Genomic DNA, 72089 nt, shown 5'->3' with positions numbered 1-72089 from the left:
TGGTTGATTTTGAACCAACCATTTTATATTTCTTTTTTTCAAAATATTGAGTTTTTTAAAAATAATAAAGATGGTTTTTGAATATAGGGTCAAATTATTCTACAAAAGGGGACAAAAATGAAAAGTATGAGAATGATTTATAGCCACACAAAAAAAAACCAAAAAAAATTAAAAATAAATAAATAAAAAATCATAACTCAAAATTTAATAAAAAAACAAAAAAAGTAAAAACACAAAAATATTTCCACCGTCTTTCTTGTTCTTAAAAAAACTCGAAAAAGATACAATGTTGAGTAAAAAAGACTTTTATGTTTTTTTGTTTATCATTGTGTTTTGTGTTTATTTTCATCATTGGTTGTATCTTTTTTCCTTGACATTGTTTTTTTTTCTTGGTATTGTGTTATATTACTCAAGATTGTGTTATATTTTGTTGGACATTGTGTTAGATTTTGTGATTTATTGTGTCTTTTTTTTTGTTATAATTGTGTCTTTTGTCTCTGCAATGTGTCTTTTCGGAGGGTTTTTTTTTTGAACGAGAATGACGAGGGAAACATTTTTTGTTTTTAAACTTTTCCGTTTTTATTTATATTTTGAGTTATGATTTTTTTATTAATTTTTTGGAATTTTTTTTTTTGAGGGTTTTTTTGTGTGACTACAAATCTTTCTCACACTTCTCATTTTTGTCTCCCTTTGTATTTTAACTTTTCCCTTAAATATAATACATATACACTGTCACGGATTTACAATTTGAAACTTGAACCAGCTATGTAAACAACATTTGTTATTAATGTTTTATACATTTTAAACTAATTAGCTTGTTTTGGTTTATATGATAAGGGCCAAATTCAATAGGTTTATCAACATCTGTTTAAAAATGATTTCCTAGTGATGAATTATTGGTTATGGAAGATTACATCTGATTAAAAAAACCTAATCTTTTTTTTTAAAAAGATTGGGTTTTGCGATTCAAAAAAGGGTAGCGGCGCAGCTTGTTGTCCGCTTGCCTTCTGTTTCGATGTAATCCAAATAACCATATTAAAATAAAAAAAAAATTCCATTTATCATTTTCGCACCCAAACTTGTAATGATTCCAAACATGCACTTTTGACTGAAATAATATTGAAAGAGTAAAATAAACACTTTTTACAAGATGATTCAATGATTGATTTGTTTAAAATAATTTTCCATTTTTGAATTTAAAGTGATTCTTTTTTCGTTTCAGAATAGTTTATAAACAATATTTTTTAAAACAATTGATAACCAAACAGGCAGCAGGCCATCAATTCAACTGTTGGCAAGTATTCTAAAACAGCTAAAGGATCCACAGTGTAGAGAAATACATGTCGGGTATCATGCCTATTTATAGGTTACTAATTAAAAGTGCTTTTTCATTCAAAATTCCATGTTTCATTATAATTCTTTAATGAAATTCTAACATCATAATCACTTATGACTTATGTACAATCTTACCAGTCAGATCAACAAGTCTGACTCGTTGGACTAACAACCGGCAGTCAAGTCGGTTTGGTTCTACAGTGTGGGTCACTAATGGATGAACCAAACGGTTTATTATGTACTCAGTTGTGCAGGGCAAATATGTTCGCGGTTGATCAAGGTCTTTTTGGGTATCTGGGTCCGACCAAGAAAGAACAACGAGTGTGAACATAGAGGGTGTGCCATAGGGTGTTTAAATTTTGAGAGGAATATGGAAGACTCGTTGAGAATGGAGATCTTGCATGTCCAATACTACCAATGAGTATGGAGGAAGTTGTAGAAGGGAGGAAAGTTGTTTAGGTTAGTGAAGAGAAAAATGGTTTCATCACAAATTACATGTCGAGACAAGATGATTTGGCGAGTTGACAAGTTGTGACATTTGTACCACGGGTGATCGGAGAGATAATCATGAAATAAAATGGGCTGGATCATTTTTCAAGTTTATGAATGGTGGTGGCAGGAAGGACAGGACGATAAAGGCATATGAAAACATGAAGACGAATTGAATCGAATTTCAAACGAATCGAATCGAACTCCAAAAAGAATCGAATCGAATTCCAAAACGAATCAAATCGAATCCCAAACGAATCGAATTTCAAAACGAATCGAATAGAATTTCAAAATGAATCGAATCAAGTATTTCAAAACGAATCGAATCGAATTCTTATAAATTCGATTTAAATCTGGTTTTCATGCCTTTCAGCTATAATCGTTCTCGTTCATTTCTCCTAGGCCCGTTTTACCCTGTTTAATGAGTTACGGCCTTGACAACTGTGACATTCGTTAATTTCGGGTTCTTTTATACTTGTATTCTTAATGTAAACCCGACCCGTTTTGTATCCCGAACCTTTCGATATTATCAAAATGATGAATTGTATGTTAAATATTTGTTTTATAGTTGTTGGATAAAAAAAACACCCTTTTCGGTTCTTAAAATTCCCCGAAAATGCTCAAAACGAACTTCATGGACTAAAACTATCAAAATGGAGACTTGAATGACCCATTTGTAGTTTGTGCTTTCTTGGGTCTATAACCAACCCATTTCATGAAACACCCTTTATGAAAGACCCATTCAACTTACCCTATATATACACACCCATCTTCTTCATTTGTGCTTGCTCATTTCTTCATTTCTCTCTCAAATTCTTGAATTCTAAGGTTGTTCTTCATAAGCTAATCTTTCATTTTAACTAACTTCTCAATACTTAAAGCTTGATGTTACAACATATATATAATACACACTCCTTGTTTACCTTCGGTCTTTCATTTCTCCGGTCTCAGCCGGTTGAAAGGTCGGGCTAGTAAGGCAAGGTTACATTGAGGACTTTGTAGTCCTTGTTTATATATTTAACAAATCTAACCATATAACTTGTTATACTTGCTTAAATTCTACATATTTTAGTTTATTGTTCATATTTTTCAAGTTCCATGGTATTGGGTATGTGGTGACTAGCCTCGGTTTCATCCCGAGTTGAGAACCGAACCAAAAACCGAACTTTTGTTTAAAAGCATTATTGTTAACTTTTTGAATGTAAAACTTGAGTATTATTATTTATAAGTTATTTTACAAGTTCCATGGTAATTGGGTATGTGGTAACCATCATCGGTCTTATTCCGAGTCAAGAACCGAACCAAAAACCGAACTAAATCGAGTTCACTCGCTTAAGACACACAAGTGTGTTTTTAGCCACCAAAACTCATATTTTTCTTCAAGATTATATTTTAAATCAATTTTAGTTAATTTCTAAACATACTTGGCATGTCGGTAACCAACTTGATCTTATAACAAGTTCGAACCGATAAGGTCGTATACTCGCTTAACGAACGTTAAGGTTCTTCACAATAGAACTACATACTTGGTTAAGTCTATTTTGATTTTATTGAGTTATCTCATAACATTTATTATTTTGGGAAGTTAACTGTGAGCTTGGTCAATTATCAAGTCTCGAACCGACAAACCCGAACATTCGTTTAAACCTCGTTTTGGTATTCTTATAACCAAGGGTTTTGCAATATCGCATTTTAACCCACATTATTACTTAACATAGGTTGAGTAAAAAAAACAAAAAAACTAATGAATAGAATACCGAGACCCAGTTTCGAGTAAACTTATTTTACAAAACTTGTTTCTTTAATTTCTCAAATATTTACATTTTAAATCCTAAACTTTATTTATTTACTTTATTTGTCATGTATTTTATTTTAAACCCTTCCAAGACTACCTACTAACACAAGACCCGTTTAATATAGGTCTTGCTCGTTAAACCGATCTCTCCGATTATTCACGACACTATCTTTCAAGTTACTTGTTAATGTGAGTACTTTTTCATCCCCTGTTTTCCATCTTTCGTTTTGGGGGTGGCATTGCATACTTATTCAAATTCAAATGATTTATACTTGAGTCTTAAACCACAACACGTATTGTATATGTTTACTTAAATAAATGCTCGATTTGGTGTTATATGCTTTACATGATTATGTGCAAATTCTTGAATGCTAAGACGGGTAGCCTCTTGAATGCTAAGGCGGGTAGCCTCATCAAAGTATGATCATACGTTAATTCCGAGTATATATGGTATCCCCATATAGAAAGGTGTCGTCAATGTATTCTTATTGACGATTTCATTATTGTCGTCAATGTATTCTTATTGACGATTCGTCAATGTATTCTTATTGACGGTTTTATTATCTAAATTGTTGCTATTATTTGTTGTTTTCATATACTAGTTGTGGATTTCATACTATATACTTATTGTCCAAAACTATGAAAATTGTTCACCAACCTTCGTGTTGACAAACTCTATTTTATGCAATGTTACAGGTTTGATGTTAGCTTGATTGGATTACTTGAAGAAACTTATTATCTTGGCTTTAGGATATTAGAAAATAAAAGAACAAGTTATTTGTTTATCTATCTATTTGGCATTTTGTATGAACAATTGTTGTGTTATTTATGATGATATGGATTTAAATGAGTTGTTTAAATATTGTAACTTTATAGTGTCATTGTGCAATGAGCAATCATGTCGCGCCTCGACGTTTCCGCCTTCATTGGTTGGGGTGTGACAACAACCTTATCTACTTGTTCCATACACGGTCCGAACGTCATTCATTCATCCCGAATCATTTCCAACAGCTTGTTTAAGATCAAGTTTATGTTTTTCCTACACTCTAAGGTTCGATTCACTATCCTTCCAAGTTTCATAGCTATCTAACCTCAAAAACTTAACCTTTGAACTAAAAACGTAGCTTTCTTGGATCCGGTTTGGTTCGAATATGAATCAACACGTGAATCGTGCTAGGTTCCTTGTTGATGATGCGTGGACACTAAATCTGCCCTCCTTTAGCTAGGATTTAGATCTGGATTTGAAGGAGAGTGTTTGTGTGTGTTTTTTAGTGTGTAGGGAGGCAGGGATGATGGAAAATGAGGGTTTTAGGGTTTTGGGGAGGTTTAAGGGTGTTTAAATACCCCTAAGCCCATAGACCTTAAGGCCCATAACCACCCCCAGTCCATCTTTTATTTTCCAAACTCACACTCAACTTATTATTATTATTTCAACCTAATTAAATAATAACACACCATCAAATAAACAAAATTCTTTCATTTATTATTATCAAAAGTAGAATGTTACATTTGGCCAAACCAAGTCAAAAATAGGGTCCACCACAAATCTCACACATATTTACAAGACTCAAAAGATACACGGACAATTAGACTACTAAGACTTAAAGATAAAATAACACGTATGTAGACTCTACTAAAAGACTCCTAAATAAACCAAAAATAAACTAAAAGAAAATAAAACGAAGCTGACTCCTACGACTCAAAAACAAAGACAAAATAGCACGTATATACCATGTAAGTCTAATCAAAGCTAATAACGCAATCGCCAAGAGTCCCCGGCAACGACGCCAAAAACTTGATGTGCTAAAAGTAGTTATAAAATTATTAACTAAAATTACGTTAATCAAGACACTAAGTAATAATTCTAGACTCTTATCTTACCTAAAACTACTAACCGGCAAATGAACCGGTCGACTCTAATACAGCTAAGTAAGTCCGAATATTGAACCCATGAGACTCTTTTAATTACGTAAACTAGCTAATTTAGACTTAACTACAAACACAACTATTTGTTTATTTATTTTTGGGGGTTTTATTTAAAATACTAAATTTAAACAACAATTAAAACTAATTAAGAAAAGACAAGTAAATTAAACGGAAGACAATTTGGTTGATTTTTAATCAAATGATAGTGAAAAACTACCCAGGCTAGAATCCTCTAAATTTCAATTATCAATTAACCGGGAAAATATTTAATTATGGAACTGGAATCGTAAAATAGACGCTTAAAAGAAAACCCGAACAGGACCTCTGACTCCTTCTCGAGAAGACACCTGTGGGTTTATAATAAGTTTTAATGCAAACCAGTTTTAAGAATCAAGTTCCCTTACGGTCACCTAATTAGTTATGAACAAGTTCCTTTAAACGAAATCCTACCTTACAATAAGGAAATCAAAGACGGTCTAATATATTCAATTGACTTGATAGACAAAATTAACCAACCAAACCTAGACGGACTCCATACAAAGAACTAAATCTAGCAAGTTTGATCAACAAAGATCTATCAATAACCTAGCACCTTACAGCTATTTAGGTTAGCAGCACACTTAGGTTTATTTGATTGATAATTATTGTTCCTATGGTTTTAATGCATATCAACCACAAATTAGTTAAAAACACAAAGTAGATGACCTAATAGCAACCTATCGTATGACAAACAATAACCAAGGCAACTATGAAATAATAACAACCATTCAAACAACCCTGAGCACACATATGCATCAATCTAATATAATCAAACCTTTTACTTAATTCATAAAACCATAACGTAAAATAAATCCCGAATCAATTTCAAACATTAACAAAGGTTCATCACGTGCCTAAGTAGTCTATAAAGTTTAGCCAATCATGATAAAATCAAATAAAACAATCATAAAGGAATTCATGGTGAAAAACAATAAAAACGAAAGATTAAAGGCGATAAAACCCGTGGTCTTTGTTGTTGATTGATTAGAACGTCGCCGTATGATTCCGAGCCTTCAAACTCGTCAAAACTCCTCACTTGAGCTCCAATTTTCACCCCAAATAGCTGGTGATCGCAGGTTATGCTTAGGGTTAAGTTTAGGGGTGTTTATATAGGTTTTCTGGGCCCAAAACTAATCAAAAACGTGGAACAATCTGGAAACTGGGTGTCCTCGTGTCGCGTGGCCACAAAGGGGGTTTGTGGCCGCGCAGCGTGGCGTCAAAAATAGGGGGCCGGTCCGGTTCAATCTTGGTTCGGTCTGGTTCGATTCTGATCCTTCCGGTTCTTTGTTTTAGCTCATTTTAGCTCGTTTTTCGCTCTTTTTAGCCACGATCAAATCCCAGGACCTACATTATACAAATATGTTAGTAGTATACAAATTCTAATAAAAACCAAAGAAAAACTAATAAAATATTATATAAACTATATAAGAGAATTCTATATATTTAGCATTATATCCGACTGCTATTTGTCAACTATCGTATGAAATTTCTCAGACGCAATGGATGAATACCTAGAAATGTCTGAAAAGCTTTTGCGAGACTCACTTCCTTTTTTTGTGTCAAGGTATACATATATACATATATGTTTCGATTAGTTATATTTTATATATTGTCTGGGGGTTACTTGACAATGTTTATGGATAAAGATCATATCCATTTACTCACAATATATTTGCGCAAACCAACTTTGTTTGATATCAATGCATATACGAAGTGCACGGTGAAAAACATGGTTTCCTCGGAATGCTCGGTAGGATCGATTGTACGCATGTTGGATGGGATATGTGTCCTACGGCATGGCGAGGTTAGTTCCACCGGGGTGATCACCGGCCCCAGTATTATACTTGAGGCGACGGCCTCCCATGATCTTTGGTTCTGGCTTGCGTTTTTGGTGTTTCCGGGTCAAATAACGACATACATGTTATCGAACAGTCACCGATATTCGATGGCATTATTGACGGGGTTGAGCCAACTCAATCGTTTTATGCGAATGGGGTTCAATTCAAGCATGGCTACTACCTGGTTGATTTACAACGAATGGTCGACGCTTGTTCAAGCTTATGCATCTCTAGTTGAAGACAAATGGAAGTACTTTAAGAAGAAGCAAGAATCGGCACGTAAAGATATTGAAAGGCCGTTTGGAGTTATAAAGAAAAAAAATTATTTGATTTCGAGGCCACTACGATTTTTGTCAAGGAGAAAATAATGGATGTCGTCTATACCTGCATAAATCTATACAGCATGGTTCTTGAAGACCAATGTATGGCTATTTGTCAAAACTACCAAGGTGACGTCTTACGACCGGAATCGACAATCACCGATGATAAAAAACTCCAAAACGTCTTATATCTCAAGAACTGCGAGGTCCACGGAAACCTTCGTCATGAGTTGGTTAAATATTTGTGGGCTAAACGTCCCGATGATCTTATATTAGACTAATATTATTTGTTAATATTTTTATTTTAATGTAATCGTAGTTTAAATAAATAAATCAGATAATTCGCTGAAGCCACCGTTCGCCTGGACCATAAAAGGCTCAGACGACTTCAACAGTGGCTTCGACGAACATCTAATCAGCACTGCATAACACAATTCATTGGATGAGTTCGAAATCTGACTTCAACAATATATAGTCTAATAAAAACTTCTGAGCCTTCGTCTGCAATTCTAATAATTGCATGGCATAATTATTACCTTTGACGAAAATTAAATGGCCTTTCTAAACATTTCAACATAACTATTTATATAAATAAATTTCTCTGGATTCTCAAAACAAAAGTCCCCACTATCTCGGACTGTTGTTGCTCCCATTATCTTGGGTTTGAGTGGTCTCCATCTCGGACTGTTGTTGCTCCCATTATCTTGGGTTTGAGTGGTCTCCATGTCAAGTCCACGTGTTATTTCTTTAAATTTTAACAAAATTGTTTCCAAACTCTTATTTATATTTTAAGGAAATTTATATGTTTTGCATGGTAAACTGAAAAAATAAATAAATAAAAACGTTAAACCACGCATACGTGTTAACTTGTAAAACATAAATTAAATAAACTTATAAAGTATATATACATGAAAATCATTAAAACGAATCCCGATGTTGGTACCGATAATACCGACACTTGTATCTATGTTAAAAAAAGATATCGACACGTGCTTCAAAGCGAAAATCATAAAAACGATAATGGTACACGTTGCGATAAAAACTTTGAATAACGCACGCGCATTAATTCGCAGAAACTGCACAGCACGTTGAATCACGCACAAGGTTAATTCACATTAATTCGCAAAAACGTTGAGTTACGCACACGATTAAGAATGTAAAACATAGAAAAAGTAATAAGTTGAAAGGGTAACATGGCATACAACAACAACAGCAATAATGATAATAGCTATTAGTAGCTAAATAAATTTATAAAGCATGGGGTTTATACAAATTAAAAGTATAAAATATAAATTAAAATTAAACTAAACATAAGGATTACATTGTATTTTACTAATAGTTTAAGTGAAGAAAAATAAAATTTTAGTAAAGTCTAAGGGTAGAAATGTAAAACACAAAATGTAATACAAATGACCATTGTAAGCACAATTGTAAAAATGAAATAAAAAGATAACATGCGAGGCAAGTTTTATATGGTAAATAATGTATGGAGAATATATTTTTACTAACAGTTTTAAGGGAAGAAGGAAGAAAAGTAGAAGTTTAGTAAGAGAAGAAAAGTGAAATATAAAAATGTGATATAAATGAGCTTTACAGCCATGGTTAACACTTCACAGCAACACATTTGAACATTTAAAAGAAACAGTAGTATATGAGACAGGCTATATTTGGTAAATAATATATAAAAAAAATTGTAAATTTTAGAGTTTGGTAAAGTATGTGGATATATATATGTTTAAATTCAACATAACAACCAACCTATGTAAGAAAGGTGATAGAAAATAATAAAGTAGGTTTTAAGATAATAAAAAATGATTTAGAAAGGAAAAAATAAGGAGTTTTATGAAAGTATAACAGCTATCATTGCTACAATGGATTATAAAAGATGCCATTAACCAGCACAAAGACAAAAGTTTATTTCTATTTCTCCTTGGCGTTTATTGAGTTTAGTTTGACCAATCTAAACGATAATAATGAGAAAATGGTCCCTTTCATGCTTTTATAAATGTTCTGTTTTTCAAACATTACTATTATCACTTCGAAATCAAATTTTTAATTTGGTATGTTTCATATAGGTCAAAAATGTCATTTCACATTTATATATATGAGACCTTCTCAATGATGAGTAATGGGAATAAGGTCGATTGCAGATCAATTAGGGTCTCCATCATATCTAAAATGGAAAGAAAAACTTGTTAAGATATGAAATTTATAAGACGCTAGCCTTTTTTTCTTTTTTTAAATTGTGAACTTTTATAAACACAGGCTGAACGCCGCTGAAGCCAATGACCTCCTCTACAGCCCCTATGGAAACCAAGAACAAAGCTACTGCATCAAAATGAATTTAATCAAATTGGACCAAACTAACGATTTACACTTAGACTTAATTTTTTATTTTGAACCATAAAAAGCCCAAAGACTTTATATCACTAATTATATCTTGAATCTCCACCTCTTTGGAACACTTCATTCTTTTGAACCCCTAACCCCACATTCATATATAACTCTAAAATTCTCTAACCGTGAAAGCATAAAGAGGAGGACACTGGACAACCTGTAAAAAATATGATCAAATGACTCGATGTCAACGTTACAAAGCACACATAGACGGTCCGGGATTGGAAGTTTCTAAAAATAATGAAAGAAGTCGGGATTGAAATACCGCATATGGAGTTGATGATAAGTTATTCTAGAAGATAAGGAAGGACTTATTAACGAACTAAAGGTGTTATTGCAGACCAAGGGCGTCGCCGTCGTTAGGTGGCATTGTGATATATTGTACATAGGAGAATAAAAAAGATAATGTATGGCATCGAACTGATCACATTCTAGCATTCGCCATTGTTATAGAGTGATTGTGGACTAACCATTGTTGGTATACATCTTGTGTTTATTTTTATATTTTGAATGTCTCTTAATTTGATGTTTGAATTTTCTGATCGCGCGTGGTCTCACAAAAATAAATATAATACCATTAAAAACTACGTAGAAAATACATCGTCGGTGTTTAATGCATAATAAAATTTGCATTTCAAAAGTTGTCTCTTTGGTTTTAATCCATTAGATTTTCGATTGAAACATTCTTAAATATTAAATGACTCTTTTCTGTGTGTTTACTACTACACGTCTACACCTAACCTTTGAAGGTTAAATAAGTAAATGGATATACAGTTATACAAGTTTAACCGAAGGAAAAATAAAATGTGGTCGAATGGGTTAAAGGTTTAACAAGAAGTGGGCTTCTAACATGTGAATAACAAAAGCCAGTTATTCAAATGGTCTCACCAGTTATTAATATAAAGATAAAATAGTTAATATCAAATTTAAAGATCATGTTTACAAAGACAGTATTTTAGTTAAGGTTTTGTGTACAAAATGCATGTGTCTACATGACGGATCGATGGACGACGGGCCGCATATTCATATGGATATATAGCCATACTAGTGGTCATATTCTAGAACTCTTATTCCACTAAGAGTAAATACTAGGTGAGGTAACTCCTCTCGTTTACTTTAAACTAGTAAATTACACGCGCGTTGCGCGGCGAAAACGGTCGGTAATACCTGAGTGTGGTAGCGGAGAGTTAACACGGATTCGATGAATATTCGCTATGTTTGTTACGGTATCAAAACTAAACCTAAAAAAAGTTTGTTAAATTAACATGCTTAAGATAAATAAAAACCAAAAAAAAGTAGTTGCGCTCGTATAACGTATTATAGAAAAAGTTAACATATTTATTCGGTCGGCAAAACCCAGCTGTTAGTAAAACCCGAGCATTACGACGGCGAGTCAACGTAAATTAGCTCAGTGTCGGTTATGTTCGTACAACCCGAGCGTTGTCGTTCCCTGTCATTGATGCGGTGGGTCTACCGGAATTCAACAGGTTAACTTCACGTTCATTTACGGTACCGGAACAAAAAAAAACTCGTTCGGTTACATTCATCACGACACCAGAACTAAAGCAAAAAATATATACAAATTGAGGTGGAACAACGGGGTTGCGTCGATTAGTAAAACCCAGGCGTGTCAACCCGAGCGTTGTCAGTCTGGGATTTTGAGGCGGTGAGTCTACACGAATTCGAAATGTTAAATAAAAAATAATTATATAAATAGATAAATAAAATTGCCGTTCAGTCAGTTACGTTCGTTACGTTACCAAACTTCAATTTTACTTATATTAGATAAAGATTATTTTATTATAATACTAGGTTATTGACCAGTGTACGACACGGGAGAAAATATAGAAGTTGTCAAGTACACACATATAATTTCAAACGACAAGATATTTTTTAATATGTTTTTTGAGATGTCACAATGATATAAAACTGCAATTGATATTTATATAGAAATAAAGTACTGCAAAACATGAGCTCACAAAAAATGAAGTTACATAGTAGAATGTTTACAAAAAAAATTTAAAACTTTATAACATAAACTTTATAAACCACCAAATATTTTCTTATAGGCAATGTTGATGCATCCATGTCTTGCTTGACCTAAAACAGATAGTTGATGCATCAATTTAGTAGTACCTTAGGATGACATAGCCTTAAAATGAAAAGCGATGCTCTTACAAAATTTATTCAACTGTAAAATAATAGATTTGATTAATAAATAATATATATATATATATAGAGACGGGGGGGGGGGGAGAATCATAAATTAAAATGTTTTTTTTATCATGAAATATCATATATAGTTATATTTGTACGTCTTTAATTGTTATATCATTCTTTCCTTTACAAAAATATTTCACAATCACAACAGAGCATAGTAAAATCAACACCACAAGAAACGCTAGAATATCATATTCGTTTAAAGAATAGGTTCGGCTGACCCGCTAACCTTAATTTGACTTTTGGCCATTCTTCATAATAACAAGTGTGTTAGGTTGATAATGAATAAATGGTATTCAGATCATGCTATTAACAACTTATAGTGAGGGTAACTTAAAAAGTAATAAAACATGAAATTACAAACCTTGATGTAAAAAGGATAAAGACTTGGAATACATAGATACTTTGGGATGGACGGAATGGTGAGAAAAATATAAAATATATGAAAACATACATTATTGTTAAGACTATGTTAAAATCAAATAAACGCAAACACTCAAAAATAGAATAAAAAATTATTACATATTTGATCGATAATAGGTTAATATGAAATGTGTTGGATATGGCATAATGTTATCCATTTTGATTTCGATACCTTTCATTGTTTGATAATATCTAGATTTGCAAAATTGGCCAGAATATGAATTTTGAAAGTGAATCAAATTGACCTGTGGCCGTCACGAGTGGAAATATAAAAATCATCCAATAAACATATAAAGTTTAAAACAACAAAGGTACAAGTATGACCATCTCTTGAAAATAATTATGATTACACAACATATTTTAATGTACTCAATGTAGGTGTAAAAACATGACTAAAAATGCATTAAATTTAGTGTTAAATATTTATTTTATTATTGAATTATTTTATTGATAAGAAAAATCTATAATGACTTGTTATTTATGGAAATAGAAAAATGAACCAATAGGAAGAGAATAGAATGTATTTTTTTAATATATATATAGATTTTATTATTGAATTATTTTATTGATAAGAAAAATCTATAATGGCTTGTTATTTATGGAAATAGAAAAATGAACTAATAGGAAGAGGCTAGAATGTATTTTTTTAATATATATATAGATGATAATACAAATGAGTTACGTATAAATGCAACGTGTTTCATTATTTATCAACAAACTTATAAAGAATAATAAATATTGTCATTTCAGGTATATTTACGTGTCCGTATTAATGTGAGTCGGTTTTTCTTTTCTTTTCTACTTACTACAACCATAAAAGTCATAACATAATTTCACTTATGCATTTTATTTAGGAATATTGGCCTCATATAATCCCAACTATGGCCCATTGGCAAATATAATGACCAACTATCAAAATGACAAAATATAATCTCAACTACGCATGTGGGTGGAAAATTAACGGGAAGTTAACCTTCCGTTAGTTTTTGTGATGTGGCGGCTGACGTGTCTCTTAACCTGCTGACGGGGCTGCTGACAAAGACGCTGACGGGGTTATTAGTTATTAAAAAAAATATAAAATCACAAACTCTCTCTCTCTCTCTCTCTCTCAAACACTCCTGTTCTTTAACACATCACCATCCCCTATCAAACCACCCTTTAATCCTCACCAACAATCCACAACAGCTCCTCCATCTTCCTGTTATCAACGTAGGAACCCCACCTCCCCGTCATCACAAATATATAAATCTGTGAATCACACATATGCAACTCCTTAACCCCTCTTTCTTTCGATTGGGATGGTGTTAGTTTCAGACGATGGTGAATATCCGATCTAAAACCCAAATTAAAGGCGGTGGTGGGTGTCCGATCTAAAACCCTAATTCCAGCTCCGGACCCATATGTAAACGCACATCAGTCATAACTTCGAACGCATATCAAAACCCTAGAACTTGAATTGTCGTTGATCTGGTGGTGGCGTGGTTAAAGCCAGCGGTGATGGTGGTGGTCACAGGGTGGCCGGATTTAGTGTTTTACCGGAAATGGGGCTTGTTTTGGCCGGATTTAGAGTTTTAACGAAGATGGGTTTTTTTGGTCGTCGGATTTTTTGTGGTGGCAGTGGTGACAGTAGTATACGGTGGTGGTGATAGGCGGTGGTTATGTGTTGGTGGTGGTAGTTGAACGAAATTAGGGCATAATATATTACAAAGGCCATGTCATCATCCCCGTGGATTTTATAATTTATTTTCTTTTAATCAAAGCCCCGTCAGCATCCTTGTCAGCAGCCCCGTCAGCAGATTAAGAGATATGTCAGCCGCCATGTCACAAAAACTAACGGAAGGTTAACTTCCCGTTAATTTTCCACTCACATGCGTAGTTGGGATTATATTTTGCCATTTCAATAGTTGGTCCTTATATTTGCCAATGGGCCATAGTTAGGATTATATGAGGCCAATATTCCTTTTATTTATTGTGTTTTATAATATTTGACCCCCTTTTTACTTTTATCGAAGATTCACTTCAGTTATTTATACAATGATGCAGTATAAACTCCCAAAATCTCTCTATAGATTTTTAATAATGTTTGGAACCATCCCCAGTATTTGAGTGAACGTTTCTGAGACGGGTTGTCAACCGTCCATACTGATCTTGACGTTTTAGGCCTGATTTATCCAAGAACACAATCAAAGAGAACACTCACCACTGTGGAAAATCCGCTTAAGCCATATTTCGATTATTTAATCCTTAAGTTTCAAAATATTCCGAACCAATTTAAAATTACAAAATATATTCATGAAATAGGCTAAAGAGGATATTAATGTTTTTCTCTCCACTTGCTTTGTACTTTCAATTTCTTTTAAATATAACTGCATATATTAAAAATTCCGACTCCACTTATTATCCTCTATTTCTTTCTTGTCGTACAAAAAATCTGATGAAACTCGATTTGAAAATTCAGTGATCCGACCCAAAAAAAATTACAAGAATGACCTGATTATAACACTTTTAAATCTTTACTCCCGTACATTTTATTGGAAAAAATATTCGACAAACAACCTAAAATATGTTATAAATATATTAATATTATGGTTATCAATACTTAATATAGAGTAGCTTCCTCCCCAAGTTTTCCTATCCTATATATACATCTCATTATACCTCATTGTAATATATACATTATTAATGAAATCTTTATTTTTCTCCCTAATCTCTTTCTCACATGTTTGGCTATTAGGCTTGTTTCACAACACGTTATCAGCACGAGTTGCTTTTGAAGTTGGATCGCATCATCATAAGCTGACATCGTTTGAAGAAACTACATAGCAGCAGATGTCTCAGTTTCGCATGCCCACTATTTTCGATCGAGTTTGCTATATTCGTTTATCGAGGTAATTAATCTAACCATCTCCTGGCGTTTATATTCACCATACGTACGTCATACATACATATGCATTATAGATATTATTATATATGGTTAGGGGTGAGCTGTAACAACTCGGGTTTTTTTTTTACATACAAATTTAAATCTATTATCCGACCCGTTTTAGGTTCGAGAAATTTTAACATTTAAAATTATCATGTTTATTGAGGAATTTTTATATAATTTATACTTATTTATTTTATCTTAATATATAATTTAACTTTGAAAGATATACACTTTTCACCCAAAACTAAACTTTAATTCCTAAATGTTTCCATCTTCAATCTAGGAGGACTCAATAGCAAATTCGGTATAATCTTTTATAACCCATTTACCCAACCTGTTAACTCGTATCCATATACCCAGATCCGTGACCCGTTTAGTTACTTGAAGCACAATTATCGTTCTAAATCAGGAATTGAATCATGGCTGTGATTCTTCTAACTATTTTCGGCATAACTATAATCAGTAATTAAGAAACAAGATCGTTTATAATACGAATTTGATTATTATATAAACCGACTTAACCTAATATCAATTATATAACCTAGGTTTGATCTTAATTCAATTAATCTCGTCTGCAACACATATATAACCCGACAAAGCAAAGCCCTAAACCTAATTGCATTTATATTGGCCGATGTCTTCTGTTTGATTCCCTTCTTGCCGCCGGCGATGAGGTTACCATTCTCCCTGTTCCCGTCATCGTTTGAGGTAATTAAAACATGCTTAGTACTCGTCCAACATCACTTTAACCCTAACATTAATTGAGTAAACAATGAACGAATTGATCGATTGATAGTTTTAGGGTTCATAATCAAAACTGGTTAGTTTACTGTTTGAATATGTAAATCCGTTTCAAATCTTTAACCAGCTGACACCCTAGCCCAGTTGGCTAGGGTGTGTGTGCTAACCTTCTAGTCCGGCTGAGGTCACGGGTTCGAGTCCGGCCAGCAAGTTTTTGGTATTTTCTTTTTATTTAATGGTTTTAACTAGTTTTAATGATATAAAAAAATATATTATAATTAATATTAATTATTAAATAAACAATATTTTTCTTAACTGACATCATAAAGTAAACGTTTGTGTCGATAAACTTCATTACAAATTTTCGTGTTTATATATATGTATATGTGTGTGTGTATATATACATATATATATATAAATATATTTTATTTATAATAAATCGTTATTATTTTATTAGAAACCGACACCAATATTGATGTTTATCGTTGTTAAAGCGTCCTTATAAGTTTGCTCATATTTACTATATATATATTATATTTATATATAAACATATTATTTTTTTAAAACAAAACCATAATAAACATATTAAACATATTAAAAGTATAATTATATCTTTACCGTTGGTTTCGTCAAGGATTCTAAAATATAGATTTTATGATGATTATAAACGTGTATTATTGTAATAGATTTCAACTTATATTTATTTAAATTAATTATTCGTAGATTCAATTATATAATAAACAATGATTCTTATAATTAAATAATAACAATAATAATTCATAGAGATCAATCGTTCAATCCATAACATACCAATCATAATTGTAACTCAAAGCACATCGAAATCTTAAATTTGCTATACATATTATATCATTATAATTCACTCGTAATATCATTTAATTAGGATCCTTGTCGGCAATTCTCGAAGAGCGTGATTATCGTTATTGTCGTAAACATTCCCGTTTGGCTTATTCGATCAGGTGAGTTTTATCATTCCCCTATTTTACTCAATTTTCACAAACATTTTGGGGACAAATACGTATATCATATTATACATACATATCTATATATACATACATATCAAAAATAGCAAATATGTAATTGTGTGTGATTAGTCAAATCTACTTGTTATGTGCTTATGTGTTATTGTATTCAATCGTTTGACATATCCCCTTGGAGAGGGTTCTCATTCTATTGACCACCGCCCGATTCGCTTGGCAACGGTCTTATTCTATTTATTTGCTCATGGTTGATTTACCGGCGCCCGATTCGCTTGGCAATGGTTTAATCGAAAACTTACTTGCTTATGGTTTGATTTCATTACCGCGTTTATTACGTTTTGCTTATTTATTATATTAACATTATTTTTGGTGTTAAAATTGATGATAGACTCACTCAGCATGTTTGTTGACAAAACTCCATTTTCTACGTATATGCAGGTTGCTTGAGTTGAAGGATAGACACTTAGAAAGACCTTAGGATTATAATGAAGACATACATGGATTTAGACTTGCTGTATTTATTTATTTGAATTGTTTGGTTATATTTGATTATTGTGTGTATTATTTGAACAAAATAATTAATTAGATATTGTCATTTATATTTATGATAGTATCTTCGAGCTGTGAGCAATCGGATCGCGCCCCGGTATTTCCGCCTTAGGTTGGGGTGTGACATGAGCAATTCGCGGTTCTGAACCGCTAGAACCGGGGAACCGGAACCGAACCACTAGATCCGAACCGTATTATTGTATTTCGGGTCCGGTTCCGGTTCTTAAATTTGGCTGAAAACGGTTCCCGGTTCGGTTCCGGTTAGAACCCACGGTTCAAGTTTTAGTACAGCTAGAACCATGTTAGGTTTAAACTTTAAAGATTATATTTAAAATCATATTTATTTAGTAGGCTTTTATACTTCCATGTACGAGCGACCATCCACGTTCTCACTTTCCCGGTTACATTAAATCCCTTACAATATCATAAACAATAATCATCTTCCACGACCCTAAATCTGTTTTAAAAAATAATTGTTTTCTAAAATATTTTGAGCTATTCTAATCTATTTTCAATCCCCTTCATTAAAATATAATATGTTGATATGATAATGTTTTATTTTATGAGTTGTCACTTGTTTCTTGCACCTTCTAATATTTCATATTTAGAATTTAAATTGAAAACTGGTTCTGGCAATAACCGTTTACACAAGAACCGTTTAACTCGGTTCTGAACCGAACCAGAACCGTTAAAATATGGTTCGGTTCTGGTTCTTATATTTAGCATTTAACGGTTCCGGATTGGTTCTCGCGGTTCTGAATTGTTGCACAGCCCTATATATGGTTTTGCCACTTATCGCTTAGTCTTACACAAAAGTTGTTTTACTTACATCAAAAAAGTTTTTTTTTATCATCTGTTCATCATGTAGACAAATTCTTGATTGAAATTGGATGGTTTAGAATATTTGAAAAAAAATAAAAACTTAAACTTTTCAAGATTTTTACTTTATGTTCGTTGAGTAATTGTTTCCTTTTGTGATCATAAGTTTGTTATAATTTGTTTTATTGTCAGTTATCGGTTGTTCATTAAAAGAAAAAAAAGGCTACTTGTCTATCTATAACAAACAAACTATTAATGATTCTTATATATTGTTGTGCTAACAATAGTTTAATAAAAAAATCTTTTGAAGGAAAAAACATACACCTAAAAGGTAGTACGCCATAGGATTATTTATCAAAAAGAAAAAAAAAATAATTATCATATAGTTTGAGTATTGAAAGGTGACAATTAATTAGAAATTGTAGTTCATATTTATTAAAGTGAGGGCGTGTCTCTTTATGTTTGTAAAGTTTTATAAAAGTTTAAATTATTATTTTGGAAATAAATAAAAGAAAGTTTTTTTGTATATCTTCTTGGTATAATTTTGTGTTTTGATATATATGAATTTCTGTTATTACAACATTATGAGAAAATCCAGATTTGTCTATTATTATTCTTTCTCTAATTAAAGATTATAAACATTATTATAGGATATTCAATTATTTTTAGTCATGCAGAAGAAGAAAGTGCATTAGCTCAATACATAAGCTATATATGTATTCGCTAATAAGTGATTGACAAAAAACATTCTACAAAATTTATAATTTATGTGTGATAATATTTGTGATGATAAGTGTTCATACAATTTGTTGTAAACTATGTTTGTTTTTTTCTTTTTGGTTGAATGGGTATTCATTATTCTATATGGTTATTTATTTACCATTGTTTTGTTTGCATATATCTCTAAATGAATGAATAAAGTGACTAGAAATATTTATATTTAAAATATAGCATTGATTGGTTATACCGTAATATGTTGATACATAAACTATATGCTTGTTTTTAAGTGATAAAAAAATCTTATTTCAATAAGGTAGTTAAACTCATTTTATATGGTGACGCGTAATAACGTCATGTAGGATAATATTGAAGCATACCTTATATTATGTACGTTATGCTATATTTATATAGATTGTATTGAACAGTAAAACTAAAGTTGTGGTTTATCATCACTCTTATGAAAGAGTATAAGAATGTTTTCATATGACACACGAAGTGTCATACTTTCTAAATCTCATTATTGAAGGTTATAAAATATTAGCATGATAAATTAGATGACTCGGTCATGTCATCACTTCTCTATTGATATTATGTGAAGACAAGATTACTTATAAGGAAAAACCGGGTAAGACAAATTTTCATTTGTCAAACTACAAATATGCATCTGAAGTAGCATATCATTTAAGTACTTGAAGTGATTTTCTATCCATGTCACAGAAATTATGAATAACCATGAAAATGGTTTGGTTTACTCCATTCCCCAAAGTGAATGCGAATACATATTGATCATTGTGATCATGAACATAATTGAGTAGAATTCTAATGATGGTCATATTAATAATGAGATCGACCATCAGAAATTGTAACTATGGTCATGTTAATTATTGGTCACCTGAAGTGGTAAATTAAAAGAGTAATAATTATTTGAGAATAGATTGTGGAAAAGATTGTAAGGATGGTCATATTAATAATGAGATTGATTATCTAAATTTTAATGACATTCATGTTAATAATGAGATCGACCACAGCAGTGGCGAAGATAATGATCTTACACGAGAACAAAATATGAAAAGTGAGATATAACATGGTTGTTTGAAACGATACAGATTGTTCTCTCATGTTTTCTATCTTGTATGAAATAAGTACAATACATATATGATTATAAACCTAAAGTTTATGGATCATGATTATCTAATGGTATGACTGGTTAGACCACACCTAGTCAATGATGTGAAATTTATTAAAGAACCAAAAGATTCTTTCTAATATTGCTCTCAAAAGGAATTGTTTATTTACCAACTGAAGGAGGGTGTGAATCTCTAAGGGGGTGTTTGGTACAGAGAATAGAAAAGGTGAGAAAATAGAAATGGAAATGGAATTGTAGAGAAAGAGAATTGGTATGGAGAATGAGAATCATTTCTCTTGTTTGGTACACGAAAAAATAAACAGAGAACTCTACCATACCCAACCCCACCTCCACCCAACCTGACACCACTCACCACCGCAGCCCCACCACCACAGCCCCACCACCACCAGCACCACCACCACAGCACCACCACCACAACCAGCCCCACCACCACAGCCCCACACCACCAGCACCACCACCACAGCCCTTTCTTCAACCACAGCCCACCACCACCGGCTGCCGCCACCAAATCCCCTTCTTCAACCACAGTACACAAGAAATTAAAAAGATTCAAATTTTTGGAACATAAGATATAGAAAAAGGAGGCTCGGATCTGTCATCACTGCCTCTTTGGAGATTTTGTGGTGGTGGTTGTGGTGGCGATGATGATGATGATAAGCAGAAGCCACCTGCGACCACCGCCGATTTCCACCACCACTGTCACCCACCTGCGACCACAATCACCCGACCATCTGAAAACCCTAACCTACCACGAACCACCACTTGAAACCCTAATCTCCGTTCACCCGTTCCACCTGCAACCTACAACCGGTTACCATCTCTGTGTTCACCACTGCGAACGGCGGAGACGGGGTGGTGGTTGCAGACTTGGAGACGAGGTGGCGGTTGCAGACTTGGAGACGAGGTGGCGGCCGGAGACGAGGTGGTGGCCGGAGACGGGGTGGTGGCCGGAGACGAGGTGGTGGTCGGAGACGAGGTGGTGGCCGGAGACGAGGTGGTGACATGCTATGAGGAGGCTGCTGAGAAATGGATTTCTCTTTGTTTTAAAGAGAAATGGAATTCTCTAGTTTTAGAGAAATAGAAAGAGAAATAGAAATGAAAAGTGAAAAACAAACAAAAGAAATATTTCTAATTCCATTTCTCCCCAATCAAATCCCTCTACCAAACACCCCCTAAATGTCATGGAATTGAGAAAAGGATACACATATCCTAACATGATACCATTTAGTGTTTTAAAATCGATGAATCGTCTAAATGGCTATCAAGTTCGCAACTTCAAGTTTGCGTGTTTTATGACATAGCTAATAAGATAGCAAGCATATGTTCCATATTGACATATTTATTTTTGGTTATAATCATGAATTCAATTCCCAAGTTATTAATAATTATTGAAAAATTGTTGAACTTCATATAGATTATGTTTACACATAAATTGCTTTTGTTTAGACAATCATTGAACGTCTGCAATTGATTTCAGAGCAAATGATCATGAGAGCAAAGGTTCATGTTTTATTTGGGTATTTTTCATTTTACATGCATTCACATCGAGCCAACAAGTTATGATACTTCCTCCCCATTGTAATCACTACTAGAAAATATACCTTTAATGACGCGCAAAACGTGTCATTAAAGGGTATAGATGACACTCTGAGGCGTGTCAAGGAAGGCCATGTCATAAATGAAGATGACAGTCATTTGTGTGTCATCTGTTTATGACACACCTTTACGACACGCCATGCTTGTCAAGAAATCTCCTGTCATATATGAAGATGACAAGCATATACGTGTCATGGTTTTAGCTGTTTTAAAAAAATAAATTTGTATATACTATTTTTCACATCAAATGACAGTTGATAATTAATGTCTCATAATAATATATAGCAAAACAATCCATTACATAACAAACATTACAAAGTTAACCAAGTGGCTCTCATCTAATATTTCGTGTGTGTTATATATTGAAATTAATCCACCAAAACGCACAAAGATGAGACCATAAAGGAAGTTGGGAATTTATGTCGGTATTATATATTATCTATGATTAAAGAGTTAGAGCCATTAATGAGATATTTGTTTATGGCTCATTAGTTTTCACTTTAGTGAAGCAACATTCCCAACATTAGGGGGATATTTGAAGCAGTTGGAAAACGAAATTATATGAATGAATTATCATTGATCCTTAAATTAAAATACATGAAGAAATTTTTTAAAGGATAATTCAATGAAAAATTGGTGAATCAATTACTAGACTCGTTCACTGACATATGTAGAGTGACTAAGCCACATAAATCAACAGCTTATGTTCCAATTAAAATAAGTGTCCTGGAAGGACGACCATACATTGGTAATGTGCGAGTCTAGGGCACGCCTGAAGCGTGGTAGACTAGTCGATTCCAAGAATCCTCGAAAATTGGAGCAAGTAATGAAGATGGTCAAGTCGAGATACAACAATAAGGTCTCTTAAAGAGATACTGGACATGATGGTTCGAGAAGAACCGTAGGTACCTGAAAACAAAGAAGTAAATTAGATTTTATCATGTCTACAAGATATATGGAATCGAAATAAAGTCGACGTCATTATAATTTTTTATATAATATAGCGCTTGAAAATGACGAGGATCAAGATTTAAGATCTGCCTATGAAAAATGATTGGCCAAAGTGGAAAGATGCAAATAGGGCAGAGTTGAATTCTCTAAATAATGACAGGTTTTTTGGACCAACAATCCATACAACTAAAGTTGTAAAATGTGTTAGATGCAAACGGGTCTTTTATGTGAGTTATGAAAATTCAATTAAGTGATATAAGGCAAAATTGGTGGCACAAGGATTTTGCAAAGACCCGTGATTGATTATGAGGAGACGCATTCTCCAATGGTGGAATCATTAACTTTCCAATACCTAAATAGTCTGGTAATACAACGAGAGAATTAATACGTGTCTAATAAATATTGTGATTCAGTTGATACTGAAAGTTTACATGAAAGTCTATTAAGGATTTGAATACATGTAAATTATGTTCTCGAGAACACTATGACTCATGTGGTATACAGATTCATATTTGAATACGTTATGATTACTTTATATGTTAAATATAGCTAGAACTCCTGAAGAGTTCCTAACACGTGAATGCTTGAAAGGTTAATTGAAACATCTAAAGGATGTAATTCTTATATACCAATAAGCATACATAGAAGAAATTGTACCTAATAATTATCGTATCTTAATAAACAAAGAATGGTACAATATGGGTTTTGATATATGATATATAAATTGATGTGTCAAATGAGTAAGTTCATGCAGCAAAACTCATGAGGAGTGAATGCACATCAATAATTGGTTAAGATGGAAAGAATTTCGTGATGGATTGAAAACGCCTAAGCATCGGCATGAAAGCATCAATAATGTTCTACAAGGTTAAGATATTGCATATGGACTGAATAGTCGGATTCAGCGTGGCACGTACAATCAGAAAATATTCTGATAAAGAGGGAGATAAGTTGGATGTAATTAGTCATAATTTTATCAAAATTTTACTTTTAAAAGTTCATATAATCACAGTTTACAGTGATGATGTATACATCATCGAGAGAAGCTGCAGAATTTTAGAAGGAGAATTTTTGAAATACCTTGACATAATGTGATTATTACTCGACCTTTAGTTTGAGTATATGTGTAATTATATGTTTATCAATCCATTAAAGTGCATTTAAAAGATATTGAGACATTTTACCAAAGACAATATTCATTCTTTGAGTACGTAAAAGGATGCCAAACAATGCACTATATATCATTTCCTACATGAATATGAAATATTATTAGTTCGGAAATACCACAATTAAATGCATAAGTGCATTATATTGTATTATTAGCTATATATGATTATTATTTTCTTTATTTATTATATTTATCGGCATGTGTCTAGCTATGAGACATAGAAATGGGTTAAAACATATATTTCAGGTATGAAAGATATGCGTTTATATTTTACTAACCTATCAAAACAAGTTTTGTTAGTCTTGTCATGCAGAGAAACACAACAGGGTATCAATACAATAGTAGATGGTTACGAGATGACACAACAGAAGTTTTCACGTGAAGATCATGCAACATTGTTCAACTTAACAATTCGCATGTCAAGAGACGAAGGCACAAATGATTGAGTACAAAAGTTTTGAAGCTTTCACAGATGATCGATATTTACCATTTTAACGGATATATAAATCAGGGGGAGACAATACGCGCTGCACTCTTTTTTCTTTAGCTATGATTTTGTCCCACTGGGTTTTCCTAGCAAGGTTTTTAATGAGACAACATCTCCAAGCGTATTAAGTTGATAACCAAGGGAGAGTGTTATAAATATATTAATATTATGGTTACCAACACCTAATATAGGTTAGCTTCCTTCCCAAGTTTTCCTATCATGTATATATATCTCATTATACCTCATTGTAATATATACAGTATTAATGAAATCTTCATTTTTCTCCCTAATCTCTTTCTTATATGTTTGGCTATTAGGCTTGTTTCATCATAAAAAAATTACAAAAATGACCTGATTATAACACTTTTAAAACTTTACTCTCGTACGTTTTCGCTCCGAAAAAATATTCGGCAAACAACCTAAAATAGACATTTATGTTTTTTTGTTTCCACTTGCCTGGTGCTTTCAATTTCAAATCTGGTAAGTTACCAAATCGGGTCGGATCCCGTCCGACTTTTCAAAGCACCCGTTTTCTTCAATAGCTCAATCTCCATTTCAGTCTCACACATTCTTTCTTTGTTTCCTCGTCCAAGCTCCGTAAGATCCATCAGCGGCAGAAATGAGCGGCCACGATTCAAAGTACTTCTCCACTACTAAAAAGGGTGAAATACCTGAGCTTAAAGAAGAACTCAACTCACAGTACAAGGTTTACCTATTACTTCCTGATCTGATTACAAAATACCTGTAATTGCTTCAATTTCGTTCTGTTGTTTTAATTTGATCTATAGTTTCGTTATTATGCCTGATGTATTGTCAGATCTGTAACTGTGATCTATGCAATTACTTAATTAGGTCGCGTTTATTTTGACCTAATTATGATTCGTTTCTCGTTCTACGCATTTAGATGTTGTTAGTTAGTACTTAGTAGTTGCTGCTGCTGCTGCTGCATCTAATTACAAGTTTGAAACATTGTATGAGTTATGATTTCTCTACTGCATAATAGCTTTACATACTCAACTGCCTGATGATTACTTTAAGTTCCATAGTTATATCTGTTTTTGGCAGATTTTGGGGTTAACGCACATAATATAATATTTATGTGAAGATGTACTATAAAACCGTTATATTGGAAAAATCAGTTTTGTTATTAATACACGGGGCAAAAGAATAACTCAAAGAAAGGAAATCTATTAGTTATTCGTTAAAGTTCTCATTTATTCATTGACCTGAATTAGACGGGGATGTATCACTCGCAGACGTAATTCGTTTATTTGCATTAAACACCTTGGAATTCGGAAACAATAAAACGTCGTTCCCTTTGCATAACTTTGCCAGTTAGTTAAGTACTGTATTTACTTGAATGAGCGTGCTACTGCATAACATCTTCAAATATTGAACCTTCTAGTTACTGTGAGCACACTTTGCATTTGGCAAGTTCTATAGTTTTCTGTTTCAGGAAGATTTCTCTTTTTAATCTGATGTAAGGCACATAACATGTACGCTAAGATGGACTAGAAAATTATTCATAATCTGGACGGCTAGTTTTGCAATTGAAAGCCGAAGTCGTTGGTTCTTTGGAATCTTTTACTCTTTGGAAACTATGAAACATCTTTTTGTTTGCATAAAATTGAGTAATTAACTGTTACTTAGTTAGTTATTATATTGCTTGATGTGCTTTTTTTCTGACGTCCAGGATAAGAGAAAAGATGCTGTTAAGAAGGTGATTGCTGCCATGACTGTTGGGAAGGATGTCTCTTCACTATTCACAGATGTTCTGAACTGTATGCAGACAGAAAATTTGGAGCTCAAAAAGCTCGTATACTTGTATCTCATCAACTATGCTAAAAGTCAGCCTGACCTGGCTATACTTGCAGTCAATACATTTGTGAAGGCAAGAAGTAGCAAAGTTCTCTGTTTAACTTAATGCGTGCTCTTTGGTGTTTTATCTTTGGGGACTGTGATCCTAATCATCTTATATCTAATAGAATCACTCATACCATGCATGCTCCTGTATAATGATAATCATTCTTTGTTAAGGAAATTAATAAAGTAACCAAAGGACCAAACTATGATTTGCCTCAAGAACCAGCTGCTTAGGTTGATTGTTTGTTAGTTTGTAACCTATAATTCTGAACTGCTTTATGTGAAATGAGAATGAGGGGGACCAATGAATCATTCACTATATGCTGTTGCTCACTGTAATGTGGTTTTTGGAATCCTTTCCATTGCTCTTATTTTGGTGATCTGGTACTAAATGAAGAATTTATTCATGTTTACTTTCAAGCTTATCTTCTAACTAGTGTGATTGGTGAACATCTGTATGATCGAGTGATAGTGAAGGATCTTAAGTCTTGAGAGGCAATGTAGATTCAGTCATTATCCTGTATAAGATGAAAAGTGATACTTGATAGTGCTACTAGCGAAGAACTTTTATTAGATGAAAAGTTTTAAGATTGTTGTAATGGCACCATCTGCTAATGAATGAAATATTTTCTTTAGTGTGTTATATTTTACTTTTTCTTTGAATATCTTAAGCATGCCAGGAATAAGCACTCAAATCATTCTCTCAAGTCGTAAAAAGTACTTCAAATTCCATAGCGAATTTTTTAATAAGATTGTGAATGAATATTACAGGATACACAGGACCCAAATCCTTTGATCCGCGCGTTAGCTGTTCGAACAATGGGATGCATCCGAGTTGATAAAATTACAGAATATCTTTGTGATCCCCTGGAGAGGTGCCTTAAGGTAGCATTATCTGTTTTTGAAATCTTTAATTACCGATTAATCACAGTATTTCAAGATTTAACACTCTATTTCCTTCTTTGGGCATCTTTATGTTCTTTATTATCAGGATGATGATCCTTATGTTCGAAAGACAGCAGCTATATGTGTTGCTAAACTTTATGACATTAATGCCGAGTTAGTTGAAGATAGGGGCTTTCTGGATGGCCTTAAGGATTTGATATCTGACAATAACCCTATGGTTGTAGCAAATGCTGTTGCAGCTCTTGCAGAAATTCAAGATAACAGCAGTAAACCCATCTTTGAGATCACCAGTGTTACACTTACAAAACTCCTTACTGCTCTAAATGAATGCACTGAGTGAGTGTGATTCTTGAAATTATATGTTGTCATATTTTCTGTTTTTTTGTGTTTTTGAATGTTGTTATCAAAATGACAACAGGTGGGGTCAAGTCTTCATATTAGATGCTCTTTCTAAGTACAAGGCAGCCGATGCTCGTGAAGCTGAAAATATTGTTGAGAGAGTCACTCCAAGATTACAACATGCAAATTCTGCTGTCGTTCTTTCAGCTGTTAAGGTGGATTTGCTTGACTTTTATCTCATGTAGTTGTTATAGGCGGTTAAGAGGGCGGCCTGTCCTGTTAAAATGGTTTGGGTTTAACGGGTCTTTCTTGATACCGGTCGAAATAGATTGTGTTGACCCGTAAACACTCTTCCCCCCCCCCCTTTTAAACCCTTGTATATTATAAATGCATTGAATATGATTATATGTGGGGCTGTAACGAACTGAACGTCCAACTAACTGTTTGTGAACCGTTCTGTGGTAAGTTAGTTTACGTTCACTAAATAAACAAACGAACGTGCACTAGAAATTATATCATTTAACAATGAACGAACATGAACAAAGGTCGTGTTCGTTCAATTGTGTTAGTGAATATTCTGTAATGTGTTTGTTCATTTAAGTTTGTTTATATTCGTTTGTTCTGTTTGTTTTTGTTCGGTCAGTCAACGCTTTTTAGATTTTCTATATATTATAATATATATAGTGTATTATGTCAAGTATTTTCGATAATTATGTCAAGCACTTAACTTTATATTTATTTTAAGGTCAACGCTTTTTATTTTATAAATTAATATGTTTGTTTGTCTTTATGAAATTAACGAATGAACACAAGAAATTATGTTCGGTTATGTGTTCATGATCTGTGCATTTGTCCGATAAATGCTTAGCAAATGAACATGAACTAGGTCCTGTTTGGTTCAATTCAATTTGTTTACAGCCCTAAATGTATGCTCACAAAAGCAGTAATAATCTACATCTTTGATTGAAAACAATCTCAGAAGGTTGGATGCATTTATAATATTGTATGTGTGTCCTATATTCATGTTCTGAGCTTTGTTGTTTTATATTGTAACATTATTACCTTAACAGATGATCCTTCAACAAATGGAACTCATCACTAGTCCAGATGTGATTCGTAACCTTTGCAAGAAAATGGCTCCTCCTCTTGTAACACTGCTTTCTGCAGAACCTGAAATTCAATATGTTGCATTAAGGAACATCAACCTTATTGTACAACGGCGTCCCACAATCCTTGCTCATGAAATTAAGGTATCATGATTTAACATTTTCTTTCTTTGACCACCATTCATACTTCATAGGATTTAAAATAGATCATCTAAATTGCACCTACTTTGTAGGTGTTCTTTTGCAAGTACAATGATCCGATTTATGTGAAGATGGAAAAGTTAGAGATCATGATAAAGCTTGCTTCAGATAGAAATATTGACCAGGTAATTATAGTTCTTCAAAGTAATTATATCTTTAGCATATATGTTAGGAGACCATAACTTGGACCTAGTCAGATGGGCGAGGTAAGATGCCAAAATGGGTACTTTTGGACTTTTGATATTGGTCAGATCAAAGTTATTTATCTTTTATATATAAATAGTGAGTCGGATACTTAGGCCCCGTTCGTGTTCGTTCGTTTAACTTTAATCGAACAATCGATTGAACACGGACAAGTAAATGAACTGGGTATTTTTTGTTTGTGTTCGTTCGTTAAGAAAGTGCATGTGTTTGTGTTTGTTTGTTAATAGTATAAACGAACGGTTAACATATGTAAATGAACAAACGCACTTGAACACAGACGAACAAACATAACCGAGCAAACACCAGTTACAACGTGAACATTGTTTGTTGGGCGTAACTAAATTGTAAGAGGTAATATTATAATTACATAAAACTAAACTAAATTGTAATGGGCCTAAATATTTTAAATGAATATGTAAGTGAACTTCAATTAACATAAACTAACGAACATAAGTAAACGATTTTTTGGACAACATCCAACAAGAGTTTCCACTGAGTGAATAATGGATCCCGATCCTAAAAACAATAATGCTTTGGAGTAAGCTTGAGTAATCAAATGAAATAAAGCACTGCGATAAGACCCCATACCTAAAGCTAACATCATATAACCCAATTGAGACATTGTGGAATAGGCTAAACCCCTCTTAATGTCTTTTTGAGCAAGAGCTAAAGTAGGTCCGAAAAAAAAATTGTTATTATTCCTATCAAATAGATAAAATTCATTATGTGGGGTGTGACTATGAAAAGAGGCATAAGTCAATCAACCATTTTGAAATAAGGAAATATCCCCCCTTTTGACTTGCTTTTTACTTGTTGGAATTGAGACTTTATATTCAGATAGATAATATCTTGTCATTTTTTCGACGCTTCTTTTTGTGCTCCTTAATGACCACAAATTTGGATCTCTTATAATGATAACTAGCCAATTCTTTCTATCGTTTTTTGCCACCCTTTTTTCATTTCACAAGATTCTTTAGAAAATTCCCTCAATTATTCTATCCCTGACTACTTATAATCAGTTGACTTGTTTTAGAAATCTTAGCTATTTTTATATAATGATAGAAAAGGAGTTCTTTTGTATCAAAATCTTAAAAATATTTATATTCATTATTGAATATTGAAATTGAAAATTGAATTTTAGATTGAATTTTTGGGGCATTCATCGAAAGGAGATATGTGCTTCGAATTTTACTTTAGGGAAACAATAATTTTTTATTCTTTATTATTTATTCATTTGAATTTTTCGTCTCTTTCAGTTTGCAAATAAACGAGCATAAAGGGACGAATGTAAGTGAACGTTCGTGAACATAAATGAACGAACAAGATATGTTTCATGCTCGTTCATTTTAAACAAGTTGTTCATGTTCATTTGTTTATTAAATAAACAGCTTGTCTCTGAACTGTTCACGAACGGTTCACTGTCGGTTTGTATACAAAGATGATAACACAAGTTATATTGTTCTGATAATAATACATTTTTTTACCTATGAGTTTTTTTTCATTGAAAATACACGCCGAGAGCCTTTTGACCTGTTTCCCTTTAACCTAACTTTTCTTTAATTTTACACATTTGAACCATTAGAGATAAACATAACCCGACTCAAACCATTTAGGTAAACGGGTCAAAAATGTCGTGTCTAATTTTTTTCAATGAATCTGATTATACAGGTGTTATTGGAATTCAAAGAATATGCTACTGAAGTAGACGTTGATTTTGTGAGAAAAGCTGTGCGTGCTATTGGGCGTTGTGCTATCAAATTAGAACGAGCTGCTGAACGTTGCATTAGTGTTCTTCTAGAGCTGATAAAAATTAAAGTTAATTATGTCGTTCAAGAAGCTATTATAGTCATTAAGGATATTTTTAGAAGATATCCCAACACGTAAGTTTTCATTTCTCTATTTGTTAATAAACTCTTTTTATCATAATGCTTATTGAATACTTTCATTTCAGTTATGAATCCATCATTGCCACACTTTGTGAGAGTTTGGACACTTTGGATGAGCCAGAAGCCAAGGTATTAATATTATGAAGTTCTAGAGTTATAATATATTAATATGTATTACAAATTTACCTTAACGATATATTTATATTTTTGTAACAGGCATCAATGATTTGGATCATTGGTGAATATGCTGAAAGAATTGATAACGCTGATGAACTTCTTGAAAGCTTTCTAGAGAGTTTCCCTGAAGAACCTGCACAAGTCCAATTACAATTGTTGACCGCCACGGTCAAACTTTTTCTTAAAAAGCCAACAGAAGGACCACAGCAAATGATTCAGGTAACGCTTCATGGTATCAATTGGGCCTGTAAACGAACACAAACGGGTCATGTTCGTGCGTTTAACTGTAACTGAAAAAGTGATTGAACAAGAACAGTTAAACGTACCAAAGTTTCTTGTTTGTGTTCATTTGTTAAGAAAATGAACGGGTTTGTGTTCGTTATGTTCATTATAGTAATATAGTATAGATGAATGGTTCACAAACATAACTGGACATAGATGAACGAACGTAACTGACCGAACACCAATTAAAGTAAAAGTGAACGTCAATTTGTTGGGCCTAAAAAATGAATAGAACTAGACTAAATTGTAATGGGCTGAAAAATTAGGTGAATATGTTAATGAACGTTAACGAACGAACTTAAACGCAACTAATGAGTATAAACGAACATTCACAGACATAAATGAATGAACGAGACATGTGTTAATGCCTGTTCATTTAATTAAATGAACAAATCTTACTCATGTTCATTCATTTATTATATAAACAAACATAAGCGAACTTCCCACCTGACAGTTCATTGAACGTTTGGTTCATTTACAGTCCTAGTATCAATTAGGCTTTATAAATGTCAAACTTCTATCTTCTATATATCCGTTTTGAACTTTTGATGAATCTGATTTCAAGTTATAACGTTGGTCGTTCGCTTCATAGGTTGTTTTGAATAATGCCACTGTGGAAACCGACAATCCAGATTTACGCGATCGTGCTTACATATACTGGCGCCTTCTTTCAACTGATCCCGAGGTTCTTAATTATGATCCATTTCTTAAAAATTGTAATCACTTTTAATTTGTAAATCCTTTATACTAATGGCTTGTATTACATATGTTAGGCTGCTAAAGATGTTGTTTTAGCTGAGAAACCAGTGATAAGTGATGATTCAAATCAATATGACTCATCTCTTCTTGACGAGCTTCTTGCAAATATTGCTACTTTGTCTTCTGTGTATCACAAACCACCTGAAACATTTATAACGCGTGTGAGGACAGTTCAAAGAACAGAAGAAGAAGAGTTCCCTGATGGTGTTGAAGGTGGGTATCCAGAAACATCATCTACACTGGTGTCTGATGGTGTTGCACCTCCACCGCCTGCTTCTGCTGCTAAGCAGCCAGCTGCCGCTCCTGCTCCTGTGCCGGATTTACTTGACCTTATGGGTCTTGATGGTGGTGATGATAACGCTATTGTTCCGGTAGATCAACCTTCAACCGATGCAGGGTACGTGTTTTACATAGTAACATGGCATGCCAAAAAAAAAGACCAGGGTCTATTTGTGTTCAGTTTTATCTCTAACGGGTATGCCTATAAATGAACCGCACGAACACGAACGAAGCAATGAAGCATGCTCGTGTTTGTTCGTTTAACTTTTAACTGAACAAGCGATCGAATACGAACAATCAAACGAACTAGGTTTTCTAGTTTGCTTTTGTTTATGTCTGTTTGTTAACAATATAAACAAATGGGTTGCGAATGTAAACGAATAATGAAAATAACTAAATAGATGAATGAACATAAGTCAGCTATAACAATAAAAGTAACGTAAAAAACAATGTGTTGGACCTAAAAAGTTACTAAAACTAGACTAAATTGCAACGGGCCTAAAAAATTGAATTAATAGATTAACAATAGTAAACGAACAAACTTAATCAAGCGTAAACTAACAAACATAAATGAAGATTAACGATCGAGTATAAACGTATATAAATGACGAACTACATGTGTTCATGTTTGTTCGTTTAACTAATGAACACATTTGTTTGTTCATGTTTGTTCGTGTATTAAATAAACTAACATAAACAATTTCCCACCAAGAACTACATGTGTTCATGTTTGTTCGTTTAACTAATGAACACATTTGTTTGTTCATGTTTGTTCGTGTATTAAATAAACTAACATAAACAATTTCCCACCGAGAACTACATGTGTTCATGTTTGTTCGTTTAACTAATGAACACATTTGTTTGTTCATGTTTGTTCGTGTATTAAATAAACTAACATAATCAATTTCCCACCGAATGGTTCACTGAACGTTCGGTACGTTTACAAGCCTACAAACAGGTCAATTGATTTTCATAAAAAAAAAGTTCAGCTAAAAGTAGAACAGGTCAAACTGGTTGAGAGTGGTTCAAAGTGTACTACTGTACTTTGAATTAATAATCTTGTTTTTATAACCCTGATTGTTTACAAGATTCTATTCTTTTAAACAAGACAGCAAAGGTACTTGTTGGCCAATGATCAAGCCAACCCGACCAACTCACCCATGACCTAATAAATGATAAACTTCAAACAGTTATACTTTTGCTATCATCGCAGGCCGCCTCTACCCATATTATTACCGGCAGAAAACGGCCAAGGTCTAGAAATTAGTGCCCAGCTGGTACGAAGGGACGGTCAAATATTCTACAGTTTAATGTTTGAGAACAACACAAACATCCCACTGGATGGATTTATGATCCAATTCAACAAAAACACATTTGGTCTCGCTGCTGGTGGACCACTTCAGGTACCTATAATCTATCATTAGGTTGCAATATCCGCATCTTGCTATTCTGGTTTTGAGTAAAATGTATGTTTTGTTGTTAGGTCCCGTTAATTCAACCGGGAACATCGGCACGAACACTTCTTCCTATGGTTCTGTTCCAGAATATAGCACCGGGTCCACCTAACTCAATGTTGCAGGTTGCGGTGAAGAACAATCAACAGCCTGTTTGGTACTTTAGTGATAGATTATCATTACTTGTTTTGTTCACCGAGGATGGACGAATGGAACGCTCTACCTTCCTTGAGGTAATATTAACTCCTTTTCTATTTCACATGTAGGATTGTAAACAAGGCGAGCCGAGATTGAGCTCAGCTCATTTAGCATACCAGAGCTCGAGCTCAGTTTCGTTTCGAACTTATATCCAAAGCTCCAAGCTCGCCTTGTGAGAATTTTTCAAGCTAGGGCTTGGCTTGGCTTGTGCATTATTTGTTAATTATTAAATTATTTTTGTTTATCTACGTATATAATTATTTTTATATGTTCGTAATTATATTTATATATATATTTCATAATATAATTTCTATATATATATATATATAGGGGAAAGTTAGCGTACAAACTAAAAAAGTGTGCTAATTGTGCGAATCAAGTAGTGTAATTATATATACAAGTAGTGTAATTACACTATGCTGTATATATAATTACACTACTTGATTCTCAAAGTTAGCACGATAATTTAATATGTGTTATTCAGTTATTTATATCTTTCTTATGTGTAATTAGGGGTGCGCATAGGCCAGCTTGGGTTTGAACCAAAACTGAAAATTCGGAGTTTTGGGTCTTTGAATACTGTTTGGCTTAGGTTTTAAACGGTTTCAGTTCGTTTTTGGTTTTACCATTTTTGCTTGAAGTTTTTTAACCGACGAACATTGGCCCAAAATAATGAATTTGGGATAAATCTTTTTTTTAGTTGATGATTAGTTGGTTATTATACATTTGGGCTAAAATATACGGGTTACATTATTTATGAAATTCTTATAAATTACTTAACCAAACCAGAAATTCGGTTTTTACACAAACAAAAAGCCAAACTGGTGGTTTTTGTTTGGGTTTGGTTATTTCGCTTTCATGCACACCCCTAATTATATAAATATTTTTAGTATGTAGTATATATATTTATATAAATCGCGAGCCTTGCTGAGTTCGGTTTATGAAGCTCGGGCTCAGACTCGTTTATTAAACTAGCTTATTTTAGGCTTGATCTTGTCTAAAGCTCAGCTCGTTTTATACACCTATAATCACATGCGTTAAGCAAATTCAAAAGTTTGATATTTTGATGATTTTTCTTTTGCAGACATGGAAGTCGTTACCGGATTCGAACGAGGTGTCAAAGGATATTGCTGGTATTGTGATAAACAATGTGGAAGCGACTATTGAACAGTTGGGTTCTTCCAACATGTTCTTTATAGCCAAACGTAGGAACGGGAATCAGGAGGTTTTGTATCTGTCAGCTAAAATCCCAAAAGGAATCCCGTTCTTGATTGAACTCACAGCAGTCATTGGTGTTCCTGGTGTCAAGTGTGCTATCAAATCTCCGAGCCCAGAAATGGCCCCATTATTCTTTGAAGCACTTGAGACCCTTCTCGGGGCGTGATTTGTATCGTGTGTTGCAGTTTTCTCGATTTTTAATTTCATGAGAGCTGGTAAAGTTTGACTAGAATAATGTGGTAAAAGTTGACTTGTTTTATGGCGATGGTGATTTAATTTTTCAAGCTGCTGTTTTCCTTCTTTTTGTTTTTTATTACAGTTTATTATTGTCATTGTAAAGATCATTATAGACATAAAATCGTAACTATCAACTGGCTTTGAGGACATTGTAGAAAAACATTAATGTTTTTTTTTCGGTTTTTGGGACTTTGGTTGTTCTATATAGATGCATTGTTTGTAGAGAAATTCACAAAGATAGCATGTAGTGATTTATCACTCTAGTGTGGTCATGTGAGAACAATTTTAGCGCATATATTTATAGGACACGTGAATCGTTGGTCGTGTATCTGTTTTTACACTTTTTGTAGTTTGAATTGTTAAATTAAATACCATAGAAACGCTCATGATTTTGTTAACTGTGTGCGCCGTGCCACGAAAATGCAACCTTTATGAGGTTCTCTCATAAGTTGATAGTAAGCTGATTCGAGATGGCTATTCTCCCAATTGATATACCCTTTGAGCGGGTTAGACTCCAAGAAACATTAGAGAGAAAGAGACAATAAAACTTTGCTAATTTTCTTCTTTCCTTTCACAACTAAAAGGTTTAAATACAAATACTAAATGGAAACATGGAGAGAAACATAACTAATGTGGGAACATGCATCATGGGAGAAAACTACCAAAATCATGGGAAAAACTAGTAAATAAAATAAAAAGTAAACGTGCAAAAGAAACGGTTATGCGGGTGGGTTCGTATCATAAGTTTTGTTTCTTTTGAGTATTTTTCTATTTATCGAGTCTTTTCTTTTATTAATGTCATTGAGCCTTTTCCTGGTCTGGTCTTGTATATTTAAAAAAACAACTCAAACCCATTCGCATTTACAAAACAAATGACTCATCATGATAGCATCTCAACGTTCCCAAAATTTTACACTTCTGTATAACATGATGAATTGTCTTTTAATTAACGTTAACCGAAAACTATGGATGCTACAACCACAATGTTATAAAGACATGATAAAACTCCAAAATATGCTTTTAACACGTTCAATATGGACATGACATAGAGGAATTTAGACGTCATATAAACCGACACGAAGTACATTACATGGTTAAAGATGAAGCAGTGAGTACCAACAACCAACTACGCTTTCGTATCTCTTGGGTTACTTGGTTCCTAAGTAAGAGCTAAAACGGTTAGCATACGACTAGATTACACAGTTGTCATATCCGATCCCCTCAACTTTGATCCTTCTCTGTTCTTTCAGATTTTTGTCTTTTTGCAGCATGAATGAACTCCACTATCACTTCCACTTCACTCACTATCTGTTGCATAAACAAAATACATAAAATCAGTTTCATAATCACCATAAAACCTTGCAATGTGTAAGACACCTGTGAAGCAAAATGCTTTTGGACGGCATTGACCAGCTGTTCCTTCGTAGGATTTGAATGAATATTTCCCTACAGAGATTAATAAAATCAGTTTCAAAATGAGATCATCATAAGAAGGTGTGGGGAGGCTGAATTACAAGGTTGAAGGTGCTATAATATCGTCCCAGTGTGTTGCTTCCAAGCTTTGCGAAGTTGACTTTCTGGTCAAACACATGAAAGAACAATGAATTTAGAGAAAACAGATGTAACTTCCAATACAACAACTGACTTTCACCATTATGCATAAACCCCGTGATTAAAGTAGTTTGATTTTTAAATTTCGTCCTGTGTTCGTGCTTCCTACTCTTGCATTTGACTTGTTCGGTCAAAGTCAAAATAGCACTTTTTATCCGAGCATATCTATAGATTCTCTTGCAATTTTACTAAGAGTAACGGTTATATGCATGTCATATGCTACACATTTTGTTATCGATTTTTAAGAAATTCAAATAACCAACCATATAATGAATTTAAAAATATATACACTTTAACCTATAAAAGTCAAAAAGAAAATCTTGATTGTGTTTAATGTCAAAAAGAGTGTTTTCTTTTCTACTTACCGAATGACATGAATGGTTATTGGATTGAGTTTCTTTGCAACCGCTGCGATTAACAGGCTTCGTTGACCGGGGTGGGCTCCACGGTCTTGTGTACCGAACCCTCGGCTTGCTCGGTTTGCTAAACTCCATAGTAGCAGCTGCCACAACAAAATAAATAAAAATTAAAAAATTGCAAATTCATCTTCATGCAAGGACATTTTGGGGAATATTTATGTTTAAAACTTACAAAAGATATTTTCTTTTTCACAATCATCTGAACCACAGCTAGAATTATCAAGCTCAAAATCGTCATCGTCTTCTTGGCCTGTTGGGGGTTCAAGAACACTCAAAGCATTTCTTTGTAGCTTCACTTCCACTCCATTCTTCAAAACCTGAAAGCAATAACAATGTTTTATTAGGGGTGTCAACTGGGTCTGGTCGGCAACTTGTAACTCAAACATGACCCGTTTGACCCATTTATATAAACGTGTCAAACGGGTTGGCGGGCGATAATCAAGTTGTAAGCATGCTAATCTCGGATGGCGAGTTGTAAAAAAATAAATAGGTAAACAAGACAAAATTTAAAAACATGATATTATTCTTGATCATTTCAGTATGCTAACTTGCTAAGGCTTGCTTTTTCTTGTTCATATATATAATTATTATAAGGATTCAAATTAACATACCTATGTCAAAACTGAACTAAATTATAATCAAAAAACAAGTAAAAGAAATACCAGCCAATGCCAACCACCAAGACCAACAGCTTTCTTCACAATGCCTTGAAGACCAACCAAAACCGACTTTGTTCGATTATTTCCAGTCACAATAACTTTCGTATGCCTCGGAAGAAGCGAAAGCTCCTCATCACCGCAATCTTCACGGAAGTGTGAAAAGATTCTAGAAGAATAAAGCTCAGTTTCCAGCATTCTTCTTAACACTTTATCAAAAATCTTCAAAAATACAACAAAAATACCCTTTTAAATAATAAAAAATCTGTTATTTTATCCACCACATTGATCAAGAATCTAAAACTTTACCCATAATTGAAAATCGCATAAATAATATGTATAAATTCAAACATCAAGATCAGATTTTCACACCATAACATTTGCAAATGTAACAAGCAAAAGTATCAAATTTCATGAATTTTGTTAAAAATTGAAACTTTTCACCTAATTGGATATGGGTTTGAAGGATGATTGATTTTTCAAACATTCATACTTGACTTTTTAAAAAGAGTATCAATTAAAAATGTAAAAAGAATATTAAACCCTGCAAGACTAGAGTGATCAGACTCTGGACAAAAGGTACCACCAACTATGTGTTTTTAACTTTTTCCCCCGATATATATTACAAGAAAAATGATTAATTTACAATAAAGAATTAATAATAATAATATTTCAAATAGTCAACACTCTAGTTTAGGGGAAGTGATACAAGTATGTTTTAGGGTGTTGTACCATCTTCTTAATAAATTGCACTTAATAAAGAAACACACTTTTGAGATAAAGCCGGTGTGTATGTGAGAGAGAGAGAGAGAGAGAGAGAGAGAGAGAGAGAGAGAGAGATTTGTTGTATTCTTTACTAGTTTATGCTAAAAAATTTTGAATCTTGAAAAATCTGACAGGTTGCAGTTTAAGAGAATGTTGAATGCAATATGACCCATACATACATACATACATACATACATAGTTCTCATTAAATCTCCATAAAACTCACAGACTCTAATTGGTAGCAATAAATGAAGGGACCTCTTTCATTACTAACCAATCTTTATATTAAAAAAAAAAAAAAAACCATTTCACAAAATCATAGAAAAAGTAATTGCATGGCATTTTGAGCCCTAATTCTGTCCCTATGATCATAAAAATTAAAACTTGGAGCTTAATAACATTCAATCTATTCTTGAAAAAAAGTGTATTAAATCAAAATTAACAAATGAAGCTTAAATAAAGAGAGAAATTAAATAATAAAAATTAATTCTGTCCCTATGATCATAAAAATTAAAACTTGGAGCTTAATAACATTCAATCTATTCTTGAAAAAAAGTGTATTAAATCAAAATTAACAAATGAAGCTTAAATAAAGAGAGAAATTAAATAATAAAAAATCAAAAATACCTGTAACAATACTCCGAATGTGAAAAGAGAGTGGATTAATGGAATTGTGCTGGGAATTAGGGGACGAAATGCAAGTAATTTGATGGATGGATGGATGGATGGATGGATGAATCAAGGGTTTTGATGGTGAAATTAAAACTAAACAGAGCATATGGGTTTACTTTGCTACCAACTGCAGCTGCTGCTATTGGAATGACCTCAATAAGACATGTTGTACGGTAACTTCCTTTTCTATTTCTTTTCACCGGCTGTCTCCGGTTGCTGGGTGAGCCGGTTTTGGTCTCATCTTGGCTCGGCTCGGCTTCGTGTAATTATGTTTCCAACAAGTACCGTACGAGGACAAACTATCTTTCACCAAAATAGGAGTGTGGTCTCAAACTAACCGACACATGAACAGTGTCACATTTTTGGCTTTCGTTTGATATTATTGGTGTACGTTTTATGGGGTGATGCTTTCAACACTTAAGATTATGTTTTACTTTTGATATTACTATTTACAAAGTATTATTGGTTTTATAAGTTTACAGCTTCTTGTCGTGGGACTGCAAACTCATACCAAGGGTGATGTGGCCACCCCTTAATGCTGACTACACTGCACCACAATGTTATGGAGGTGGGGCCAAGATGGAGGCGGTAGTATGATAACGATCGCTAAAGGGATAAATGTGGGCCCCTAACCTGTTTCAGCCAATCACATTTGTTTGTTTGTTTTTTTTAATATCATAGTTAAATCACAACGCGTTTGTTAAAAGATGGGTTAGTTAAAACCCACTAACTATGTGCAGTGACATGACACTTTAATTAACTCAAACACAACTATCCTAATATAGTAACAGGTTTGCATTATAACACCCTGGCTTTAAGCGGAATATGCCAGGATGTAACGTACAGGTCACTCATAAGCTCGCAACACAATTAATAGTAACAATATATTTATTTTATTCCATAATTTCACAAGTGCACAAATTGTTCAATAATAAGGCAAATATCATTACATCGGAATGAAACAACAGTTATTCATTTAAATAAAGCCTAAGCTCGATATAGTTTTCTTGTCTTTGCACTTTATCGTATCAACCTGTAACACGTTTAAAATAATAACATTTATCAACAACACATGTTGGTAAGTTTTCATAAGTTTTGCTTGTGTGTGTAAATGTGTGATTCAGCAATCGTCATGCGATATAAACTCTAAAATAAAGTAAATGTAGGCAAATAATGTCGTCCTCCTGTTCATTTGACCGAAGTCGTAGTAATAGGGGAAATGAGAACCATCAAGCATAACAACCGAAGTTGAAGCGTTAGGCGGAGCAGGTACGTCCTGTCGGACCCTCCCACCATAAAACAGTAAACGCGTTGCACATAATACACTTATATATCGTAAATAACGCGAGTGAATAAAATCAACAACAACGATATAATGTGATTTGGTTTGTAAACAAATGTATAACCAACGACGCAAAAATTGAGACATGCTACACCCCAAAATATTGTAAAGCGGTAAAAAGGGGTTATGAAAAACTCACTTGTTAAAGTAAGCAGGTAAAAACAAACTATGCGTTTAAGTGAGCTGAACCGGACGAGTTCGGTTCGTCGAGCGGTCCTAGAAATATGTCTAGGTTCAAAATAGGATTCAAGAAAATGAAATGAAACACAGGACTTAAATGAATTCGATTCAGGGTTTAGTGTTTTATGCCTTTAAAAGCAAAATATATATTTCCTATAAAATTGCCCTTTTTAGATAAATTAACATAAAAATATATAAGTGAGTTCATTTTAAATTACTTATAAAAAGTTGGCTTATAATAGTTGTTAGTCGCATTATTAAGTCGGACTTGTTTAAAAAAAAATCCTAAATGGGCCCAAAATGAGTTTAAGCGGGTGGTTTGTTTTCGGTCAGATCCAAACTCAACTTTTTATGTTAGGCTTGTTTTCGGCTTGATAAATTATTATTTTTAGAGGATGTGAAGAAAAGAATTTGCTTTAGATGTTTAAGTAAAAAAAATAACTAAACTGAACCAAATAAGTGTATAAATGAGTCAGTTTCGTTTTTTGATGAACAACCACTTATGACAAGTTGTGTTCAACAAAGTATTTTATTTTAAACAAACCGAACATATTAGAATACAACATAAAACATACCCAGAAAAATAACAAGAAAAGAGAAAAAGTCTTAAACTTCACGTTTTGACTTTTGAAAGCAAATGTAGACAAAATACATCAAAATGAGAGAATAATAACAATACTTTGTAAATTGAGTTGTAGCAAAGTGAAATGGGAAGCAAATGAGCTCTATTTATAGATAAACATGGCCAAAGATAATAACAAATAATTAAATTTGGTCCAATACTTGTTAATGGACTTTAATAACATTCAAAACCTTTATAATAATCATAAAAGTTGAGTTGAAACATCTAATATAACTATACAATTAAAGCAACAAAAGTTGTTCACATAGCATTTAACTAGGCATTCCACATAGAATGCCAAATATATATCATGTCACTATTTCCTATTATATTATTACCCATGACCCGTTTTTCTATTATAACCCATGATCCGTAAAGCTTTATAAAATTTTGAAAAATAAATTATTAGGTGATACAAATTTCAAACCTAAGACCTCATGTTTCAAATCAAATGTGCTTATCAACTCCATTAAAATGGTAACTGTGTTTGATTTCTTGACTTAACATATATAAATGTGATTTTCTTCAAATATAACCAAAAATATATTTAATTGTTAACATTTCCATAATTCAAAATATCACATTGTCTCCTTATATCTCTTAACACAACTATTTAAGATTGTTCATCGTTTATCTCTTTATTTTAGAATATAATATATTTTTATTTATTTTCTTTTACAACCAAACCTTAGTCTTTGTAAATTTAGTTTTTTAAATCGGTGACAACATTTTGTTACAAATATAATTTTTATAAACACAATATTTAATATAACAATATCAGTATGAATGTTTTATTTTAAATAAATCAAACATCAAGATTTGGTTTTCAACTTAAAATTATAGTGCATAATATGTCAAAAATTTAATAGAAAAAGTCATAAATAAAAATTATTATATGAAACAATTGAATTTACGTATTACATATAATCTTTTTTTTATTTTTATTATATTTTTCATCTGTGTGGAACAGGGGCTCTAACCTAGTAAGGAATATAATCAAATAAGTTTATTATCATAACAATGAGTTGAAACACCTTTGAAATCATTTAAAATAGTTGAAATCATTTAAAATGGTGTTAAAACAAGTTAATGGAAGATCAAACATGAAAACATTAACGGAATCCTTCCCCGCGCCAGGCGGAGGAGATGAATTTGCCCCACGCATCGCACGGGGGACGCAAGACGGGGACTAGAAACTTAGCCGGCCGTGCAGCACGTAGCACGAAGGTGGCTACGTCGGTGACGCAGCGCGCTGGTAGTTAATAATTTTTAAATATATATATATATATATATTTATATTTTATTATTAGTATTATTACTATTATTAAGTATCACAACAGTCCCTAGACTTGAATAAAATGAATAAACGTATAAAATACATAAAGTGTAACTTAGGATTAAAATCGTAAAGGTAAATAATATTATCATAAGTTTAAAATAATTTACTACGTATGAAGATTCGAAAATTTAAAACGGCTCGGGTTTCGGGCTTGTAATTTAACGATTGTTACATGCGTGACAAGACCGTTCATTGTGGTTAACGCACAATGGAGGGGTCAAGACAAGTCACAAAACAACAAAAAAATAAAAAATAAAAAAATGGGCTGCTGGTCTGCTGCTGATCTGCTGCTGGTCAGCATGTCGGTTCGCGTCCGGAAGTTCGTTTTTGATGTATCTTGAGCGTTTTAAGTCCGTTTTCGAATCCGTAAAAGGGGTTTTTCAAATTAGACATGCGGGAATGTTTTAGTAACATAAAATCCAATATTTTATATATTTGAAATGTTTGGGATATAAATCGGGTCGGTTTACAACATAAAAACAAATACAAAATAAATACAATTTAACCCGAAATCGAGGATTGTCACAAGAAATTGGTAGTACATAAAAAACAAAAAAGAGAAGAAAAAAAAACTTAAACTCGATTAGATATCTCAATATATCTAGGACGATAGGAATTTATTATGTTTCTTTTTTCTTTTACTGGTCGCAGTTAGAATGAAATTTGTAGCATCTTGCCAACTATCATTTTTCGTTTTGCCTTTAACGCATGAATTTGTTTTTGGTTGCTCGGTGAAAATTCCTTAGGTTAAAAAGGTAGCAGTTTTAGCTGATAAAAGCAAAGGGGTGTAAGGGATTAATAGCTTGATGAACTTTAATCGGGCTCTTTTTAGTAGGACTGTTTAAAGGATAAGTCACTACCCTTTTACCTAATACCCTACCCGGACCCTTTACCCTTTTTGGAAGAAATGTGGACCAGAGACCCTACCCTCTAAACAATAAAAGGGTTGGGTATAAATAAGGGTTTCAAGGGTCCAACCATGTACCCTTTAAAGCAGTAATTTTTTGCATTTACTAGTTGCATATCTCATATATGACTTTAATATATGAATCTTAGAACAATTATACTTTCATTTAATAACACAGTAAACTTTAACTTCGAAAGTTTATTAACCATTTGAACCGATGCAAATAATATTCACATTCACAAATTACATGTAGAGAACAATTCAATGATTTTCATATATATATATATATATATATATATATTTCCAATCAGTAGTATAACCTTTTATTTTTATTTTTCTTATTAGTTATAAAATTTATGATGAATCGTATATAAAATACTGTCAGACCCCAACCTAAGGAGGAAATACCGGGGCGTAATCCGATTGCTTATAGCTCGAAGATACTATCATAAATATGAATGACAGTATATAATTAATTATTTTATTCAAATAATACACACAATATCCAAATATAACAAAACAATTCAAATACACGAATATAAGCTCAGATAACGATTATCTTGGTTATATCCTAAGGTCTTGTCTGCGTGTCCAATCTTCAATCTTCAATACAAACAACCTGCATATGCGTAGAAAATGGAGTTTTGTCAACAACACATGTTGAGCGAGTTTATCACCAGTTTTGCAACAAAATATGTTAATATAATAAATAAGAAAAATAAGCAAAACGTAATAAATGCGGTAAAGAAATCAAACCATGAGCAAATAAGTTGTCGATTAAACCATTGCCAAGCGAATCGGGCGCCGGTAATCAACTATGAGCAAATAAATAGAGTAAGACCGTTGCCAAGCGAATCAGTTGGTGGTCAATATGTGAACCCTCTCCAAGGGGATAAGTCAAGCGATTGCATACAAAAACAAGTAAACACATAACAAGTATATTTGATTAATCACACACAATTATACGTTTGCTATATTTGATATAGATAGATTTATATATAGTATGATATACCCATATGCCCCCAAAACGTTTTAGAAAAAAGAGTAAAATAGGGGAATGATAAAACTCACCTTAGACTAAAGGCAAGTGAATATAATTACGAATTAAAGATTAAGCGAGTCGTCCACTACGCGTCGAACGAGATTAATGATCATAACCTGAAACTTTGTGATATGAAACTATAAATAAAAAACGAACTTAATGCCCCTGGAATAAATCCAAACGGACGTTTAGAATTCGAGTTATGTTATATTTAAGATTTAAGCGAGCTGGTACTGACCAGAATCCGTACAACGATTCGGAAAGTCGGGTTTTGGGCAGTAGCCTTAAAATTTCATTATGAGAATAAAAGTCTTCTGGACCGAATGTTGAATCCGACCAGAATTATGAGAAAACGTAAAGTCAAACTTGTTGACTGTTTTACCCTTTATCAGGTTTTAAAGCAATTGACTAGTCAATACCTTTCAATATCAGAAATTGATTAAAGGTTATTGACTAGTGAATGTTTATGAATGAAAAATCAGTTTACAACTTACCCGGAATATGAATGAACAACGAGATATAACAAGTCAAAGGTCCTTAGACTTGCAAAGTCAACCGGTTTATGAACGGTTCTTCAACAAATCACCAAAAACCGAAAGAATTGAGAGAGACAGAGAGGGTGACGAATGAGAGGGGATGACCAGGGTTGTTATAAAGTTTTATGGCAGATGTTTAATGGTTATTTATATAGGAAAGGCTAAACCGAACTAATTATAGGCTTTTTGGCCCGTTTAAGCAATTAAATCATACTTTTATGGATAAATCACTGAATATATTCAAAAGATTTGATCTTGGTGATTAAGAAACGAATTATAATATGTATTCCAGTTATACTAAGATGCATTGGTCCTTAATTCTCTCAAAAGTGCTTAAAATAAACGATTTCATGCCATAAACGAGTTTAGAAACAAGATCTTACGAACAAAAACGTGCAGACAACCCACCACGCCACGAGATGGCGGGTCTAGGGCCGGCCGCGCGGCGCTCCGGCCACCGGAGGGTGGTGTTTCATGTTTTGGCAATAATGGTCCCTCTAGTTTAGTACTTGAGCAATATTTGAACCTTTTATGCATTAAATAAGAAACAAACTACTTAGGAAGGTATAAGGGCATAAAATGAATATTAGAAACTTAAATACTTGTATATATTTGATTTTTAATTAATAACAAAGATCTAAAATATTTCCGGTCAGGTTAAACGTAAACAAATATGGGTTTGAAAAATCCAAAATGTTACAAATACAAACCTATCCTACATTTCAGATTAATCGCGAATCTGATGTATATATCTCTCTAGAAACTAGTAAATGGGTCAAGGGTTTGATAAAGGGTCGAACCCTTGAAACCCTTTTACCCTTTAAGGTGAAATTTAAATACCCTTTACCCGACCCATATTATATATTCGGGTCTAATTAAGAGTTTTACGAGTCGGGTAAACGGGTTTCAAGGGACCCTTATCTTGCTCACCTCTACTTTTTACAAATTACGTTGGAAGTTTGTTATCCTAATTAATTATGAGTTCGATTCGAGTGTTATGAACATCTATTTGGATTAGATGACTTGAATGATTATAGGAAAAGTGGTATGGGCTAAAATTATCAAATTTGTTCATGACGGTTCGATTCCTCTTTTTTATGTTATAATGAAAGTAGAAAATGGGAATAATACATTATTTTGGAAATATTTTGGTTGGATAATGCTCCTATGTGCATGCGATTTCCAACATTATTTAATAACGAGATTCACAAAGATTGTTCGATTAGTAATCAGGTGAAAAGCTCGGGGTTGAATTGGGTTTGGAGAAGTCATCCGAGGGGGAGGCGTAGTTTCTCGGGTTTCAATCGACCATGGCTAACGTGAACATGGTTGGATATGAGGATAAATGGTTGTGGGATTTGGATCTTGAGGGGGAATTCTCGATTAAGTTTATTAGAAAATACATTGATAGAGTGCCTCTTCTGGAGGGGTTTCAAGCTACCAGATGGAGTAGATTTGCCCTGAGGAAGGTCACCACGCTTGTGGGAAGATTGTTCTTGGATCATCTTTCAACCTGCCATAAGTTATGCAAACGGTTGAGTTTGTATATCATTTCTTGGGTAGTGATGCGATAAATTTTTGGAATGGCATTGGGTGATTGTTAGATGTTTCCTTTTCAGTTTTTAAATTTCCTGATTCGCTTACGAATTGATTGGATTCGGTTTCCTTCAGTGAATTGAAAAAAAGCTTGTGACCAAGATGGAAATGATAATATAATTTGTAAATTTATATATAAGAAACAAAAATAACACCTCGAAATGCATTGGGCCCCATCCTCATGTTGGATGGGGGAGGGGCTTAAAATCTTGGATCTCATAACTCCGTACCTCCCCATAATGGTGGGTCGTCCGCCACCTCATTACAATTAACAATTTCCATCGATGTTTCGAACTAGCTATCTCCTCTCACCTTATTTCCATCCACGTTCCAAACTTCATTCAAATTCCAATCGATTAAACCTTAGTAATCAACCCTCAATCACAGGTTTCCATCATAAGTGTATAATGATGGAACTAACAAGTATGTGAAGAAGATTGTGTTCCAATCGATTAAACCTTAGTAATCAACCCTCAATCGCAGGTTTCCATCATAAGTGTATAATGATGGAACTAACAAGTATGTGAAGAAGATTGTGTCGGCACTTTAGCCTGGTGAATTGCCATACATCGAGATTATTGGTAATGCTAATAGTACTTGTAACCTAATTGTCCTCGTCGTTTGTGGCATAAATACTTTGAAACCTGATTTTGCTCATCATCTATTGGTTTGTTACTAATAGACATTTTCATTCTTAATTATAGGAAAATGATATTTTTACATATAGAGCTTGAATGAATAATATGAATCGAGCGAATTCTTGAATTATTGTTTTGTGGCCATAGTATGTATATTTGGACAACTAATTTTAGCTCATGTATTTCACTTACATTTTATTACAGGACAAACAAGGATGGTTGATTTTTGGATGAATCATGGTGCATTCTTTTTTAGAATCATGATTGAGTTTGGGGTGAGGTATGTTAGATATTGACATCATTAGATTCTTAATGTATTAGACCTCTCGTTTATGTTCGTCTGGTAAAGGGCCTAACCTATACGTTTAGAAAGCTAGGCAAGGGCTTAGGACCACCAAAATAACAGGGACCCTAGTTTTTTAAACAAAAGTTGTATATGTATATTGGATTTGGACCGAAAGAAATTCATCTTAAATGTGTAAAAACCCAAAAACAAATGAGCCTGAATCGATAAAATAACGCCCACGACTCAACTTCAGACAAGAAATCATACATTGCTAAATTGCAATTTATCATTGTTAGAACATCAGGTATTTAATTAATTTCAGCTTTCATTTATCATTTCTCTTAAGTATCGCTGCTATCGCACAATACAAATTAGGCAATTTACTTGCTATTATCATTGTTATGTTTGCTATTCACTTGAATGACAGTGATAATACATAATGCATTACACTTGTATTGAGTAGAAGAGTTTATAACAGAAAAGGGCTCACGACATTTTAGTTCGCAGGCCTCCAAAAACATTGGGCCGGCCCTGGTCAAGTCATGTCCATTTGTGCTAGTTTACGTTTGTGAAGTGTACATGTAGAGTTTTAATGAACGAACACGAAGACGTTTATTTTCTTAACGAAAGAATATAACTGATATGAAAACGTTCGATTAACTATTTGTGTTCGTGTTTGGTTAATGTTAAATGATCGGACATGAGCATCCCTTGATTTACATTCGTTTGGTTTGTGACAGCTTGAATCTACAAAATATGTATAAAACTTTAGGTACGTACAGAACAAACATGTGTAGATCAACTAATACATGATTCCTCTTTTTTTAACAGCTTTTGGACTCCGCAATAAGCAATTAGGACTATCAATTATTAATACCTGAATTCGATCATTGAGACGAAATCTCAACCAACCTCTATCAGCTTGACGCTTCAAAGAAGCAAACCAGGATCTCCTTAAGATGGAACATTTAAGGGGAACTCTTTGATCATCAAAACTTATTTTGAAAATTTGAAAAATATAATTTTTACAAAGAAATATGAAATATTTGACGTGACACGAAAACAAAATATACGGATTGGAGTGTACCAAACTCTGATACCACGAGTCCTTTCATGCAAATCCAATATTGTAAGCGTACGGTGAGGATACGCACACGTCACATTCCTGTCTTTATATCATCACAACCTAAAACACTGTTTGACTTTCTTTTCCTTTTCTTAAAAGAATAAATATTCCATTTTACAAAAGAGAATAACTTAAGTTGTAATCAGCTGGGCTAGCCCAGGATGGGAAGACACGGAAAGATTCGGGTTCGATGTCTGATACCGACCGGAGTTTTTCCTGATGCGTAAAACCTGTCATGTTTTCGGGCGGGGTGAGCGGGGGTTTTACCGGAAATACCAAATGATCCTTAGGTTCCAGCGTGAGTCCCGATAATGTCAACATAGTCTGGACCGAGGGTGATGGGGCCACGAATACAGTCACGTTATCACTTAACTGAGAAAGTCGCCGTTCAAAAAAAAAAAATAACTTAAGTTGTAAAGATTAATCATGAAAGATAAAATTTGTAATCTTTTTTAATACTATTCTTTATTGTATTAGTTTTATCGTTGTTACTGGTTTTTGCCTTTTTGGCAATGCTTTTTTGATGATATGTATTATCTTAGTTTTTGTTGGTTTTTTGAAAGATAAAATGTATTTTAATAATTAAAACTATTATTTATTTATTGGCTAATAATAATAATGTATACCGATAGCTTAATCTACGGTATTTTTAACCTTTGTTTTTGTTGCTAAGAGTAGTTTCACCTTAAGTCTTAAGATTATTATCTTTTAAATTTTAAAAGATATCACAGCATAGAAACCATAAAGCAACAACCAAATCAGTCATGATCTTGTACGAGATTGCTACCCATCCACCAACCTGATGATACATGGTTCCTAATTCGAAGATTATTGCAGAATTTATCTTTCATTTGTTTATACTTTTATGAGTTTATCTATGGTTTAAATTACATCGAAACATAAGGAAACATAACGCAAACGGGTAACAAGTTGCGCGGCTACCTCATTTGAATCACAAAACTCAATCTTTTAAAAACTACATTTGTTGATCTTGGAGTCATAATATTACTATGTATGACCCGTTGAATACGAGTAAGTAACTCCACAGCTTCAGACGCGAGGAAACCAAAAGTGTCAAAAGCAAAAGGTTTATCTTTTCCCTTTAGTTTATCTTTTATTTGGTTTGTTAGTTTTTAATCCTTCACCGCTAGGGGCTCCGTCCGTCCGGACTAGTGGCCGGCTCGGGCTACCTTTAGCCAATGGGGGCCGTGTACGGAGTACCCGGCATTACTTAGTTGGTCGTTCCAAAAAAAAAAGTTTTTAATCCTTCAAATATTCACCTATGGAAGGGAATAGATACTAGTTTTTGAGTTTGATTATTATTAATTTAAGTTCTATCAAGAATCTTTAGGTTTCTTGAATATTTTGGTTAATCAATTGAGTTTGAGTCTAATTGCTATTCGTCCCTATGTGGGTAACGCCAGAAATTTTTTAGAATAGTTTAAATAATAAGATACTATAAATGAATTAGAAATAGTATTATAAGTTACAAGTTGAGAATATGATGCATGATTCACAAAGAAAGTTTAAGCCACATTTTCATGTACTTAACGATAAATAGCGTATGCGGTTTACTGAACGACGACATGTCACCAATATAAAAGGGAATGGGTGTTTGTAATACTTGTGGACAGTGGCGGAGCCACATAGAAGATACCGAGTTCGGCAGAACCCAGTCTTTTTTCTATTTTATTTATAACCTATGATATTGAATTAATAAGCGAGCCCATTTTTTTTCGACGAGCGAACCCAATATCATTTAAAAGAACCATTCGAACTCACTGATTATGAAAAATTTAGTTAACTTTTATTATTAATGAATCTTTTTTTATAAACTATAAAAAGCTTTAATAGAAATATCAAATTTACTAATGGAAACTATAAACGGGCCAGTAACAACCCTATAGATTATAAAATCCCCAAAATTATTCATAGAATGGGTGAATAAGCCCAACCCGATTAACATTCTTAGTTAAAACAAAAGGAACGACCAATAAATTTATGTTTCTATCGACTAGAGTTCAGATGTAGTCTACTAGCTCGTCATCAACTCTTCGCTAGTTCGCCTTCGAACTACAACTTGACAACAACAATGGCCGGTCAACTCTTTCTTTGATTGCTTCAAGACTTCAAGGCTTCAATTGATTATACGAATGATGCTTACATTTGTTCAGGGCCGGCTCTAGGGCCGGGCAATGTGGGCGCCCGGCCGGGGTACATTTTTTTCGTGGGCACAAAAAATTTTAAAATTTCCGGTGTTATATATATAGAATACCCGGACACTTATAATCCCACTATTTCTGTAATATTTACACACTTTTTAGACCCAATTTTTTTAAATTACCTAAAGACTTATAGGTCATTAAAAATTAAAAAAGACCCATTACTTTTTATTAATCAATAGAAGGTAAATACATAGAAAAAACGATATGGATAGGTGGGATAACAACAACGTCGACTTCGAACACCAACAGTCATGGTAGCATATGCAGAAAGGAGTTTCGAAATTGTAGTTATTGAATTCTTATTTACGATCCACAATTCCCCAAGAAAGACTTAGCGGGTTGGTGATCAAGAACAGGATATTAGAGAGCATAAACTACGATGAGTTGATTCACCAAATTGTTATCAAGAATGTTATATGAGCTTCACATATCCTTGGTTAAATATTAGCTTATTCAGTATGTCATAACTAATACAATTATTTTGTTAATTGCTATGTTTATTGACATAACTTTAATCGACATTTAAAAATATTGTTATTTAGTACGTTAAGGCTTTGGGGGGGGGGGGGGGGGGCATATTTTCTTTCTGTTCGACCGGGGTACACGAATTCTCATGGCCGGCCCTGCATTTGTTATGTTGAAAATAGGTTCTTTTTGAAAGTTGTGATTAAAGATGTTATGAATTGTTTTCAAACATGCAAACAAGCCGGAAAGGAAAAAAAAAGTAGTACCTTTTCTTATTTAATATGATGACTATATTGAATGTTGGCCGATATATTTTTATTATGATAATGATATTGTTATATTTTATTTGTTTGATCGAATGACTCATCTGAGCTAAAAACTTTGACGTCAGAAGAATGTAGTTGAGTTGAAGGCTCCAAAGTAAAGCGTTTTTGGGTAAGACAATCCAATAATAGGTTCCAACTTATGAAATCGAATTATACCTCATCAAAGGCGTAATAAAAAAATGATGCAATATTGAAGACGGCTTGCCACGAGAAGCCGACTGAAACGAGCCGAGAGAGCGTGGGTTTCTAGAAGCACACGTGGAGGTACTTATATGAGAATTATAATTTTATAAAATTGAATATCCATTTGGAGTCCGCTCGGTCGCTTGCTTCAATGCAGCTGGAGCGCACAGTTTTGTATTATGCCTACAAGACAACCCTGCACTTTTCACTTTTTTTTAATCTTAACCCATTGTTTCTCACTTCTGTCTCTTCAAACCCCTCTACTGTTAACTTCATCATTTTGTGCTATTTGCTAAATATAGCCAAATTTCTTGGTTAACAACCATCAACATGTTAATATTTATACGATTTTTTAACTAACATCATCATCGTACTCAGTATATCCCACCAATAGCAAAGCTATGGAAGGGTCTGAGGAGAGTAAGATGTAGACAGCCTCACCTCTACCCCGTAGGAATAGAGGGGCTGCTTCCGGTGAGACCCCCGACTCGATAGTAGTTTTGCATCAAGCCTTGGACATAAAGCACATAACACCTCAACCATTGGCACACCGACCGGTTGGTGCATGTACTCTTCCTTGTCTTTCGGCTATCCACGCCACCACATGATGCCTGATTAACCTTTCGTCTCTTTTAACGTTATTTTTACGAGATTAGTAAAGTAGCGTCAAAATTAGTGCAATTTCACTTTTACCCACCTGAGGGTTCACATATATATACATTATATACGCGCACCGCAAGCAGGGCGCGATTTTTTAACTATAGGGCTGATTGGCTTTTCTTTGTATCTAGTTTAACTAAACAATAATATATTTGTTATAATGGCTTCAAATACTAGCTGGTATGAAACTTACCAAGTGCAAGTTGGCATTTGAGCTATATAACATTAAAAAAAATAAAGTTATAAAGAGGTTGACAATATATACACATATATATATATAGTATTGTTGTGAAACTAGCCTAATAGCAAAAGAAGTTGAGAAAGATATGTAGGGAGAAAGGGAGAGATTTCATTAATCAAGTGTCTATATTATAATGAGGTATAATGAGATGTATATATAGGATAGGAAAACTTAGGGATGAAGTTAATCTATATTAGGTGTTGATAACCATAATATTAATATATTTATAACGCTCCCCCTTGGTTATCAACTTATACGTTTGAAAATGCTGCCTCATTAAAAACCTTGTCGTCCCTTGACATGCGAATTGTTAAGCTGAACAATGTTGCATGATTTTCACGTGAAAACTTCTATCACCTCATCTTGTAAACATATACCATTGTATCCATGACCCTGTTGTGTTTCTTTGTATCTACAAGACTAACCAAACTTGTTTTGATGGGTTAGTTTAATATAAACTCAAATCTTTCATACCTGAAATTTATGTATAAACCCATTCTGATGTCTCCTAGCTGGAAACATTCTGATAAATGTAAATAAAGAAAATAATAATCATATATTGTCACAGCCCCGACCCCTATATCCCGGGAGGGGAGCCGTGAACGTTGAGTGGTGGTATCGATGTTTATTAAAATAATTTGCAGCGGAATATTTCATCAGAACCGTAGTTAGGAAAATTAATCAGAGTTATAAAAACACCATAATTCTTATTTCATAAATTGGGATAAAAACCCTACAAACAAAAGTTTTATAGGGATAAACCCTAATTTATAAAACATGTTTCTTTATTCTGGTGACAAGCCACTTATTTAAGCTGGAAGCCCACAAACATCATTCTCCTGTCTCTAACAAGTCACCTGAAACATGTTTAAAAATATTTTATCAACAGGAAATACTGGTGAGTACATTCATTTATAAATGACACATTTTACAGTTACAACATTAAGATATTTTTACATATGCCTGCTTACAAATTACCGAAAGGTACTTGTCACTCGACCGTATCTGTGACTGTGGTCATATTACTTATTGGCTAACACTTGTCCAATAACTAACGTGTAATAGCCCAGTAGGCAAGCCTCGTATACAAAACCCCACAATACCAGTAGTAACCATCCCGTAAGTCTACAGAGACTTAATCACTGTAATGTAGTTTAAATCCTTTGAAAATATTTAAACTATCCGTCATGAGTTTGATGGTTTTGGAAAAGCATCATGACAGTGTTGGAAAATCAATTGTCTCACACAAATGTTAGTTATGCAAAAATTTCGAATGTCTCACCTTGCAAGTTTATGTTTAACAAGCCTTCTGGTGTTAAGCACCTAGATTAAACACAATGTAGTATATTTCTATTAGTATAAACCCATAATCATAACGATAATCACGAGACATGAAACTTCACACGATAGCACAATGTCATACCTTTGTTTAAGTAGAGCTTTTGGATTCGTGTTATAAAAGTTCCTTTCAATCAGAGAGGTACCGTTACAATTACTTGGTATAATACTAGCCTTATATATAAGAAATACGAGAGAAAGTATGATTTTTGGGATGTGTAACATCCTAAAATTTTTATAATGTTAAATAAAAGAAAGTTATGTTTAGTGATTTCACGTTTTAGTTATTTAATGTCGAGTAAGGAACGGGTCATGGGCTTAGATTACGTAAGATGGGTTAAATGAGAATGGGCCTTGGGTCCGTGGGCTTGAGAGATATAAATACCCATCCCAAGCCCAAGATATCATTTTATTTCCATCTTTCTCTTTTACACACTCAAAAACACACACATAACTGACCGAGATCCGAAGTCGAGACCCGAGATTTTGCTGGTAGATCTGAGTTGGAAAGGTAAGAACTAATCCCGCAAAGCTAATATTACTGAAAATGGTTAGGATTTGACGGGTTAATCGGACCCGAAACACAACTGCCCAAATCGGACCCCTAAAACGTCGATTTTAGGCCGATTTGATGGTTGGGATTTGTAGGCGCCGATCATACGATTCCGTGGGTACCAAAATCGAGTTATTTGGCTAAGAAACGAAGGAGTTATGGGCAAACAGATCTGCAGCGCGACAACTTCGCCTTCATCTGGGCAACTTCGCCTTCAAGCGATGAACTTCACCTGCAAGCTAAGTTCGCCTGATGAACTTCGCCTGCAAGCCAAGTTCGCCTGATGATAAGTTCGCCTGAGGTTTAACTTCGCCTAAAAGCCAAGTTCGCCTGAGGTTTAACTTCGCCTAAAAGCCAAGTTCGCCTGAGGTTTAACTTCGCCTAAAAGCCAAGTTCGCCTGAGGTTTAACTTCGCCTAAAAGCCAAGTTCGCCTAAGGTTTAACTTCGCCTGAAGCCAAGTTCGCCTAAGGTTTAACTTCGCCTGAAGCCAAGTTCGCCTAAGGTTTAACTTCGCCTAAAGTGAAGTTCGCTTAGAAAATAAATTAAAAACCTAATGGAAAATGTGTTAAGGCAGTTATCGAAAATAAAATTTTTCCAAGCTGACCTGGCAGCTTAACCCCAGCCAGGGGCTCTGCCCCTTGGACCCCGCTAGGGGCTGCCGCCCCTAGAACCCCGCTGCCAGGGGCGCTGCCCCCGGACCCCCGTTCGTTGTGGGTCATATATAGATAGAAATACAAAACGAGAAGTAGTAGTTAATTGATATGTGTAAATATTATACAGTTAGCCGAGCCCAGTTAAAGAAAGGAATTACGATCAACGGCGAGCGTAACAGGATCCAGGTGAGTTTCTAGCCCCATTCCTTGTTATGTTTTCGGGGCTGTGTGCATACTTGATGTGTTGTTAATACATTTATCCTAAGTGATAAGTGTATGCCATATGTGATATATGTGATATGTATGAATGATTGCTTGATGGTTCGTGAACGATCTTCGGATATTGCACGTACTGTCAGGTTGTAACGTTATAAAGCCATATGCGATATATGTGATATGTATGAATGATTGCTTGATGGTTCGTGAACGATCTTCGGATATTGCACGTACTGTCAGGTTGCAACGTTATAAATATGGCAAGTATGATATGTATGTTTATGTGTATGAACGTAATAAAGTTAATAAAAGAAGGAAATGACGGTTGTATGATTGTATGGTTACGAAAAGGGTACCAAGCCCTAATAATACTCGAGGTATGTTGCATGGTTGTATAGTAACGAAGAGGGAACTGAACCCTACTAATATTCGAAAGCAAGGGACCAGACCCTTATAATATCTGTGATGTTAGGGACCAGACCCTAATAATATCTGTGATGTTAGGGACCAGACCCTCATAATATCTGTGATGTTAGGGACCAGACCCTTATAATATCTGTGATGTTAGGGACCAGACCCTAATAATATCTGTGATGTTAGGGACCAGACCCTCATAATATCTGTGATGTTAGGGACCAGACCCTTATAATATCTGTGATGTTAGGGACCAGACCCTTATAATATCTGTGATGTTAGGGACCAGACCCTTATAATATCTGTGACGTTAGGGACCAGACCCTTATAATATCTGTGAGGTTATAGGGCGAAAGGCTCTTTAAAACGTATGATTATGAATGTAAAGAAAGTATGTAAGTAAGAAAGAAAGTATGTAAGTAAGAATGAAGGTATGAGTACTTATGTGTGTATAAAAGAAAGTTATGAGGTTAAGTACGTATGTATGTAAGAAGGTGTTGTATAGTATTGTATGATTAACTAGAACTCACTCAGCGTAGCTGACTTTTAGTATGCACGCAGGTGAGTAGGTTGAGACAGCTGGCTTGAGTGGAGGACACATGGCAGAAGACTAAAGCCTGGCATCTGAAGATCTGATATGTTTTATAAGTTATGTTTTGATTTTGAAAGACAAGAGGAATGTTTTAAGACATGATTATGAATCGATATGTAATGTTTTATGAAAGTTTTATATTCCGCGTAAAGTTTTTTTTAATTAACTCTGATATTTAGAACTGTGTTTATGAGTAAATCCAACACGAAAGTAGGGTTACCGGTAACGGGGCCTTACAGGATGAGTTTGTGAACTCCAGATTGTTGCCTTATTTATGCTTGAATTTGAGCATCTTCGCGTATCGCGAAGGAAATCTTCGCGTATCGCGAAGTTGCAATAGGGTTGCCGAGTCAGCCCTAGCTATGCCACGTGGCGTGACACGTGTCAATGTTGCGTAGCTTTCACGTCACATCTTCGCGTATTGTGAAGAAGCTTAAGCATACTTCTTCGCGTATCGTGAAAATGAAAAAACACTAAGGTGGCCCTCGGCGATGCGAAGTTCAAAGTGTGCCATCAAAGCGCCACATTGCGCCCAATCGCCCGTGCGCGTGCGCGTTGGGTGCTTCGCACCCTCCGCTAGGACTACTGGGTGTGATTTGGCACATAAGAATATTATCATGTGAACTCTCTTCCTTATAAAGAGCTTACAAGTTTTGTAATCTAGCGATATGGGAAGAGTTAGAAATCCTATTTATACCATGGTGGAAGCCTTCCATTTTCTTCCCTCCACCAATGTGGGATGGAATTTTCCTTTACATATTCTATTCTTCCTTTTAGGTGCTGTTTGTTTTTGCAGACATAAACTGTCTGCAAGCTGATTTCATCTGTTTTCATGTCTGCAACTGAAGATGTGGTCTGAAGATCTGCAAGCTGAAAATATAAGACTGTTTGTTTTTATAAGCCGATACTGTCTGCATAACTGTCAAACTTATCTCACAAGATAGAAGTCATTTATTCAAGTTACATAGAAAATATAATAATAAAATTGTGGCGGCGGACGGTGGGTAGTGGCGATGGATGGTGGTGGTGGACAGTGGGTGGTGGTAATGGACGGTTTTGGTGGGTGGTGGACGGTGGTAGTTGACGGTGATGGCGTCCGACAGTGGGTGGTGGTGGTGATGAACGGTTGTGGTGGGTGGTGGACGGTGGTGATTGGTGGTGGCTGTGATGGATGGTGGTGGTGGTGGTGGTGGCGGACGATGGGTAGTGGTGGTGGATGCTGGTAGTGGCGGCGGACGGTGGGTAGTGGCGGTGGATGGTGGTGGACGGTGGCAGTGGGGGATGGTGGTGGTGGCGTACGGTGGGTGGTGGTGGCGGACGGTGGTGGGAGGAGTGGATGAGAGGGTGGCTTCAAAGGGATAAGAGTATGATTTTTTTGCGAAGATGTTTTAAGCAAGATTTCTTTGCTTTTCTTTTAAGATGAAAGAAGATAACTTAAGATCTGTTTTAAGAAAAAAAACAAACAGTCTTCAAGGGTAATGTCTGCGCGCGTGCAGACATTAGCTCCCTTGAAGATGTTTGAAGAAAAAACAAACACCCCCTTACTTCTTCTCTTTTCTTTCTCATTTCTTCATTTCTTTCTTTGATTAGTTTATTCTTTATTATGGTTTGTTATATATATAGCTAGCAATACGATATAATGCACTTTAACGTACTCAAAGAATGAATCTTGTCTTTGGTAAAATGTCTCAACATCTTTTGGATGTACTTTGATGGATTGATAAATATATAATTACACATATACTCATTGAGCAATAATCACATCATGTCAAAGTATTTCAAAATTCTCCTTCTAAAAGTTCTGTAGTTTCTCTCGATGATATGTACATCATCACTATAAACTGTGATTATATGAACTTTTAAGAGTAAAATTTTGATATTTATGGATGCTTTCATGCCGATGCTTAGGCGTTTTCAATCCATCACAAAATTCTTTCCATCTTAACCAATTATTGATGTGCATTCACTCCTCATGAGTCTTACTACATGAAATTGCTCATTTGACACATCAATTTATATATCATATATCAAAACCCATATTGTACCATTCTTTGTTTATTAATATACGATAATCATTAGGTGCAATTTCTTCTATGTATGCTTATTAGTGCACAAGAATTACATCCTTAAGATGTATCAATTAACCTTTCAAATATTCAACTACCTTAGGAAACTTTTCAAGATTTCCGTTTATGTTCAACATATTCAATAATTGTAATGTATTCAAATATGACTCTATACACAATAGTCATTGTGTTATCGAGAACTTTCTTTACATAATTTGATAATTCAAATCCTTCAGATACTTTCTTGTAAACTTTCAGCATTAACTAAATAACAATATTTATTAGACGCATATCAATTCTCTTCGTATTACCAGACAATTTAGGTATCAGAAAGTCACTGCTTCCACCATTGGAGAATGTGTCTCCTCAAAATCAATTATGGATTTTTGCAAAATCCTTGTGCCATCAATTTTGCCTTATATCACTTAATTGAATTTTTATAACTCACATAAAAGATCCGTTTGTATCTAACACATTTTACAACTTTAGTTGTACGGACTGTTGGTCCAAAAAACTTTCCGTTATTTAGAGAATTCAACTCGCCCTATTTGCGTCTTTCCAATTTGGCCAATCATTTTTCATAAGCAAATCTTAAATCATGATCCTCATCATTTTCAAGCGCTATCTTAATATTTTAATATACCTCGACTTAACCATCTTTATTACTTGCTCCAATTTTCGAGGAATCATAATTCTTGGAATCTACTAGTCTACCACGTTTCAGGCGTGCCTTAGACTCACTAGTCATTACCAATGTATGGTTGTCCTTCCAGGACGTTTATATTAATCGGAGCATAAGCAGTTGTTATAGGTGTCTTAGCTAGACACTTTGTTTTGGTCACTGAATCGTCTGGTAATTGATTCGTTAATCTTTATACATGAATTATTCTTTGAACTTTTAGTTCATATAATTTAATTTGAGGATCAAAAGTAATTCAAACTAATTCCGTTTTCCAACTGCTTAATATCCCCCCTTCATGTTGGGAATGTTGCTTCACTAAAGTGAAAACCAATGAGCCATAAACAAATATAATAGCTCTAACTCTTTAATCATAGATATATAATACCGACATAAATTCCCAACTTCTTTTATGGTCTCATTTTGTGTCTTGTGGTGAATTAATTTCAATGTATAAAACACATGAAATATTAGATGAGAGATACTTGGTTACTAACCAAAAACCAATTGTAATGGGGAGGAAGTATCATAACTTGTTGGCTCGATGTGAATGCATGTAAAATGACAAATACCCATAAAACATTAACTTTTGCTCTTATGATCATTGACGTTGCAACCAATTGTAGACGTTTGATGATCGTCTCAACAAAATCCATTCGTCTATTAATAGTGATTTACCAAAATAAATATGAAAATCTAGAATATTGTGCTTGCTATCTCATTAGCTAAGCCACAAATAACGCAAACTTCATGTTGTGAAATTGATAACCATTTAGACGATGCATCAATTTAAAACACTAAATGGTATCATGTTAGGATATGTGTATCCTTTTCTCATTCCATAACATTTAGGGATTCACACCTTTCTTTAGTTGGTAAATAAATAATTTCTCTTGAGAGCAATATGACATGTATAATTATAAGGAAGAATCTTTTTGTTCTTCAATAAATTGGTATGGTCTAACCGATCATGCCAACTAATTGAATAATCATGACTCATAAACTTCGGGTTTGTGGTAGTATTATGTGTTATGCTTATTTAACACAAGATAGAAAATACAAGAGAACAAGTTGCTATCATTTTGAACGATTACGTCCTATCACTTTATATCTTCATATTTTGTTCTCATATATGATCAATGCATTTGCCACTTACGGCGGGAGATCTCATTATTAACATGAATATAATTAAATATCCAATGGTCGATCTTACAATTAACATGATCATCAGTATAATTTTATCAATGATCACAATGATCAACGCATATCACATTCACTTCAGGGAATGGAAACTTCATGGTTTTAATTATATCTCCGACACGTGACACGAAATCATCAAACATGTTAATACTCTTTCAAAAATATTGCTACTTCATGGTCATAATTGAGATGTGACAAATAGCAATTGTCTTATCTAGTTTTTCCTCATAAATAATCTTCTCATTATATCAATTGAGAAGTTATTACATGTTCAAGTCATGTAAGATTATCGAGCTAATATGAAATTAGAAAATATGACGCTTCAGGTTTCATATCTAAGCACGTCTTTTTCATGAGAACGATAATAAACAACAACTTCGGTTAATTGTTGATTCAATGCTATGTGTATTAATAAGATATATAAATAAAACCTGGCTTTATAGCATGTCAGCATATAAAACAAGTTATAGTATCACACTACGAGGAAAGTGTTTTCATCAGTTACAATCAAATATTTATAATTTATGTATTAACTATTAATCATAAGTATATCATATGTATAAAATATTTATCAATTTATTTTGAAACATAAACAAATATCTTCATTAATTCATAGCACATGGATCATGCATGACTTGTGAAGTTAGTTTATAAAAATATCTTTATTGCACAAGATTTTCATATAATTCTTTCCAATATTCAAATATACAAATAAATTATTGTTAATGAAGTTAAGATATAAATAAACTTACGATGTTATCTACAACCATCATGGTAAATATAAAAATATAATAAAATAGATATAATATTCAAATTTAATGATGATCTATAATTAATACAGATTATATGATATATATGTATATGAAATTAACCATAACTATCCTTATATAAAAAAAACTTTCGTGTTCTTTTATGTTCCAAAGCCACCTATAAAAAGATTTAATAGGTTTTTCTAGTAACCTTTCATGTATATCTTTCATGTATATCTATGATATAATTATTTCATAATCATAGTATGGATCTCAATAAAATTTTTATTTTCTTGTCAATAGCCTTTTCTAGTAACCTTTGGAGCCAGATTTTTTTTTTATTATAGTAACTAAACATTATTTTAGTTTAACTCCCATTAGTTTGTTACTAAATTATTAAGCATGTAAATTTATAGTATTTTAGTAGACAAATATAGTACCATTAATATGGTCAACGTCCCAAACTCAACATGGTGTAAATCACATACCTTTTAATGTAGTTGACGGAGAAGCTGATGTACCACCAAGGTTTTCCAAACAATTAAAGTTATAAGACCCAAATATCTCACCATAAAACAAAAATGAGTTCAAACAACAAATTTGTTACTCTCAATATCATATAAATATTCAGAAGATTGATATGGTGTAGCCAAAATTAGAGTATGTTTATAAAATATATAATTATTTGATCTTATAATTTATAAAAAAAATCAAATGATTTAAAATTATTCGGTCACATAATTGTTTAGAGATAACGTAACCTACGTTATTTTGTTAAAAGATCTCATCCAAAAAATAGAGATATTTGTATAAACGCACATAAATAATTGGTAGTAAAGGCATATAGGAAATAATTATTTACCGAACTAAAATTATCAATTTATAAACTTTTGTATAAGCATTTAACACACAATTTTATATAAATTAACTTACTTGTGATTTGTTAATAGAAGAACATAAATTTCGTTTTTAGTGGATCATTAAATTGATTTTAAAATAAAGAAAAGAGAGACAAATATATATTCCAAAAGTGTTGGCTCTTCCGTAATCCGTTTCTGATTGCGTAGGCCATTATCAAGGTTAGTTTTCAAGAGACCGTCTAATACGAACCAAATTAGATTTTAAGATACGATCAAAATATGTGTATATATATCTATATATATGTACAAAGATTCATAATATGTTTTATGCACCAGAATCATAATATTATGTAAACATAGTGTGTAAGCAATACGTGCAATAAATAATTATTAAAATTAGATACGTATCTGATTGACGAGCAAAACAAATCAATCTTACCTTTATCGACTACCACGAATACCAACCATTGTAACCGGGGTAGTACAGATTAGATTTTAAGTTACGATCAAAATATGTGTATATATATCTATATATATGTACAAAGATTCATAATATGTTTTATGCACCAGAATCATAATATTATGTAAACATAGTGTGTAAGCAATACGTGCAATAAATAATTATTAAAATTAGATACGTACCTGATTGACGAGCAAAACAAATCAATCTTACCTTTATCGACTACCACGAATACCAACCGTTGTAACCGGGGTAGTACAGATCTCAATAGCCAGATGCTATGGGTTTGAAAAGATCACTTTCGTGCTAATAACGTGTTATGAAACTAGCCTAATAGCAAAAGAAGTTGAGAAAGATATATAGGGAGAAAGGGAGAGATTTCATTAATCAAGTGTCTATATTACAATGAGGTATAATGAGATGTATATATAGAATAGAAAAACTTAGGGATGAAGTTAATCTATATTAGATGTTGATAACCATAATATTAATATATTTATAACAAGTATTTCATAGTTATCATAAAAAGTTAAAATGGAATATTTTTCCATCCTTCTTATTGATTTCTGCTACAGAGGAGCATAAATAAAATCGTTTCCTTGTCTTATGCGCCTTTGCCGTTGCTACTGCATCCCATAATAACTATGTACTAGAAGATTCTTTAAGCTAAATGTTTAATGTTTAACTAGGTTAAATATCGTGTTACACACGGATGAAAAATATATAAAACTTCATATATATGTGTGTGTGTGTGTGCGCGCGTGCACGTGTTACATACATTTTAATGAATTGTAAATGTCGGATAATATAGCATTATTATTATTATTATAATTATAAGGTATCACATTGTTATTTTAATTAAAAAAACCCAACATACAAAAGACAGATAGAAAAAAATAACAATTTAAAACATAATTATAAGTTATGTCACATATTTATAACTTATACAACAAAACAAAAAGACATATTAACTAAAACTTCACCATCTACTGAAGTCATATGTTGTAAACTATGAAGCGTAAATATGTAGATGCTGTAACATAAGTTGTGTGTTATAAAACTATTTTTATTGAAATTATAAAACATTTAAGTACACAACATATAAAATGCTCAAAATATGAATATAACAATGAGATAAAATTATAGTTTTATTAAACCGCGCATTTAATAAAGCAACAATATAATCCAAACTTCGTGAGTTAAACCAATATTTCAATCTAAATATCCATACATCTGGTCCAAAGGCTCAAAAATAATTTCCCAAAATCCAAAAAAAAATAATAATAAAAAATCTCAAAATTTAAAAAAATAACAATGAAAACAATTAATTGTCTTTATCACTCAATAAATGATGATTATAACATTTATTTTGAAACTTTCCTTAACTTAGGAGTTAATGTTTAAAATTAATGTTCATGTTAACATGTAGAAATTATATAAATGAAAAATTGATGAGTTAGAAGCCTATATAAACATGCTAGTTGAATGACACGTGGAAACCTTGTTTTTCTTTAATAGTACAGTAAGATGTGAATGTTCATGTTAAGGTAGAAAAACACCATTCTAAATTAATAATTTATTCCATAACTTCATCAAAAAAGGATTCAAAGGAAACAAAATCTCGTTGGATTCAACATCCACCATGCAAGAGTTTACAATGTCTATTGAACTTGAACACGCTCCTTTTTAAGTAAGATTTAGAGAGAGGCTTACTATTTTGTAATAAACGTCACGTAAAACACAAACTTTTACCGAAACCCGCTTGACCAATATTTATATATAAAGTAGACAAGACCCCTAGGAGGAGTTGTTAGCCGGGATGCGGAGTTCATTAGCGGATTTACTGTGAAACGGGCTTTGCGGGCTATGGAGCTGATGAGCTATCTCCCACGTTTCCGAGATCCTCAGTGGAGCTCCTTTTGCTCCGCTCATGCATGAGAGTTGGAAAGTTGTTCGGCCTAAGAACGTGCCAACATGTTTATGTAAGGAAAGCTGTTTTCTGTTTTTTACAATTTCCTTCGGGAGGCGATTGAGGACAATTTAGGGGTGTGTAAATATCGGGTCAGCCCGAGAAAAACCGAAACCCGACCCTATAAAAGCCTGAAACCGGACCAAACCCGTAAGTATCGGTCAGAACTCAGGTTCCTATTCCAGCTGATTTTGGGTTTTGGGTTCGGTCTCGGTCTTGGACTGAAATGAACCGAATCAGGCCGACCCGACCCGAAAGAGTCAAAATACATCAGCAAGATCTTCTAGTAGTGAGAGTATATAATCCATTCTTCTCAACACCGGAATGCATGGATTGAAAAAGAAAGCAAAATAAATAGTGAAACTAAAAATCGAGTAACCTGTAGAGCAAACACACATTGGTGTGTGTTTTTGAGAGAAAGAAAAAGAGGGAGAGAGTGAGAATAGTTGGTGTGACTTAATACAATTTATTATTATTAAAAGTACGTTCAATGATCGTATCTGCAGTGTATATAGTATTTGTGGTGTATTGACATGTATTTGCAGTGTAATATACAGTATATTTGCAGCCTTTGTTTGAATTATTACTGTAGCAGCAAGTGACCAAATGTAAAGTCAACATCAACTTGTTACACACCCTTTCTATACATATTAAATTAGGAACACTACTTTATATATTTTTGATATTCAAGAACCAACAGCATCACCACCATGAAGACACCGGAGCACTTGCTGGAGGCCACCGTGTAAATTTCTTGAAATCTCACGAATGACGGTGAACAAAAGCAGATGGGTACAAAATGCATGGTCATTATCGGTCTTATCTTGATACCCGAGCACCGAAACCGACGCCGTCCAATACCCGAAACGAACTAACCGGTGCAGTCCTCGGTTCTTGATTTTACATCTATATCGGTTTCGGGTCGGGTCGGTTTTAATCCGGGTTGGGTCGGTCTTCTTCTGTTGCACAGCCCTAGAGGACATCGTGGTTTGTGGTGGTGCCTTCTTTGGAGATTTTCAATGGTGGTTGGCATCACTACCGACTCGTTTTTGAGGTTCGGGTTTATGCTCAGCTTCAGACATATCTACATATGCGTTTGTGGCCTAGAAGGCCTACTATTGGAAAACGCAAAACCATATTCTTTGAGGTTGTGGTATTATGGGTTTGACTCCAATTATGGGAGTGTGATAGATTGGTTACACATTTCACTTCCCGATTTTGATATTAGCCGTTTCTCTAATATAGGCATCGTCCCCCTAAAGCCCAACATTCTTTGATGAGTGCCCTTTATAGTGGAATCATCCATAGTTTGGAAGTGAAGTTTGATTTATCCCCTCGTTAGAAAGCAGTGTTTGAGTGTGTAACATCTCCAATTTTTCGTATTTGTTTAAACCAATTCGATAATGTAATTCGGATCTTTTGAACTATTTAAAACCTGTATTTATTGATATTAAACTTGTTTTAACTTATTTTATAATTTTATAACTTTCATTTATGTTAAATAACCCTTAACGTCTTTAAAATCACATAAAATGGCTAAAAATTGCATTTTTGGGAACTGTAGGGACTAATTTTGCTAATTCTTTCATATTTTCAATTAAATTAACGAAACTTAAACTCCAAGAAATGTTACTACATGTCCAATTTCGTCTTATTCTTGTGCAAACCGAATTTTTGTTGTTAATTGGTTCCACTCAGTCATTTATTGATTATTCGGTTTCCTAAAATAGCTATTTCCTAATAAACAAGTCTTAACCCTTAATATTTAAACAAGGCATATCATAAAACCCTAAATAGCTATTTTCCTTAAAAGTTTAATTATTTTCAAAACGATGATATTTTGGTTTTCCTTAATTTCAGGACGAAATTCCCTAAAGTAAGAGAGACTTTAACATCTCAGATTTTTCGAACTCAAATTCGTTTACGTTTAACCCAACCCGGGAATGTTTTTAGATCTTTGTTATTAATCAAAATCACATATTTATAAGTATTAAAGATTTATATATTCATTTTATGCCTCTTATATTTCTAAGATGTTCATTTCTTGTTTTAACTATAAAATATTCAATAATTGGCCTTTTATGAAACTACAAGGACCTAAAGTGTCATAATGAAATTTCCACTTTTCTCACTGGAGCGCCGCACGGCCAGCCCATTCTTGCCGTCTCAATCCGCCGCCACTATGTTGCACAGATCGTGTATGATATTTCGTTTCCTAGTTCGTTTTTGGCCCGAAATCACTTTTTTTTTTTACTAAATCAAGTGTTTTAAGCCCCAAGAAACTAACATATCTAAGATACTTGTCCACATGCATTACCCTTTTCACAAGATTGATTTATGTCTGCATATTATGTTGATTTCATCATTAAATGTTTATTCGGTTTCTTAAACGAGTAAATAACCATAAATAGTTCGTTTTAGTGTTTTCTATATAAACAAAGCTTAATTCTTCTACCACAAACTTCCCTAAACCCTAATATATCATTCTCAGCCATCACATGCTTCTGTCCTTCATCATTCTCTTCTGTTTTGCCATAATACTCAATTAAACAAGCTTTGGAGGTTGACTTTACTTGAACCTTTGACTTCCGTTTCTCATCGATTCAAGCATTATCCGGGTAAGTTGTCTTCTGTGAAATAGTTAAAACATATTCCCTAGTCAATAAATTTCAATCAATTTCGGTGGTTGAAGGGTGTTGTGTGACATTCGTCAAATTTCGACTTATACTTGTATTTGTTAACCCGACCCGGTGGGTCATTTTGTTGTATTATTATTTGTCATTAATAAAGTATTTCCGACGTTGATGTTCAATATTCGTTCGTTTACTGTTACTTTCGGTTCATTTATAACATCATAACTATTTAAAACAAATTATAACATCCTCAAGGTTCAAGGGCCAAACTGCAAAATAAAATATTAAATCTATTTTATAACATTCAATAGTCCAAGGACTGATTATGAAAATTTAACTTTTATTTCATATTAAAACAATTTTAAATCTCCAGAGACTAAACTGTAAGTTTTATTTAAATTATATAATTATATAAAATAATCCCAACCCACCCTCGTCCCCACCGTTTTTCCAACCTCACTCCGGCCGCCGGATTCCGGCGCCGGAGAACCCCACTTACGCCGTAAATCTCATCGTGTAACCAAAATAATTATATCATAATCCTTAATCGTCGATAATATAATATAATTAATAAATTAATTAGATTATAACGACCTTAACCATCGTCAAATCCCGTAACATTAGCCGGCCGCAATCCCAGATATTAACTTCTAATATTGACCACCTCGTTACAATTAGACTATAAATAGGAAATTTCACGACCTCTACAACTCGCTTATACCCTTCAATTTCTCACTAACACTCTCTTCTGGTCGTAATCATAAGCTCAAGACTCTGTTTTTCCGGCGAACTAATTGTTGGCTAAACCAAAACACTTTCAGGTAATTGACATATGAATATTAACAGTTTTAGTGCGATGAACAAAACCCCAATGAATGTTTCATCAAACATGGAATCATTTTCCCCAACTGAAAACCTAGGGTTTCAATTGGAGAAGATGAATCTGGACTTGTATATATATATATAAATGTTTTCATAACATAATTGAATTCTATTGCTGTTCTACTAGTTAGAGCATGTTTGTAATTCACGCAAGACCCGGGTTCGAAACCCGGGTCAAACGTTTGTTAAGCATTTTTTTTGTTATATATAATTAACCAATATATCATGAACTGTTATTATATTTAAGTAATTAAAACCATGTTCATAACGAATATGAGACCCAAACCAGTTGGTTAACACTCAGAACTCGTAGCAAAGAGACCCGGGTTTGAAACCCACCCGGGTCCGACACCTTACTTTTTTTTATATATATACCAGTTTTATTAATTTAATTATCTTTTAGCAATTAATTTTTAATTATTTAAAAATCATAAATAAATCATAAAAGTCTTTTTGAATAAAATAAAAATTTTGTAAATTAAATATAAAATAATCTCACCCTTTTACACTTGAAAACCAAAATTTCCGTTTTCGTAAACCGTAATTAAAAATCATTTCTTAAAAGTAAACTTTAAATCTTTAAAAATCATTTCACTTAAACAATAATTTTAATACCAACTTATAATCCTTAGTTCAAGTAATTCGAACATGCAAACCTCGTACCTTTGTCGTTTAAATATATATACCATAATATTAATCAAGTTGCCATTAAAACATAAACATTAATATAATAATCAAAAGCTATAATATTAATTAATTCTCGATATGAGTTTACACAATAAATAACCCCGTAGGATTAGCGATTAAGTCTTGTATTTCTTTATATAGTTAGTGCGGGTCACTCATCTCGAAGTTTGTGACACGTTCGGTTCTTTGGTCGTTATTAATCTTATCAACGTTTTCAGATTTCCGTTTTTACCTCAATCACTAAGGTGAGTTTTTCACCACCCCTTTTTAATGTTTTATTGTTTTGGGGTAGCATATATATATATATCCTATTAAAACCAAATCGATTTTATACTCAGCTATTAAACTGCAATTCATATCGTGCACTTGTGTGTTATATGTGTTTACTTGATTATGTGCTCAGCAAGTGATTGCCTCAATAAGTATGATCATACGCCCCCCTTTGCACTCAGGACCATTTTGTTATGAGTGCAAAAGGGGCCCCCGATCCAAGTACGTTGGCTGTTGCCAACTGGAAAGGACATTGCATGCGAAGTAGTTTAATTATCACAAGTTTCATGGAATTGCAAGGTTTTTATGTATTTATTCAAACTTGTGGGAAACTCACCAACTATTAATTTAGTTGACCGTATTTTATATATATGTTACAGGTACTATTGTTAGAGGTTGAAGACGAGAAGACACTTAGAATATTTAAGTTATTTAATAAACAAAATTATCATTTTGATTGTAATTTTGAATTTGTATGGTTACTTTCAAACATTGTGTTACATGATGCTTTAAATGAATTAATGTTATTATTGTCACCAACTAGTGTCACGTGTGTTTGAACAATCTGTACGTTACACTCGGGCGTTTCCACTTTAAGCCGGGGTATTACAGACTAGTATAAGAGCCGTGGCTATAAGATAGGGTATTAGACATAGTGTTCTAGTTTAGCTATAGCTTAATTGTTTAAATTGTTTAGGTTGCATGATTAGAAAATTATGTGGGCCATTGTTTGAACGCACTTACTATTGTTGCTGTACTATTTAAATTCGTTTACGCCCCATTAACACAAGCACACACACAAGTCCAAGGCTTAGGCCTAAAAATCAAAAAAATTTCAAAGGATTTACAAACAAGTTTCGTTTGGGTGTTCCGATAATTCTTCTGCATAAAGACGACTCGTCATGGCGGGTATGTAGTAACTGGAAGGGGGACGTGCTTGTTTCCCGAACTCTTGACACCAAGGTTCATGAAACCTAAGGATAAGCAATGCGCATATATCCAATCAGACGCTGGACCCGGTTGCTTACCTGGAGAGTTCAGTAAGGGCATGAAACTTATTAGGCCAAAATGTACCACCTAAACGCCGTACGAGTCATCACTTTATGTCTTCAACCGTGATCATGTCCTCTTTGTGATAAGGATATGATTGCATCCCTTAGGATGTCACACAAGTCATGGTGGTTCATGCAACGTGTGACTCCGACCCTCCATGTTTTACAATGTGTTTTAACCGAAAGTCTGTCAAGTCGTGGTGATACACGAATACCCAGCTTTTGGTTCGATTTATTTTCGAAATTTCGATTTTTGTGTTGGAACATAAGAGTCCATGGTGGTTCATGAAAACTCTAAGTTCCTCACAACACTTATTATATTTATGGTTTTCATACTTTAACAAACTTTAACAAAGATTCCTTTTCTTTATATATATCATGCATTATTCTGAGTCTCACGATTTTCGTTACCCTTGTTCGCAGAATGGCTTCCCGTAACCTTAAGCGTCGATCATATGGAACCTTTAGCCGCAAGATAACTTCCCAGATCACTAAGCACCTGACAGCGGTTCTCCCTAATATCATGACCCAGATGCACCAGAACATCATGGCTAACGTTAACCCTCCTCCTCCCCCTCCTTCAGCTCCCGTTGTAACCTACAAGAACTTTACTGATGCCAAACCTACCAAGTTTAATGGAACTCAAGGTATCACTGCCCTACTTCAGTGGTACGAAAAGATGGAAAGCGTGTTTGACCAAATTGAATGTCCTGATGATAAGCGAACCCGATTCGCTACAGGTATGTTCGAGGAAGGTGCACTTACATGGTGGGTTAAGGAAAAGACGAACCACGGTACTGAAGCTGCCATGGCCTTGCCATGGAACGAATTGAAAGATCTCATGACCCGACAGCTTTGTCCTCCCATTGAGCTTATGAATTTGGAGTATGAGTTTTGGAACCTTAAGCAAGAGGGTGGTGAGCACTCCGCCTACATCACCCGTTTCAACGAACTAAGTGTGTTGGTGCCACACCTCGTCAAACCC

General features: G+C 33.6%; 2 protein-coding genes across 2 annotated transcripts; one reads left to right on the top strand and one right to left on the bottom strand.

Moving 5' to 3' along the window:
- The first annotated feature begins 25496 nt into the window (after positions 1 to 25496).
- LOC143616558 (beta-adaptin-like protein C) lies at positions 25497 to 35998 on the top strand. The gene is made up of 15 exons (XM_077089357.1): positions 25497 to 25590; positions 26578 to 26775; positions 27519 to 27632; positions 27739 to 27989; positions 28072 to 28207; positions 29063 to 29242; positions 29332 to 29424; positions 31172 to 31383; positions 31455 to 31518; positions 31606 to 31785; positions 32441 to 32533; positions 32622 to 33004; positions 34100 to 34289; positions 34370 to 34573; positions 35623 to 35998. Exons 1-15 carry the CDS (start codon positions 25504 to 25506, stop codon positions 35920 to 35922), a joined length of 2685 nt encoding a protein of 894 aa, XP_076945472.1. The 5' UTR covers positions 25497 to 25503; the 3' UTR covers positions 35923 to 35998.
- A 1143-nt stretch (positions 35999 to 37141) lies between these two features.
- Positions 37142 to 39166, bottom strand: LOC143616125 (uncharacterized). The gene is made up of 6 exons (XM_077089055.1): positions 38686 to 39166; positions 38196 to 38340; positions 37970 to 38106; positions 37508 to 37570; positions 37371 to 37439; positions 37142 to 37301 (listed from the first exon to the last, which is right to left on the bottom strand). The coding sequence occupies exons 1-6, from the start codon at positions 38875 to 38877 to the stop codon at positions 37215 to 37217; spliced, it is 693 nt and encodes a 230-aa protein (XP_076945170.1). The 5' UTR covers positions 38878 to 39166; the 3' UTR covers positions 37142 to 37214.
- Positions 39167 to 72089: the final 32923 nt, after the last annotated feature.

Source organism: Bidens hawaiensis, unplaced genomic scaffold (genome assembly GCF_021521415.1).
Source record: "Bidens hawaiensis isolate Kalapana, Puna unplaced genomic scaffold, B.hawaiensis_p1.1 tig00002306_1, whole genome shotgun sequence".
Classification (NCBI taxonomy): Eukaryota; Viridiplantae; Streptophyta; class Magnoliopsida; order Asterales; family Asteraceae; genus Bidens; species Bidens hawaiensis.
Note: the sequence above shows the minus strand (reverse complement) of the source record. Positions and strands in the feature narration are given on the sequence as shown.

What these genes read in the sequence shown, in the direction of transcription:
- LOC143616125 (XM_077089055.1), bottom strand. Translation starts at nt 38,877, where the DNA reads ATGCTGGAAACTGAGCTTTATTCTTCTAGAATCTTTTCACACTTCCGT. An exon ending in TGAAAAAGAAAATATCTTTT is followed by an intron (nt 38,107 to 38,195) that starts GTAAGTTTTAAA and finishes TTGTTGTGGCAG; the next exon opens with CTGCTACTATGGAGTTTAGC. An exon ending in ATTATAGCACCTTCAACCTT is followed by an intron (nt 37,440 to 37,507) that starts GTAATTCAGCCT and finishes TAATCTCTGTAG; the next exon opens with GGAAATATTCATTCAAATCC.
- LOC143616558 (XM_077089357.1), top strand. Translation starts at nt 25,504, where the DNA reads ATGAGCGGCCACGATTCAAAGTACTTCTCCACTACTAAAAAGGGTGAA. An exon ending in CAGTCAATACATTTGTGAAG is followed by an intron (nt 26,776 to 27,518) that starts GCAAGAAGTAGC and finishes TGAATATTACAG; the next exon opens with GATACACAGGACCCAAATCC. An exon ending in CTGCTGGTGGACCACTTCAG is followed by an intron (nt 34,290 to 34,369) that starts GTACCTATAATC and finishes TTTTGTTGTTAG; the next exon opens with GTCCCGTTAATTCAACCGGG.